The sequence below is a fragment of the Dryas octopetala genome, chromosome 8 (genome assembly GCF_963921425.1).
Source record: "Dryas octopetala chromosome 8, drDryOcto1.1, whole genome shotgun sequence".
Lineage (NCBI taxonomy): Eukaryota > Viridiplantae > Streptophyta > Magnoliopsida > Rosales > Rosaceae > Dryas > Dryas octopetala.
Genome location: NC_141373.1, coordinates 20,965,368 through 21,037,456, shown reverse-complemented (window position 1 = coordinate 21,037,456; position 72,089 = coordinate 20,965,368). Strand labels below are relative to the sequence as shown.

At 38.5% G+C, this 72,089-nt stretch overlaps 2 protein-coding genes and 3 pseudogenes across 6 annotated transcripts in view; 4 read left to right on the top strand and 1 right to left on the bottom strand.

The window, feature by feature from the left end:
• The window catches only part of LOC147277951 (succinate dehydrogenase assembly factor 1, mitochondrial-like), a 5,068-nt gene extending 1,598 nt beyond the window's left edge, over positions 1 to 3,470 (top strand). For 2 of the 3 annotated variants that reach the window (XM_086254198.1, XM_086254199.1), the window contains exons 2-3: positions 1 to 83; positions 1,730 to 3,470. The exon at positions 1 to 83 is cut by the window's left edge. In XM_086254198.1, the coding sequence (XP_086110324.1) occupies positions 1 to 82 (82 nt within the window). In that variant the 3' untranslated portion in view covers position 83; positions 1,730 to 3,470. The other variant, XM_086254200.1, reaches the window with a different exon arrangement.
• Positions 1,774 to 3,470, top strand: LOC147277950 (pentatricopeptide repeat-containing protein At3g04130, mitochondrial pseudogene; annotated as a pseudogene).
• An 894-nt stretch (positions 3,471 to 4,364) lies between these two features.
• Positions 4,365 to 7,179, top strand: LOC147277949 (disease resistance protein RPM1 pseudogene; annotated as a pseudogene).
• Positions 7,180 to 46,035: 38,856 nt separating this feature from the next.
• On the top strand, positions 46,036 to 49,373 carry LOC147277948 (disease resistance protein RPM1 pseudogene; annotated as a pseudogene). Its single transcript, XR_015123782.1, has 2 exons — positions 46,036 to 49,022; positions 49,234 to 49,373. The product of XR_015123782.1 is annotated as a disease resistance protein RPM1 pseudogene (transcript).
• A 6,107-nt stretch (positions 49,374 to 55,480) lies between these two features.
• On the bottom strand, positions 55,481 to 62,533 carry LOC147277947 (putative methyltransferase PMT24). Of its 2 annotated transcripts, none has more exons than XM_086253402.1 (9): positions 62,255 to 62,533; positions 60,542 to 61,596; positions 60,310 to 60,459; positions 58,392 to 58,662; positions 58,199 to 58,309; positions 57,904 to 58,078; positions 56,591 to 56,860; positions 55,981 to 56,175; positions 55,481 to 55,870 (listed from the first exon to the last, which is right to left on the bottom strand). In XM_086253402.1, exons 2-9 carry the CDS (start codon positions 61,553 to 61,555, stop codon positions 55,642 to 55,644), a joined length of 2,415 nt encoding a protein of 804 aa, XP_086109528.1. In that variant the 5' UTR covers positions 61,556 to 61,596; positions 62,255 to 62,533; the 3' UTR covers positions 55,481 to 55,641. The 2 variants fall into 2 exon arrangements, with proteins under 2 accessions (XP_086109528.1, XP_086109529.1); XM_086253403.1 differs by lacking the exon at positions 62,255 to 62,533 and adding an exon at positions 61,872 to 62,169.
• Positions 62,534 to 72,089: the final 9,556 nt, after the last annotated feature.

The window sequence follows — 72,089 nt, the reverse complement described above, 5'->3', positions numbered from 1 at the left end:
TGATCAGCTCAAAAGCCCTGATACTGTTGGATTATCAGCCCTGAATGTCAGTTTCTCTCAAACAAAACATCCTACACATTGAAGTAAGAATTTCATTTATTCTTATTTACTTGTTGAGCTAAGTTTTATTTGATTCATACTTTCAACAAGAGCAGTGGAGGAAAATAAATATTTGGCCGAACTTTCCGAATTTTTCTGTACATTCTCAATGTATGCTATTCTAAATTGTGCAATTATTGATGGTCCTTGTCCTCTAAGGCAATAAGTATTAATTATCTTCTAGAATCCAGATAATATTAATAGCTTACACTGAGTTTTCTAGTTCAACTCATGTTCTTTGTGTTTCTTATTGTTGTTAGACAATAAATAAGGACTGAAGAGTGATTTGATACAAGTTGAGATGAAAGCTTGAAGATTGTGGGTTACTTGATAAGAATGGGAAACAAGTATGCTTGTGGCAGACAGATGGGATACTATATTTCTATAAACCTAATTGAGATTTGCATGTAATCACAAACTTGAAAAGTTTGGATATTGACACAGCCGTATTTAATTTGGGTTGATTTTGCCTTGCTGCATTCCTCAAGAAGCTAGGTTCAATATTCAATACGTAAAGTGGTAGTGTAGCACCTTAATTAATTTGGTTTTTATTTGGAGTTTGTTACATTTCTTTTATGTTTGCTGGTGCATTTGGTAGGTCTCTCTGCTATTTCGCACAGAGACCAGACGTGCGAGAGAGAGAGAGAGAGAGAGAGAGAGAGAGAGAGAGAGAGAGAGAGAGAGAGAGAGAGAGAGAGAGAGAGAGAGAGAGAGAATTATTGGGTTTTGATAATTTTATATTAATTCATTGATTAGGTTTCTGAATTAGTAGATGGGTATGGAAAATTAGGGTTTATTTGGCTTAATTCTCATTCTCCCTTTTTTTTTTTTTTTTTTTTTTTTTCTCTCTCTGTATATCGGTAGAATGTCGGGGATATCCGAAATTTGTAGAAAATATCAGCAATATCGGTGAAATATCGGGGATATGGGTGAAGATTTTGCTTCACCCCCCTACCGATATCGCCTAGTCCAGAAATTGATATTTCGATCAACATTTTGGAATGCCAACCAATATTTTGAACACTGGTCCCAACTCCCAAAACTAGCCATCCATATCTTCCGAAATTGTGTTGGTGCTGCAGGAAATCATCTCTCGCTCTCTCTCTCTACCCTTTAGCTCAATTTTTGCTCCTTCCTCTTTGTCTATAAGTTTTCATAAGGGATGCATTTGAAAAGGTTATTAATCTTTATATTTTACTGGAAACCCCATTTAATGAGCTTCTGGGTTATTTGGTAAAGCTGCAAGACGATTCATCTTTTATTATTACTATTTTTGTCTGGAGGTTCATGTTTTAGTTTAGTTAGTATCATTGATTTTTAAATATGGCACTCTTATACATATGCTAAAGTTGGAAGACTTTGTCCATTTTTATTGTTATTCTTCTTGTCTAGTTACGGAATAAACATGTTCTTATCTCTGTTCTGTTATTGAAAGTACAAATAGTTGCCTTATATTAATTTTGATGTGAAATCTTTTTCCAACCAAGTTACACACATAAGGTTCATATATTAATTTAGTTTTCAATGTCATCATTTCTCTAAAAAATGCTAGATAATTTTTTTTTTTTTTTTCACTCCTGATATTGTATTGGATTATAGACAATCTAAATCTTTGTTTATGGGGATGCAGGAACTTAAACTTATAATTGCCTTGGGACATCTTCATGATTTTCCATGTCCTTGAGCGCCCGCTTCCTATGCAACACTTCAAACTCTTGTGCCTTTTTCCGTACCTCCTCTGGAAATTGTTTGCCTGCTCTTTCTTCAATTTTGTCTTCTCCACTGGGGTTGTCACAATTTGAAGACCCAACAAGACTATCTGATCTTGACATTATCATAGCTAAAGTTCCTGTTGGAAGCAGTGATGATGAAGTTCTACAATCTCTTGCACATGACCAAGCATGTAATAGCATTCAGCTCACACATAACCTTGTTGATCAATTGTTCGATCGGTTTAAGAATGATTGGAAGTCTGCATTGGGTGTATTTAGATGGGTAGAGTCACGCTCTGGCTATAAACTCACTCCAGATGTGTATGATATGATAGTTGACATTTTGGGTAAAATGTGGAAAATGAATAAGATTATGGAATTGTTAGAAAAAATGTGTCAGGATAATCTGGTCACATTTAACACTGTAGGTAAGGTTATGAGAAGGTTTGCTGGTGCAGGGAAATGGGAGGATGCTATTAGGATATCTGATGAGTTGGGAAGTTTTGGATTGGAAAAAAACACGGAATCAATGAACTTGTTGCTTGACACGTTATGTAAAGAGAACAAAGTCGAGCAGCTCGTGAGATCTTCTTAGAGCTGAAATCACACATCTTTTCAAATGCTCATACCTTTAACATTTTCATTCATGGTTGGTGCAAGATCAAGCGGGTTGATGAGGCACATTGGATAATCCAAGAGATGAAGGGACATGGCTGTTGCCCTTGTGTCATCAGCTACTCGACAATCATCCTTTTTTATTGCCGCCAATTCAACTTTGATAAGATCTATGAATTGTTTGATGAAATGGAAGCTCAGGGGTGCAGTCCAAATGTTGTCACTTTCACCACTGTCATGTGTTATCTAGCAAAGTCAGAGAAGTTTGAGGAAGCTTTGCAGTTATCTGAGAGAATGAAATTGGCTGGATGTAATCCTGATACACTTTTTACAATTCACTGATCCACAAACTAGGAAGAGCTGGCCGAGTACGAGAGACTATTCAGGTTTTTGAGGTTGAGAATTTGAGATGCCTGAGAATGGGGTACCTCCTAATACATCAACTTACAATAGAATGATTGCCATGTTTTTCCATCATGCTCAAGAGCAAAATGCCTTAAATGTCCTTAGCCAGATGGAAAATTCAGGACTATTGTAAGCCTGATGTTCTGACATACTATCCATTGCTTAAAATGTGCTTTAAGACTGGAAAAACAGACAATTGTTGGAGTAAGTTATTGGATGACATGGTCAATAGACGCCATCTCAGTCTTGATCTCTCAACCTATACACTTCTAATTCATGGGTTATGCTGAGCAAATAAATGCGAGTGGGGTTACCTTCTGTTTGAGGAGATGATTGGTCAAGAGATAAAGCCAAGGTATAAGACATGCCGTTTGCTTTGGGACGAAGTCAAACTGAAGAATATGTGTGCTGCTGCTGATATCATTGAGGATTTCATGAAGAAACTATAACAATGTGAGAAACCATGTCACGGTACTTAAGTTCATTTGAGGTGACAGAAAAATCTCTTTTTTCTTGTCCCAGTGCATCATAACCAGTGCTCTAGTGGATCTACGAAAGTTTTTTATTCTAAGATATATTTGAATATACATTTTGGCATGTCTGGGTTGGCTCATAATCTATACATGGATTTGTCTACTTTGTCTATCTTGCACGTATAAAAGTGGTGGCAACTTATAAATTATAGGATTGAGTTCTTGCTTGAAATCGGATCTGTTTCTAAAGTGAGAACTAGATTTATTTTTTATTTTGTATTCACTTGTGTGTTATGATATAGATAATATAAATATGTATATATATACAGTCCCATTCAGGTGCGAACATTCGTACATTCGCACCTAACACCAAGCGCACGGTGACCACCGCCGATCCCTCGGTAGTGCAAAATTTTGCAGCACCGAGCGCTCGACGCTGGTTTGTCGGCGTTTATGTTATGATTTAGCACTGAGGGCCCAAAATCCCATATCTAAACCCTCTAACATAACGCCTCCACTAAGCCCATTCTATACCCTAGGAGGGGATGGGGTGAACCCATCGGGATATACCCTTAAAACTCGGCGGAGAAAGCAGCGCTCGCTTGTTTTAAAAAATCATTGTAGAGCGCTCGGCGAAGCTACCGGGCGCTCGGTGGCACGTTCGCACCTGATCAAATGTGTATATATATATATATATATATATATAATAAGTAATGGTTTGACCTTGAACCAATTTTAATGGGTTGTTTTGTGTGAAGGAATAACTATGTATATTGATTTTGGCTAGAGCCAATTCTGTCCAATATTTGCAGGGTTTTTTTTTTTTTTTTTTTTTTTTTTTTTTTTTTTTTTCTAGCCAATAAAGAACTGGTTAGTTCTGCAAACTATATTGACTAGAACACAAGTACTAGCCAAAATTTGTTTGTTGGGGTTGAGTTTAGAAATGAGGATAACTCATAGCAAACTATACTGACAGCTTGTCTATGTGTTGCAAGTGCTCCTGTTCTAATTTATCTAAAGTGGGTTTCTTGTTTTAGTTTCTTTCATTTGATGACTAGAGATGGATCGAATGAGAAAGAAGATTGTGTTATTTCTTATTGCAAGAGTTAGAGATACAAAGTTCGTGTGTATCCTTGATATGGTTGTTGTCATATATGTTTTGACAGTATGGTACTATGAAAAAGTACTATAACTCTGAGTTTGAAATATGTGAATTTGACGATCTTGAAGCAATTTATTAGAATTATTCCAGTAGCTGGTAACTATGCATTACAATATGAATACTGTTACAATGACTTGACTTGATGAGCTTGGAAGTCAAATCATGCTTATGACTAGGAAAGAAGACATAGCATCCTATTCTTTTGGAGTTGAAAGCCATGTTCATCCAATTAAATCCTTGCAAAACAATGATGCTTGGGAACTATTCAGCAAGAAAGCATTCTCAGCTTACCCTAACAAATGTTGTCCACCAGAGCTTGAACCATTAGCTTGGGAACTTGTAAGAAAAATGTGAAGGCCTACCTCTCGCAGTTGTGGTTTTAGGTGGTCTTATATCCTCCAAGAAGTCATCTGCAGAGTGGAGCAAAGTCTACAACAGCTTAAATTGGCATCTCAACAACCATCCATTGCTAAAATCTATGAAGAGCATCTTATTGCTTAGTTTCAATGATATGACATACTGTTTGAAGCATTGTTTCCTATGTTGTTCTCTTTTCCCAGAAGATTATTTGATTCGACGAAAAAGGCTCATTAGGTTTTGGATGGTTGAAGGATTTGTGGAACATGTCAAAGGGGTCACACCAGAAGATGTTGCAGAGAGCTATCTTATGGAACTCATTAATTTTTCGTAGCATGTTGCAAGTTGTATGGAGGAATGAAACTGGAAGGCCAAAAGCATGCAAGATGTATGACCTTATGCAGGAGCTTGTTCATTCAACATCAGAAAAAGAAAAATTTGCTGCTGTATATGATGGTAAAGATGATGAAATTGGAGCCCGCCATTTGTCAATCCAAATTGAAGGAGAAATTAAATCAAGCATAGGTATGTCACAGCTTCGCTCTTTTCTTGTCTTTGCCAAAAGGAGTACATTGCCTTATGGATTCAAACTTTTGAGGGTTCTAGATTTGGAGAAAATGCCCATTATTGATAGAGTACTGCTATTTGCACACCTTTTTTTTTTTTTTTTCTTTTTTCTTTTTGCACACTTTTTTCTCTTTTTTCTCCTACACACCCCACACACTCATCTCAAATTCAAAACCTCTCAACACACACCTAACCCATTACCAAAATACCCTCATTTCATTACACACCCACTTACCCCATCTTTCTCTTTCTCACTCTCTCTCCTTCCCTCTCTCTCTTTCTCTGTCAACACACACCCGCGCAGCACCACTTTTCTCGCAGCACCACCACCGCGCGCAGCACCACCCTCCCTGCTGCACCACCCTCCTCGCAGCACCACCCTCCCTGCATGCGCACCATTCTCCTCTCATTCTCTCTCCTCATCTCTCTCTCCTCCCTGCTGCACCACCCTCCCCGCGCCCACCACCATGCCAAGCTCGCACAACCAAGAAGCCCCAACGCCCGACCACGCCGCCGATGCAAATGAGCTCGCGCCCGACAGCTCTGCCCAGCTCGCACGACCACGCCGCAGTGCCAGCCAAGAGGATGAGCTTCACAGGCCGTTCAGCAGTCATCCGCCGAAATCGGCGGGTTCGTTCGGCAGCCATCCTTCGAAACCGGTGGGTTCGACAGTCATCTGCCGAAGCCGTTAGTTTCGTTCGGTGGCTGTCTACCAAACCAACTACAGCGACAGAGAAAGGGAGGGAAGAGAGAGAGAGAGAGAGAGAAGAGATGGTGGTGCAGCAAAGAGGGAAGAAGACAGAGAAATAGAGAGAGGAGAAAGGGAGGAGGGGCTGCCGGGCTGGTTGTGGTGGCTGTTTTGGGTGCTGTGGTGGTGGTGCATGCGGAGAGAGAGGAAGATGGTGGTTAGTTGTGGCTTGGGTGGTGCTGCGCGCGGTAGTGGTGCGAGGAAGGTGGTGATCGGGTGAGTGTCTTGGAAGGAAAAAAAACAGGGGAAGGGGTCTGAACGAGAGAAAAAAAGAGGGAAAGAGGGAGGGGCTATATGGTCTTTTTTTTTGTTTATTTTTTTTTTTTAATAGGGGTATGCAAAAAGAAAAAAAAAAAAAAAGGTGTGCAAATAGCAGCACTTTATTGATAAACTGCACGATGACTTGGTGTACTTATTTAACTTTTAACATATTTAAATTTGAGGGGCACTCCAATTAAGGAGCTTCCAAAATTAATAGGACGGCTCCATAACCTTCAAACCTTGGACATCAGGGACATTAGCATAGAGAAACTCCCAACAGGAACTGCCAAGTTGTTAAACTTGCGCCATCTAATTATGTACAATTACACAGGTCATTATGAAAACTTTAAATATCTGAATGGGAAAAGAGCGCCATCAGATATTTGTGCATCGAGGAAATTACAAGTTTTAGCATGTGTTGAATCAGAAGGAAACTTGATTAGACTTGTGGGCAATATGATCCAACTTATTTCCATTGGCATTACGAATATAAAAGGGAGAGACGAGAGGGACCTATGTGGCTCAATTCAAAAGATGAGCATCCTTCAATCCATGTTATTGATGGTAAGTGATGAAGAGGAATTTCTTCAAGTGGACGCACTATCTGCACCACCTCTCCGCCTTGGAAAGCTTGTTTTGGTTGGCAAGCTAGAAGGGGTACCACGTTGGTTTTGTTCACTCCAGAGCCTCACATTTTTGTATCTACATTGGTCTAGACTTGAACAAGATTTACTACCTCACGTTGAAGCATTGCCCTGTCTGGGAATAGAGGCTTTGTAAAGCTTACGGGTTTGGCGTTGAATAATATGCCCTTACGGGTAAATATAGAAAAAGGAGTGATGTCGAATCTCATGCGCTTATCCACTGGTAGATGCATGGAATTAAAGACATTGCCACTGGTTGTTGAATATCTTGCCAATCTAAAAACATTGGATTTGGAGTTTGTTCCAATGCAGCTTATATTGTTTGTGTGTATTTGCATGTATTAATATTGGATTCAATGTGTCATTTTAGTAGTTGTAATAATTTATGTGAAGATTCTCACAGTTTGGTTGACATGAATATGCATTTTTAGTTGGGAGAAATAATGCACGCAATGATGAAATTGGAGAAAGATGGGCATCAAAAACTTTTAAATGGCAGATGTGCATGTTGGTGTCGTGGCCGCTTGCTATAGAATTTCAAACAATTCGTTATCCTACTGCACAATATTGCAATTGCAATGTATCGCACTATTGCAGTATACATGTTCAGAAAAAGTCAAAAAGTCAATATACTTTAATTGAAAAAAAAATAAAAGAACAAAAAGGCCAAACTCATTACACATGCAATGGCAATTGCAAGCTGGTCCTCATGTTCATTTGTGATAGATGCTCGAAATTTTAAGGTTGTCACGTCAGATCTTTTATTAAATTTTTGTGTGAGATTTCCTGCAAAATTAACAAAAGTTTCTATGAGCTCCTCGGGATTATATATACATATAGAGGGAACTTCTATTAAGGATGCATTAAATAAATTAATTTATTAAAAAAATCTCTTGTTGGACCTATTCTACGAAAAATTATATATATTTTAATTCTAGAATTATCTACTTTTTAGGTTTTTATTGAAATATCATTCTTACAAAAAATTAGGTAAACATTTTCTATTTAATCTTTAGATTAACTATCAAAATTTCAAGTGTTTATTAAAAATATTTTGTTAGTCTATTTAGTTAATAAAAATTAGATATCTTTAACGATTTTCAATTTGTCTAAATTTTTACGTAAATAATTTTTGAATAAAAATCTAAAAAATAAACGACTTAAATCGTTAAATTAATATGATATAAAGTGAAGTCCACAGAGACTTTTTAAATAACATTATTTGATAGATTCTTAATGGAAGAGGCCTCGATGTATACATAGTTACGTACATATCTGCCACCTTCCTAGCTACTAAGTAAGTAGCTTAACTTAACTCAGGCCGTCAGAAGAGTGACGATCATATTATATTAGCGTCAAAATGCTTTTCAAACAACTGAGTACTGGCAATTTGCCTTCAATTTTCTCACAATTCGAGCTGGATTTTTTTTTTGTTTTTGTTTTTTTTTTTTTTTTTTATAATTGGATGGAGAATATTATTAAGGTACGACCAGGAGCAAAGCTACATATGGGGCCTGAAGTGGCTTTAGCCATAACAATCCACAAGTAGCTCTATGCAATTTTTAGAAAAATTTAAAAAATATTTGTAATATTTTGAAAATTTTTTAGAAGAAATTTGTATAGTAGGCCCCCAATTAAGATATTTAAATTATTGGCCTATCCAGAAAAAATTTTAGGCTCCTCCCCTGGGCACAATCCTAGAGGTCAACCAATTTGCTTCCCCCTCAATTTTAAGATCCATTATGAGTTTATAATTGTTCAAACTTTCCAACACCTATACAGCTTTTGACAATGTGATGCTTGTGCCATGGAAAGTAGGGGTGGGAATGGGTCGGGTCGGTTGCACATCGGCCAAACAACCGACCCGACCCAATAAGGCCATTTTTGACAACCAACAACTGACCTACCCATTGTGGGTCGGTTGCGAGTCAGTTGTTGATAAGGTTGATATAGGTGGGTTGGTTGGAATTATTAGACCAACATTTGATCAATTTCAAAACCAACATCCAAACCAACTCTGATGAATCGGTTGGTATTATCAGCCCGACTTGACGGGTCGGTTGTTGGTAGAATTATCGGCTGGCCGATAATAGGTCGGTTGGCTGATAATGACCAGTAAAAATGACCCATTCCCATCTCTATGGAAAGGGCCAAACTCTGTTATTTGGAGAATTCTAAATTGTGCAATTTATTGTTGGCTTGTGGTCCTTCAGGGCAATGAGTATTGATTAAAGCAAGTACTTTATCTTTATTAAAAATAAGGCTTAATTATCGATTTATCACTCAAAATTGTAACTCATTCTCATATTGTCACCTGAAAGTTTTTTCGTCTTAGATTACCACCAATAACTTACATCTGTGTCCCATTTTACTTTATTTCGTCAACAATTCCGTTAAAAATGCTGACTTGGCCGTTATTGCTAACGTGGCGCGCTGGATGTGCACCACGTGTCACATTTTTTTCTTGTATTTTCTTATTTTTTTTCTATTTTTATAAACTTTGAAAATTAATTAAAAATAGCTCTGAACTCAGAAAAATACACTGAAAATACCTACGGACTCGTCTTGACTAGTACTAATTTACTATGGGATCAAAATACCAATTTTCCCTCTAAAAATTTTCAGAAAATTTGGGAAGTCCAAATTTATTTCTAGAAAATTAAAATACTCTAGATTCTTTGGAAATTCATAGGATAATCTCCCGAACTCCAAAAAATATGAGGTCTGCACCGTTAGTCTTCTAAAAACTAACAATACATTTCTCGTGAACACTTGCTACCCAAAAGACCTCTCGGTCTTTGAGGAAAACAAATTTCCTTCTATAAAATAAATTCTAGAAAAATTCTAAAATTTCTGTAAAGTCTCGAAATAATTCTCTAAAATAGGCTTTTGGTAATTTCCAATTTGAAAATTCGTCCGAGGGTTTATGAAAATTCTAAAATTTATTTAATAGAGGGAAATTTATTTTAATTTTCTAGAAATAAATTTGGACTTCCCAAATTTTCTAAAACTTTTTAGAGGGAAAATTGATATTTTGACCCCATAGTAAATTAGAACTAGTCAAGACGAGTCCGTAGAAATTTTCCGTGTATTTTTCTGAGTTTGGAGCTATTTTTAATTAATTTTCAAAGTTTATAAAAATAGGAAAATAAAAAAAAAAGAAAATACAAGAAAAAAATATGACACGTGGCGCACATCCAGCGCGCCACGTCAGCAATAACGGCCAAGTCAGCATTTTTAACGGAATTGTTGACAGAACAAGGTAAAATGGGACATGGATGTAAGTTATAGGTAGTAATCTGGGACAAAAAAACTTTCAGGTGGCAATATGAGAATGAGTTACAGTTTTTGGTGGTAAATTAATAATTAAGCCTAAAAATAAAGCTCATATTAAAAGTATATAGAGCCATTTAAAGGAAAGGTATTAAATTTTGTTTTCTTAGGGTTCCGAAATCTAAACACATATTCAACAATTTTTCGTAAAGTTTTCGCCGAAATTTCGGCGAAATTTACCGAAATTTATCGAAATTATCGAAATTATCCTATTTTCTATTTTCTCCAACTTCATAAATTCACCAAAAATAGGTCGAAACTCCAAATAATTCACCGAAAAATGCTACGGACTTGTATTGATGAGTACGAATTTCCTATGACCTCAAAATAGTCAAACTGCTTTCAGAAAAATTATGAAAAATCCTACTCTCATAATTTAATTCTGAAAAAAATAATAATCGCCAAATTCTTGAATTTTCATTTTCTAAAATTCATTTCCACACAACTAAGCTCTAGAACCACAACCAAAGGTCTAAGTTAGTTAAAATAAACTTAAGAAAATTTCTAATTCCTTTAAACAAACCTTAAAACAAGTTTGAAAAATTTAAGTAACAAAATTACCATAAGCCAAAATTTGGGTTGTTACACTCAGTGAAGAGAAAGCTTGGCTGGGTTAGAGGCACGGGAAAAAAGGAAGGAAAAAAAAAAAAGACTGAAGAGAGAGGCACGGGGAAAAAAAAAAAGGAAAGAAAAAAAAATGGAGGGGTGGTTTGGGGCCTTTGGGCAATTGGAAAGAAAAAAAAGTTTGGGATTTCATTTAGTTATTTTAAACCCTAAACTCTAATATATTTCTATATAAAAAAATAATTAAAAATATCCTAAAGGGCCTAAAACCTAATATCCTAAAGAATATATAGTATATAGGGTTTAATGTATAGATTATAGAGTATAAAGAGTATTATGGTATATAGAGTATATAGAGTATTAGAGTTTAGATTTTAGTGTATAATTAAATTATAGAGTATAAAGAATATACTAATTTTATTTATTCATTATACTAATTTTATTTAATAGTATTTGCTTCAGCGCACATTATATTCACCTTATATCATATGAAACCTACTATATAATTTGGTTTCTTCAATGTTTTTTATCAATTTATAAATAATATGTTAAATAAACATATGGTAAAGTTTCATTAAAAATTTTCGTATTTTGATAGCAAGTTTCGTCGTTTCCGTTTAATTTTTGTCGAAATTTAAAAATCTTTGAAATTTTCATCAAAATTTCCTCGAAATCCGAAATTTAATTCCTTGCTTACAGGCCGGTCCAATTTTCCCTCCTCTCTTAGAGTAATACTTTAATGCTTTTTAATTTTTGAATGAGGTCCAAAAATATTGTCTAGATGTTTTTAATTTCAAAAATGTCTAATATTATCCTAGTTTTATATTATCTTAATATTATAATATTAGCATATTATCATATTATCCTAAAATTAATTATGGGATTTAAATTATATTAATCTAATAAAAATGCATCAATCTAAAAAATAGAAAATAATCAAATAAGGAAAAAAATTCTTTTTGGGTACATTTCAATTGTAACAATCGATCAATGGTTTGTCGGCGTTTATGTTATGGTTTAGCTCCGGATCCACCTAAAATCTCAGAGCTAAACCCTAACATAACGCCTCCATCAAGCCCTTTCTATACCCTAGGAGAGGATGAGGTGAAAAGATGAAGATTTACCCTTAAAACTTGGGGAAGGAAGTAGCATGTCCGAGCGATTGACGGCGGAAACCGAGCGTTTGGATCAAGTGCGCATGTTCATTGGTGCGCACCTAATCGAATATGTGTGTGTGTATATATATATATATATATACATAACGCATCTACCAAGCTCATTCTATATCCTAGGAGGGGATGAGGTGAAAAGATGAGGATTTACCCTTAAAACTTGGGAAAGGAAGCAGCATGTCCGAGAGATCGACGGTGGAAACCGAGCGTTCGGATCAGGTGCGCACCTAATCGAATATGTATATATATACATACCAACCCAGGTATTGGTACAATTGAAATGTATATATATATATATATATAAACCTAGATATTGGTACAATTAAAATGTACCTATATGTACTTTTTTTTTACTTGTTTGATTATTTTTGATTTTGTGGGTTAATGCATTTTTTTGATATTTGTATAATTTAAATGGATATTATCTTTTATTATTTTAAATTATAAAACATAAAAACTAGATAATCTTGAATGTTTTAATTAAAAAATGTAAAAATTAAAAATGTCCTAACAAATATTATCTTTCATAATTTTTAAAATTAATTCATACTAATTATCTTAATTTTAAGAGATAATATGAGTAAAAAAATTTTAAAAGTCCATTTTTTGGACCTTAGCCTAAAAAATTGGATTTAAGTACAAATCTAAATTCTTATATGCTTTTAATCCGAACGACCCTTTAAAATTGAACATGCATACTTCTAATTAACTGAAATATATAAGTATACCGGCCCATTAGGCAAGATGCTCATTCATGTTGAAGGAAGGAATAGTACTTAAACTATTTGAATGGGAAAGATAGACCAGTAGACATAGTAATTGTTGGAGTTGTGTGGCTTAATATAAGCCAATAGATGTGGAAAAGAAATCTCACATCGGAAAAGTAACTCAACAATTAATAAGTTATAAATTGGGAATCTACTACTAATAGCATCGAGACCTTTTGAGATAAAACCTTTTAGGTTGTCCATTGGGCCTCACCCAACCCGGATGATGGACCTAGGCGGTTAAGTGGGGAAAATATCGGTGCAGATATATAGCATAAATTTGCTTTGAACTTTTAATTGATTACCATATTGGTTTCTTCCTTTTATATCATGTGTTATGCAGATCTAGTCTGAGAAGTGAAGAATGTAGATTTTTACGTAATTTGTGCATGAAGAACCCTTTCTTCTGTGATGCTGCAATGGCTAAACCGCTTTTCTTAATTTTACTTTTCCATGAAATTGCTTCAGCCTGCTATAGTCGTACACTATTAATCATCTTCTTCTTTTGTGGAGAACTTCCCACACTTGCAGAAAATTTGTAATTTCATTGCGGAAAATGTATGTGGACTTGCACAACATATACATTCTGTAAACAACTTTTCTCTTTTTCTTGATCTCATCCACTTAAAAATTCGTGTAAGAGTTGGTAATTCCACTTTCCAATGGAGTCGTTAGCTCCACAACATTGGGGGAGAATTCCATATTCATTTTTTTCTTGGTCTGTTTGATCAAACTGAAAATATATATAGTTAACTTAAAATTAAGTTTGTAACACCATTCGCGCCAAAGGGTTGGACTCTGATCTATTTAATATGGAAGAAATATGCAATGCCGCACCTCATTCTTGCCTAATAGCTTGACAAAGCAAGACATTATAGCTAGAAGGTTGGAACTAATGTCTCATGTGTTCAAGCTAATACACATGTGTTCAAGATATTGTCTCATGTGGTCTCATTTTCTACCTGTCTATAACTAATCTAACCAGCTTTAGATGATTAGTGTTGAAGGTGTCTAGCTCAAGTGACATGGAGATTAAGGAGCAAACTAAATTTCAAGTTTAAGTTATTTAAGTTCTAGTTTTATATTCAGAAGTGGTTACAATTGGAAAAGTTAAAGTTTCATTCCCAGAAGGTTCAGTTCTGATGTAGAACGGATGGCGGAAAAGTTTATGCAACAGTTTGATCGTTGCAAACCCAAAAAATTTGGGAAATGATTTCTACTAGTCGGAGGATTTGGCTCTGAAAGTGGCACTAATACATATCGTTTCGAAGAGAATCGCGAGACGAGTCAAACACATTGCTATACCATGATGTATAGGCTTTTTCGGCCTTCTGAGGTCGTTTAGGGCCTCAAAATTGCATTTTAAACTTTTGGACATTTTATTTATTTTCGTTTATATTTTATTTGGGTTTGTAATTACTCGTGGGCCTTAATTATAAAGTTGCTTGCGCCCTAGGGTTTCTTTAAACGTACTTAAGCAATTTTACAATTGCTAGCCGAATTACTTTATTATTATTTTATCAAATTAATTATTGAGGTTTTCTCTCAATTTCCTGGTGGATTCCAGGGTTCTTGTTCTTTTAGGTTTACGCTTGTAAGCCTTGGTTGATTGTATTGCATCAAGTTCATTTAGTCTTGTTCTCAATTGAAGCACCTCACCAACTAAAGAACCGATGTTCTGTTTAATTTCCTAGTTTTTCACAAGTTTAGTGCCCCTATAAACTCTTGTGATTCCACATGGCAGCTCATGATAGGCTCACCAAAGAGCCGTTGCTACCACCCCAAATAATTTAACATTCCAACATTTTAATACATAGCCAATCATGACAGCTGCCCCATTTTCAATTCTTCATGCCTTTTTGCTGCAAACTTTTCCTTTCCCACGTGAATACCATTTACTCTCTCTCTCTGTGGGACCCATAACTTTTTCAACCAATTACTTCTCTTTCACTTGATTTTTTATTCTTTCTTTACCCATATTTTTCAGATGGTGGACCCACTTTTTTATTGAGTTCCTCAATAGCAATTGCTAAATTTTCTGCTATATATAGTGAAAAATTTAGCAATAGCATAGCAAATGCTAAATTTAGCTATGCCATTATAGTGAGCATTTTTATCAATTCTGCTATATTTAGCATATAGCATAGCATTTAGCCATGTCATTGTACATGCTCTAAAAGACTTATGTGTTTAACCAATTTGACAAACTTCGGATAACTAAAAATTATTTAGTTGGGATAACTTTTTTATTTCTTAACAAGTAATGATGTAAAAACAATATTTAGACAAAATGATGTTATCCCATAGCAAAGAAAATCCATGCAGAAGTTGAATAGATCGAATAGGGTGACAAATTCTAGATTTAGGAAAATAATTTTCTGATAATTCTCATTGACACCACAAGGTGGTATATGTATAGAGAGCCTAAGCCATAATTAAAGGGAATAAATCAATGCATAATTACAACCATATATTTCTACCTAATTACCAAGTCTGACTTTGCTACCAATTAATTGCAGTAATTAATTGAAAGAGTTGACTCACACCAACATAAGGGTGGGCATTAAAACCGAGAATACCGAACCGTCTCATTCCATGTCATTCCGAATTTTTTTTTTTTTAATTTCACCCTGATATTGAACCATAATTGTACCGGTTTAATTATATATTTTTTTAATTTTGTTTGTGTACTAAAAAAAAATCTACCTAAGTCACTAATCAGTTCTACACTCGGACTCAGTCTCTCACCACTCTCTCGCCTCTGTGACTCTCTATCTCTCACTACTCTCGTCGTGGCCTCGCCACTCAGGTAGTGACGGACCACGTTGTGGGCTAGGAGGGCTAAAGCACCCCCTATCTTTTAAAAAAATATATATATACACCTGCTAATAGCCCAGCTAGCCCACCAATGAAAAAAACCAAAAAAAGTTCCTTTGTCAGTTTGTCTTTGTCCCAACTTTTCGATTCCCTGATGCGGCACCAGCTTTTTATTCGACCAAAAAAAAAATAGTTTGTCCCCACCCCACTTCGCTTTCGTTTCCTCTAATCCTCTCTATTTGCTTTGATTAATCAAATTTGTTGTTGGCTTTGTTCTTCACGTGGGCTAGTGAACTGGAGAGAGTTGGAGTCTTGGAGAGGCATGCATGCAGCTTGGGCTTCCTTTCTAGGCCTTCTTTATTCTTTGTTTCTTTTTGGGCCACAATTAATTCTACAAAATAAAAGAACACATATCAAAATAAAATAAAATCTCAACAACAAATAAAGTAAAGCACACCCTAATTTAGTTAAAACTTAAAATGAAATAAAATCTAATAAAATCTATGAAATAAAACAAAAACTAGTAAAAATCAATAATTAACTAAATAATCAAACCAACAATTAAAATACTAAACATAATGACTAAAATGTATAATTTAGGGATAGAAAATATGTTATAAATTAAGTCCAACAGTAATACTATTATACTAATTACTAATATATCTATTTAAGCTCTTATATTTTATTTTTTTAGCCATTTAGGGATTTAGCTATTTAATTAGGGATTTAAAGATTTAGGGATTCAATTTTTATGCAATAATTGTGGTATTTCTAATTTACTTTTAAATGTTTGTAAAATTAAATGAGAATTAATATTTAATTATCCAAATTATTCAGAAACTCAAGGAAAACTCGTGTAATTTGTTGATGTGCATGTGATCGCTTTTAAGCTAAAGTGCAAGTTTGGAAACCAAGTAATCTCTAAATTTCAATATTAAATTGTAGTTGCATATTAATGCTAGAAAAATAGGTAGCTATTGTGTGATTTTGTTTTGTAGAATATCCTTACATGTCATGTTTATAATGTATTACCAATAGTATAGATACAGATTCAATAATTAAGAATTTCTATATTGTGAAGAAGCCCATGGTTCAATTTTCATAGACTTATCTTGTATTTGCATTGCATGTTTCATTGTTTTCTTTTGTCGTATTTTTTTTTCTTGTCTATGTTTTTTTATAAATATGCATTTTGAGGGGTAAGACTCACTATGTCCCTCCTAACTAGGCGTATCTTTTATGTTTATTAATGAAATTTCCTCGTATCTTCGAAGTTGTTTTTAGCCCCCCTAAATTCTAATTTCTGGATTCATCCCTGCACTCAGGTGCCTCTCCTCTGGACCCGATGACGCCGCCGCCTCTCTCTCTCTCTCTCTCTCTCTCTCTCTCTCTCTCTTCTCTCTCTCTCTCTCTCTCTCTCTCTCTCTCTCCATCGCATCTCTGTCACCGTCACCGTCATCGCCCTCTCTCTGTCTCCATCGCATCTCTGTCACCGTCACCGTCATCGCCCTCTCTCTGTCTCCATTGGGTCTCCATCGCATCTTCGTCCCCGCCGTCGCCCTCTCTCGATCTCATCGGCATTTCGAATCAAGCTCAAGCACCGAGGAAGAGGTGGTGGTTGTTGTTGTTCTCTGGTGGTGGTGCTCATGGTTGTGTTGGTAAAGAATCATCTCGAACCATATGGTTTGGGTTTGACAAGGTACCATTTCTAAAAATGGTCATCTTGTCCCGATCCCGTCCTGACCAAAAACTCCGGTCTTGGGAACGGGATGAAGTCAATACCGACCCATCTCGTACCATGCCCACCTCTAGAATAGACCATAGCACAAACGTAGATGTGTTTTGAACTTGATTTTTTATTAGTTGTAGTTTCTGGTATTCAAGCTAATACTTAGCTCCAAAAAGCAATCAGTTTTATTAGTACAAAAACCAGAGTTTTGTTTTTAAGTGTATTTTGCATAGAATTCCAACTGACCCCTACAGCCACTTATATCAGTCCTTGTTAGGATAGCAAGTGCAGAATTCCAAGATAACTCTGCAGATACAAAATATCTAACTCATCTTAGAATTAGATTTGAAGCGATTAACAAATACTATAACTTTTCTTATTAATTACATGTTATCAGCAACCCTTTGCATGGCATAAGTTAAGAAAAACATTAACAAATATTATGATTGTCTTCTGTCGTTAATTTTTTTTCTTATCATGTCGTTAAGAGTACTACATGATAACCAAGGATAGACTCCTGGAGTCTCCTACTTTACATCAAAAACTCTAAGTAATTATCTATGTATTATTGTAACGACCCGACCCCAATGTGACCCTTTGAAGTTTAAGTTTAAGTTATTTGTGGGTTTTTATTTAAATTTTTATTAAGGGAGATTTTTAGGATTTTAAGCAAAGAGTTAGTTTGACCCAATTTGCAACCCTTTGCATGGCATAAGTTAAGAAAAACATTAACAAATATTATGATTGTCTTCTGTCGTTAATTTTTTTTCTTGTCATGTCGTTAAGAGTACTACATGATAACCAAGGATAGACTCCTGGAGTCTCCTACTTTACATCAAAAACTCTAAGTAATTATCTATGTATTATTGTAATGAACCAACCCCAATGCGACCCTTTGAAGTTTAAGTTTAAGTTATTTATGGGTTTTTATTTAAATTTTTATTAAGGGGGATTTTTAGGATTTTAAGCAAAGAGTTAGTTTGACCCAATTTTGACTTTTTAATCTTTTGGGTTTTTGGTTGCGAATTTGGTCTCGTCAGATAAGTGTTGAACCCACGAACTCGTCGGAGCGAACTATGCGTTAATCGGAGTTATGGTTTTAAAATTTCGGACGTGTGAAATCGAGGGCATTTTAGACTTTTAACTTTAGAGCTTTTAAAAATTCAGAAAATTCTCTCTCCTTCTAGAACTCTCTATCTCTCTCTTAAATTCTTTTTCATTTTCTCTCTCTCACTCCTACACACCTCCTTTCTTTCTCTTCTTTTCTTTTTTCTTTTTTTTTTCTTTCTCTCTCTCGCAGCCCCCTCTACCCACAACCACCAGCTGCCACAGCCACCACCACCGACCGCAGCCACCACAACCCATCACCGGTGTGACCCCACCGCGTCGACCACCATCTCACAGTCACCACCCTTGCAGCCCAGCCCACACACGCGAGCGAACAAGGCTAGAGGAAGCCCATATGCCACCACCAGCCTCACCGACCCTTTTCGACCACCAAGACTCGCTGGTGACCTCCCCCACTAGCCGGCAGTCACACTCCAGCTACCCCCTTCGCCAACCCGACCGTACACACGAGAGAACAAGTCAGAAAAGACCCTCCAGCCGCTGCCACTTCCTTGCCAGATTCCGGCCATCTCCCGTCGCCAATTACTGTTATTTCCGGTGGGTTTTCTTTCTCTCTTAGTGGGTTTTCTTTCCCTTATGTGTTTGGTTGTTAAAAGTTAGGAATGTGAAACTTGAATTTGCATGTGGGGTTTAAGGCTATTTTTGGGATTGCTTGAAAACTGGTTTTGGGGATTGTTCTTGGACAATTGTTGGATAATATTCACCCCTTTAAACCCCAATTAAAGATTAGAATTTAAAAAGTTGTGAAATTCTGAGTATTTGTGGAAGTTTGAGTTGGGGCTTTAGGGCCATTTCAGGATTTCTTGGGTTTTTGGATTAGAGGGTGTTCTTGATGTTTTATTGGATAAGTTTCATCTCTAGGAAATCCAATTTTACAGTTAGAACTGAAAAGTTGGAGAAATTTTGGAGAAATGGTGAATTTTGGTTTTGTACCGCCACTTTGAGCAGCTACAGCGGTGGTTTCAACCACCCAGCCACCACTTCCTTTAGATAATGTGAAAAACAGACCCATACTGAGTTGGAATGTTTTTGAATAGGTGGATGCCTCTTGGATTGACAAAAATTTCAATTTGGATCGTAATCGGACACTTTTTAGTTAACGAATTAACTCTCGAACGAATTCTCAATTTAGGTAGGTCACATGCAGGGTTTCTTTCGGTGTACGGTTAAATTTGAGAACGTGGGTGTCGTGGGTTTGAGTCGGGAAGGTTTGGGAATAGGTGTGAGAGTGTTATAGTTTAGAAAGAGCGATTTCTAACCGTCATGAAGAACGTGAGTTGGGTAGGACGTTAAGCTTTGCATACACACACACACTTTAAATGCCTTTGAGTCGAGACTAAATGTATTTTATCGTGCTATTTTATAGGCGAGACAACCGTGGCCCGAAACGATCCGGCGGAGGATCGAAACTAGGATTCTCACTATGAGTGGACTAACTTTTAATTTTTTTTAAATGTTTTATACGTTGATGACTAAATTCTATTTCTTGGCTATATTGAGTTTGAATTTTAAGCTAAAAGATTTTGAGTTAGAATTTGGTTTTTAAAATCTTCTTTCCTAAGTTTAAATTGATATTTATGGTTTTTGCATATTCAAAGTTTCATGGATTTATGAATTGAGATATTGTGAGTTGAACAAATGCATATTTGATGAATTTGGTTTTGTTAAAGAAAGTTTAGAAGGATACGAAAGAATTTTAGTTTTATTTTAATATATTTATGATTTGGTTGTGGAAAGTGGTTTCAAAACCACCCTTTTAAGTACTCTTCAGGTTATCAAGGTTGGATAGGTCTTTGGGACCCATTACGGCACACACATAAGCTTTGAGCCGTGTGTCGTAATGCTTGACCCTTTGGGGGTGGCTCTACGTGCACATAAGACAGGATTTCTGGCTTTGCATGCGTATGACAGATTCTCGGCTCTACGCATGTATGACAGGTTCTGTGGGTAATTGACTTGGTGTGCTTTATCATAAATGTACTATACGGTTTTAATGCGATTATTTATTTATATTTATAATCTATTCAGAATTTTAGTGTTTGAACGTTCTGATAAGTGGTTTATGCTTTAGTTTGATTTATTAAAATATGATAGCAACTTTGAACGTGTTTCGAAAGTGTTTTAAAACTGGGGGATTTCAAAGAGCGATATGAGGTCTTAGTGTTAAGTTGATTATAAGGATTTCTGAAAAGATAGATAACCTTTATTTTCGTTTTTTTTCTTTTATAAATTGTCCACTCACTGAGTTCATCTCACAATTTGTCTGTTTTGTCTTAATTGTCCCCCCAGGCAATAGCAGTGGTGGAGGTCGAGCCAATTACGTCGAGGCATAATGTCCATTTTCTTTATTCGGATCTTATAGGCGTCTCTTCCACGTTGAAAGTTCATTTTTACTTTAAATGTAAAAATTGTTGTAATAGGAGAAGATAACCTTACTGGAACCTTATGTTTTTGTGGTGTTGTTTGGATCTGAGACCTGTTTTGGTTGTGGTAGAGGCGGTTAATGTTTTAGAAGTGTTCTTTACAGATTAATAAATTCGGGTTAGTCCATTTTCAGGGGAGGTTTTGCCAAATTTTCGGTAGGATTTTCCTTGGATTTGGATTCCCATAGGATTACTTCAGGTTTCGAGGTGAAATCTGGGGATGGTCTTATCAATTATCATCTTAGATAAATACATAAGATAAAAGACATTATTTATCAAAAATACATACCTATAGCTGTCTATATATATACATACATTTGTGGACAGCCACTTAATCAATAATATTTACAACAATTAATTAGTTTCTTTCCTCATTTATTTTTTTTCTTTTTCATGCCTCAATTAATCTTCTAAACTCTCATCACTAAAAACTTTACAATTGTTTATTAGAATCCCTGAACAACATTAATATGCACCGGCCAAAAATGGGACACAGCATCACTACTACAATAACGTACACCCAATACTATTTGATGAAGGGGCCGGCTGTTAGTGACGCAGCGTAGGTGATGAATCACAACACACACACAAACCTTAGACTTGTTGATTTTCTAGATTGAGAATACTAAGAACAAGGGACCTATAACTTTGTTGATCCAAACGGATTCCAAGTTGATAGCTATATAGAAAGGTTTCGAAAGAAACTTCAATTTTTCATTAATCAGCTTAACCCCATTACATCTCATCAAAACGTCTAAATACCATACAGCCTTAGATAACTCCCTAAAAGCTATAAATGGTATATTTAACAACCAAAATAAATACTGAAAATATTAAAAGACAATTAAAATGAAAAAAAAAACTGCATAAAAACTTTAAATGCGATTTTGTCCTAGCATAGCAAACGGCCTTATTTGCCCAAAATCCACCTTCATTCACTGCCTATGGTAGTGACTTGGATTTGCCTCGTCGTTCCCTTTCCGAAAAGGTATGGTGCGCAAAAATTGGATACGGGGACCCTAATGGCAGATTTGCGCCTATCACTCCTGAGCCAGTAGTCATGTGTCATGCGTGCTGCATCAGTTAGTGTTTAATAAATGATATCTGACAACTTAGCTTTCTACTTATTTCACAAATAAAAAGAATGGAATAAATAGAGTAACTAATATTGAATAAGTATTTAGAAACCCCAACCAAACACGGGTAAAAGGTGGCAGCACTGTCACCATAGCCATGTTGAGAGTAATGTGGAGCAATGTCCTACATCGGAAAACTAGAGCTAAGCATATGTATTTATAAGGTCTTGAACCTCTCCACCCATTGCCAATTGATTTTGGGTTGGATGCTCAAATTCTATCTTGGTATCAGAGCTTGGTTGTTCTTGCATGTTCATTATTTGTTTCTCTATATGGTTCATTTGTTCCCATTATTCCTATTTGTTCTGATCTAGATGTTACTATATTTTGGTAACTCATACCTGATTCTCCACTTTCTTATGCAGGATTACATTTTTCTATTTGTTCAAACAAGTGATTATACTCATTACTTCTTAGGATATGTTCTAGTCCTAATTCAAGAATAAGAATTACTAGTTCTTCATCATTCTTTTTATGCATGTAGACCTAAATCATAAGTTTTGTATTTGTTTAAATATTCTTCTTCAGGTAAATTATATGTATCATCTATCATTTTATCCATTATATGATCTAAGTTAGCATCTATTAAATTTTGTTATATATTATCAAAAATCATATGTATTTGTTCTTCAAGTTCACTTTTTATATCATTATTTTCTATTTGTTTATAATTAGAAAATCTTATTGATGCTATTCCATTAACATGTTCATATATTTGAGCTTTTATAGGTTGCCTATTATTTGCTGTAAGTTTAAAATTAGGTAATGTCCATTCAGTTCATTCTAAAAAACTATTATCTATTGGTCGTGCTTCTATTATATTAACATGTTTACTTCCAAAAAATTTCATTAAATCTTGAAATTCTAAATTAAATTTATAATCTATTTTATCTTTTACTTTTCCTATATACATTTAACTTACACTTAAGTTCTTATATTCACATTTCATGTTATAATTTTTTGTTCTTATACTTGCTTTTATATATTGACTAAATTCATTGATTTTCATTGGCTAAGTTCTTATTAAGATTTACTTCAGCTGTAGCCATGACAGCTTGTTCATGATTTTCTCATCTATCATCATAAATATATACTAATGCTTTAGTTCATACTTGTGCTCTTGCAAGTCCTGCTATTCCTACAATAATTTTTCCTACATGTATATATTATTGTTTTCTAAGTTCTTTAGTTGCTTCTGGATTTGATAAATCTAATATTACTTTTTTATCTATATAACTAATTTCTTGTTGACTAATACTACTGATTATGCTTTTCTTGCTTTCTAGCATTCCTAAATGATATAATGAGTTCTTATGTTTTTGTGTGTTTTCAAATCCTGATCTAAGAAATTCTTGTGCTTCTATTTCTGTTGGGTATCTGTCTTCGGTTCTGACCATTTTTTTATCTTTTCTTCTAAATAGTTCCATTTAGTATTATCAAAGGAATTAATTTTCTTATGTTTTGTTTATGTTTTTCTTAAAGTTAATCCTTCTAATTTTTGTACTAATTTTGGAGGAAGTGTAGCTTTATGATTTGTTAAGGTCTTATGTATATCTCCTATTTGTTCTTCAAGACTTTCTAATTTTTCTGATATGTTTACCAGAAGTTGAATTATAAAAATTTTTTGTCTAATATGTATATGTTGGTTTGGAATGCTAGATGTATAATATGAAATTCCTACAGGTGTTGTATTTGATTCTATTTCTTGAATTCAAACGGGCTTCTATATATTTTGTACTAGTTTTTGCACTTTGCATTTAATTTAGTAGCTTATTTATTTTGTTATGTAAAAAATCTACTTATTTTGCTAAATTCTTTTGTACTAATTGAATTTGTTGTAGTTGTTTTTTAAGTTGATATATTACAGCAGAGAAATTTTGTATATTTTTATTATTTTCTTTTAATTTTTTAGTAATATAATTTAAATTTTTTCTTATGATAGTGACGGAGTTCTTCTCTTGATTTTGTGTAAAAAGTTCTATTGTCTGATTTTGTTTATTTTGTTCTAACTTAATATTTGTTATAAATTAATTAATCTATAATACTAATTTTGATATGTTGATCTTTATTATGTAAAATATGTTTATATTGAGTGCTACGAAAATTACAAAGTAAAGTATTTTGATCTAAAGTTAATTTTTTTTTTTTTTTGATGTTCACTTAATTCTAGATTAAGGTAATATATCATAACCTTTTCAAGGGAACAATGAAGGTTATATCCAGTAAATAAACTCAATATTAACAGAATAGTTAAATATGCAAACAAACAGGTTATTTGTAGTAACGAAATATTTTAGCATGCAAATATGATTGAGTTTTCTTTTAGTTGTATTTATGACTTATGTCCTCAAGATATTTTATCACATAAACATACAATTATAATGTTAAACAAGGCTCTGATACCAATTATTTAGAGCGGGATGTCTTATCGAGAGTGTCTGAAAAATTGTCGGTCTGACCACTATATAGAGTATAGTATAGCAAGTATGGAACACCACATACAGCACCTCAGGCTATAATGGCAGCTGAAACTCATGGACCTGCAGACTCAGCTGTTACCTTCTTTACAGCAGCAGAGTAACAAATAGAGAGACTTTTGGAGAGAAGACGAACTCTAAAGATTAATATAAGGACCAAGTTTAACAAAATAATTGTATATTTACCGTAGTGTTTTTCTGTTTTGGACTTGTTTGTGGGAAAACCCACACCAACCCAAACAAGCAATCACGGTTCGGCACGTGGCTGGTCAACACCTACCTCGGAGTTGACTCTCAGTGGTCAAACTTTGACCTCCACATCAGCACTCCCTTTGCCAGCTCGGACCGGTCTCCGTGCCGGGCCCTCCATGTTCGGTCCGAGCCGAACCGATGATCTTCCAAGGAATCGAGTGTCCATCTTCCCACGATCATTCCGGTTCGGCTCGGCTCGGCACAGGAGATGGTCTCCTTTCGAGTTCTGGCGTCGACCAGTTAGGGCTCTGAAAGACCCCCAATCTATGGGACCGGCTCGGCCTGGAATCCCATGTCCGATCCGACCACACATGGACTTCGTATCTCCGCGTAAGAACATGTGTTCGTATCATCTCGGCTCGGCTCTCCGCCGCCATTCCCGGGAAGGTTACACCAGGATGAACCGCCACACTTAAATGCACCTGACACATTCTTCTGACAGATAGAATATCAGGCCTGCATTCATGAATGTTGGAGCAGTTTGCCTGAACCTCCCAACCTTGCATTTAATGAAGCATTCAATGCAACATTAAATGCTGGGGAAGTAAGCAGCTGAGCATGCAGCTAGGTCTGGCCAGGTGCGTGGATCTCTGGCAACCATTCATCCACATGCAGGTAACTTATTCATTAAGTCTTCCTTTTCCTATATAAGACACCACATATGCACAAAATGAGGCATCTAGCAATCTACCTACATACACGCAAAACACTTGCATTCCCTTCTACAAAGAGAGCCTACCCAACTTGCTGAGAATAACCCAGAACATTTGCCTTGTTCTTCCCATTCTCCCAAGTTCTTCCTTTGTTCTTCCTCACCCACCATCAAACACCACCACTGATTTCATCATCGGAGTGTGTTTGGCTGGTACCACACCGGTCCATCTCCTTTGATCTTGTTTTTGTCTACAGGAAGATCTCAATCAGCATCCACTTCATCATCCAGCAAAGCACCTGATCATCCAGATCAGCTTATCTAAGTTGTTGCATCTACCTTACGAGAATTTGCATCAACAGATTGGCGCCGTCTGTGGGAAGATCGACTTCAGCCGTTGTGCTCATCACTGCAAGCGCTAAGCTCTTCCTTCAAACAAGTCATCATGGCTACCGTCTATCGGGACAGCAGCTCTTCCTCAGGAGCATCTCAGAATAATGAACAACATCAGCCTGAGACGCCTGAGAAGACGAGGGGAGCACAACTCCCCAGGACATCAAAGTCCAAAGGTCCCTCAAAAATCCGAGCTGCTCACAAACTCCTTAAGGAGAGTCAGCGACACCTGGCCGCTGAAAATGCACTCCTGAAGCAGAATAATGAGCTGCTCGCAAAACAAGCCGAGCTGGCCGGGGAACTTGCACGCCATCGTGCTCAGCTCGAGAACAGTGGGGGATCGGGTTTCCGATCGCGCCGGACCCGAACCGAGCTGGAGGTCCTTTCACCGTCTCCTTCTCGGCAAAGCATTCCTGCCGAGCCGAACGACCAGACCGACCGGCAGGACTCTGATTACGTCTTCCCGGGCTTCGAGGACATGCCCCCGGCCGAACAAGCCGAATGCCTAAACGCCCACCGTCTCCTTCGGCAAAAGCAGGCGGCTTTCGGAAAACGTCTCCCCGGGAATTCGGGAGGAGACCGGGTCGATCCGAATGCAAACCAGCGACCGCCGGTCCGAACCAGATTGGGGGCCAACAGTCCAACCGGCTCGGCCGAAACCAGGGGCCCGATTCGGAATAGACTCGGCCCTATCACCAGCCAGGATCCTTCCCCATCAGGAGCGCACTCGGGGAGACGATCAGTGAGCGACCGACTGGGATCTACCATGATCATGTCGGATCGACAACCGGCGAGCGAGAGGCTCACTCGTCAGCCGGTGAGTGAGAGACTCGGCAACCAGGCCGAGTGCTCAGGGGAAAACGTGGCCGAGCCGACCCCGCCCAATGTGGAAAATCTTGTTCGGACTTTGGTCCAGGACCAAATCCGAAGCGTCCACGACCGGCTCGGCCATGTCGAAATCTCCAGGGGATACACTGGTAGGGCCGACCACGGAGAGGAACTCCCCCTCCCGTACACCAGCAGAATCATGGATGCTGAGGTCTCCCGCGACACCAAGCCCCCCAAGATGGATCAGTATGACGGGACCAAGGACCCCTACGACCATCTTGACAGCTTCAGATACGCCATGGAGGCCCGCCAGGCATCTGAAGCCACGAAGTGCAGAATCTTCCCTTCGACCTTGAAGGGCTCGGCTCGGGGTTGGTTCCGAACCCTCCAACCGAACTCCATCGACTCCTTCTCCGACCTCCGGAGGGCCTTCCTGGCGAGATATCGGGTTGTATCCGAACGACTCTACAACTTGAACGATATGTCGCTCATTAAGCAGCAGGAAGGGGAGAGCCTCAAGGCCTATCTGATCCGCTTCAACATCGAATATACGAAGTGCGACGATTGCGACGATAGGTCGGCTAAGAATGCCCTCATGCAAGGTCTGCACGCCGGGGGACTCCGCTCCCACCTAATGAGGAATCCTCCCTCCACTTACGATGAGCTTTCTGCCGAAGCCACTAAGTGGGCACGAGCTGAGGAGTGGGATGCTCAGGTGGAGGCCCTGAATCCCAGGCCGACCTCGACCAAGAGAAAGGAGGGAGAGGTTGCACCTCCCAAACCCCAGGTCCAATCCAAGAAGACCAGGACCGAGGAGCCGCGCCAACTTCTAGGCAAGGGACCCAAATTTGTCCAGTACACGGAGTACACTCCCCTCAACGCCGGTCTGGAGGCAATCTACTCCAAGGTCAAAGACCAACTCCCAGTTGCAAGGGAGATCAAGGGACCACCCCCAGACAAAATCAGGGAGGGCGTCTTCTGCAAATACCACTCCAATCACGGCCACGTCACGGGCGATTGCTACGCTCTCCGCGACGGGATTGAAACTCTTGCCCGGGCGGGTAAGATCAATCAATTCCTGGCCGGTGGGCCTAGGGTACCCAAGGCCGCGCCGAAGAAGCCCACCAATACCATCGACGTCCAAGATGCTGCCATCGGATCGATCGGGGAGGGACCAACCTTCGTGGGGAGCTCGAACCGATCCCAGAAGGAGTATGTCCGACAGGCGGCTCAAGCTCACGAGTCCCTGTCGATCCAGGCAGGTCAGCCCAGCACTTCCAAAAGACAGCGGAAGGACTGGGCACCGGTCACCTTTGAGCCGAACGAGGCAAACGAGATCATCTGCCCCCACTATGATCCGGTCGTCATAGTGGCTGAGGTGGCCGGGACAACCATCGCGCGCTCCTTCGTCGATGGAGGGAGCTCAGTCAATATCCTCTACCACTCTGCGTTCGCGCAGATGGGCATCGGCGAGGATAAGCTGGAGACCGATACACCTGCCTTGGTCGGGTTCGGGGGAGAAGTGGTTCAGCCCCTCGGACACATCTACCTTCCCCTTTCGCTCGGGAAGGGACCGATCAAGAAGACCTGCATGACGTACTTCATTGTCGTCAAGCGGCCGTCGGCCTACAACATCATTCTGGGCAGACCGGCTCTGGTCGACCTTGACTGCATCGTCCATTACGCCAACCTCCTCATCAAATGTCCGGTGGGCGACGACTGCATCGTCATTCAGGGAGACCAGTGCTCGGCTCGGTCTTGCTACGCCGCTTCGATCAAGCAGAAGGGTCAGCTGCCGAACTCACAGGAACTCGACTCCATCGCTGATTCGGGCAGGTGGCCGAGGGCGGAGACATTCGACTTCGCTTCCGAGCCGAGCTCAGATTCTCGACCCCTTCCCGCCGAGGTGTGGGAGGAAGTGCCGATCTCTGACGAGACACCGGATCGGCTCGTCCGAGTGGGGACTCAGATCAGCCCCGAACAACGTTCTGCCATCATTGACTTCCTCCGTGCCAATGCGGAAATGTTCGCCTGGTCTTACGATGACATGCCAGGCATATCGTCTGACGTGATCACCCACAGGCTGAACACCGACCCGGGATGCAAACCGGTCCGTCAGAAGAGGAGGTCATACGATCCGGTCCGATACGCCGCCATGGCTGAAGAGGTAACCAAGTTGCAAAACAACGGGTTCATCCGGGAGGTCAATTATCCCGACTGGCTTGCCAACGTGGTCATGGTGAAGAAGAGCAACGGGAAGTGGAGGATGTGCGTGGACTTCACCGATCTGAACAGGGCCTGTCCCAAGGATAGCTTTCCCTTGCCCAGAATAGATCAGCTCGTCGATGCAACAGCAGGACATCAGCTCCTCAGCTTCATGGACGCATACTCTGGATACAACCAGATCCTGATGCACAAGTCCGACCAGGAAGGCACATCTTTCATAACGGATCGTGGCATGTACTGTTACAAGGTCATGCCCTTCGGCCTCAAGAATGCCGGAGCCACCTACCAAAGGCTGGTCAACCACATGTTCAGATCTTCCATAGGCAAATCCGTAGAGGTTTACGTGGATGACATGCTGGTCAAAAGCATCAAGGCGGATGATCACGTCAGGGACCTCTCAGACATGTTCGGAGTCCTAAAAGAATATCAGATGCGGCTGAACCCAGCCAAATGTGTCTTTGGGGTTCGGTCCGGCAAGTTCCTTGGCTACCTGGTCAGCCAACGGGGGATTGAGGCCAACCCAGAGAAAATCCAAGCCTTGATCAACATGAAGTCCCCAAGGACACGCAAGGAAATCCAGAGTCTGACTGGAAGAGTCGCCGCCCTGAACCGGTTCATCTCAAAATCCACCGACCGGTGCCTCCCTTTCTTCAAAGCCTTAAGGGGAGCAGGGAAGAGCATAGAATGGACCCCCCAATGCGAGCAGGCCTTTCAAGATCTGAAAAGGCACATGGGGGAACCTCCCATCTTATCCAAACCAGAGGAAGGTGAAGAACTTTTCCTCTACCTCTCTGTCTCTGACTCAGCTCTTAGCTCAGTTCTAGTGAGAGAGATCGGCGGTGTACAACACCCCGTCTTCTATACGAGCCGAGCCCTCGCCGATGCCGAGACCAGGTATCCAAAATTCGAGAAGATGGCTCTCGCCCTGGTTAGCTCGGCTCGGAAATTGAGGCCCTACTTCCAGGCTCATTCCATCGTTGTCTTGACGGACCAGCCGCTCAGACAAATCCTGGCAAAACCAGAAACTTCGGGTCGGCTCATCAAGTGGTCAATCGAGCTCGGCGAGTTTGACATCATCTACCGTCCCAGGACAGCCATCAAAGGTCAGGCCATGTCGGACTTCATCTGTGAGTCGACCACCCCGACGGAAGATCCACCGCGCACCGACGCTATGCCAACGGCAGCCGATCCGAACACAATCGGCGAACGCGGCCAGGTTGACCTCCTCACCTGGACCCTCTATGTGGACGGATCTTCCAACGCCATGGGAAGCGGAGCCGGGCTTGTTCTGATCTCCCCAGAACAAGTTGTGATGGAGTATGCTCTTCGCTTCAGATTTCAAGCATCCAACAATGAAGCAGAGTATGAGGCACTCATCGCCGGGCTCAGATTGGCAAAGGAGCTCGGCGCGACCAAACTAAACATCTTCAGCGACTCCCAGCTAATCGTCAATCAGATCTTGGGAGAGTACGAGACTCGAGAGCCTAGCATGACTGCTTACCTCGAGAAGACTCGTCTGCTACTTGGGAACTTCCACGAATACAGAATATCCCAAATCCCGAGGGCAGAGAACTGCAGAGCCGATGCCTTGGCACGTCTGGCTTCGGCCACGGACACCGAATCCGCTAGGCACGTTCCAATTGAAATCCTGGACAGACCTAGCACCACCGAAAACGAGGTCACTGTCATACAGACCGAGGCCGAGCCGAACTGGATGACGCCGATCATCACCTACTTGGTCTCCGGAATCCTTTCCCCAGAGAGGGACAAGGCACGCCTCATCAAAACAAGGTCGGCTCGGTTCAGCATGATCGGTGGTCAGCTCTACAAGAGGAGTTTCTCCCTGCCTTACTTGCGGTGTGTCACTCCCCAGGAAGGTCAGGATGTACTGAAAGAAATCCACGAGGGGATATGCGGAAACCACTCTGGAGGAAGAGCCCTCGCCTACAAGACGATCCGGCAGGGCTACTTCTGGCCGACGCTGAACAAAGACGCGGATCATCTCTCTCGCGCTTGTATCAAATGCCAGCAATTTGCCGCAGTCCCCCATCAACCTCCCCAGTTGCTGACCTCCATATCCAGTCCCTGGCCGTTCGCGCAGTGGGGACTCGATCTGATCGGCCCAATGCCGAAGGCGAAAGAGCAAGTCACCATGGCTGTGGTAGCAGTCGACTACTTCACCAAGTGGGCCGAGGCCGAGCCCCTGGCCACAACCACAGCCGAACGGATGGAGACCTTCGTCTGGAAGAACATCATTTGCCGGTTCGGCATGCCGCACACCATCATTGCGGACAATGGCAAACAGTTCGACTGCAAGAAGTTCAGGAGTTTTTGTTCACGTCTGAACATCAACTTGCGCTTCACCGCGCCTTACCATCCGCAGTCGAACGGACAGGTCGAGGCCATCAACAAGATCATCAAGAAGACCCTCAAGACTAAACTGGATAATGCTAAGGGGAATTGGCCTGAACTCTTGCCAGAGGTGCTTTGGTCTTACCGAACTTCCTATCGCAACTCGACGAAGGAAACACCCTATGCATTGGCATTCGGAACTGACGCCGTCGTCCCGGTCGAAATGGGGACTCCTTCATTCCGGACCGGCACGTACAAACCCGAGACCAATGACACCGGTCTTCGGCTCGGCCTGGACATAATCGAGGAGAGGCGAACCAACGCCAATCTCTGCCGAGCCGCTTACCAAAAGAGGGTAGCCAAATACTACAACCAGAGGGTCAGACCCAGGAGCTTCGGATTGGGCAGCCTCGTCATGAAAAAGAATCCCCTCGCTGTCAAGGAGAGCTCATTCGATCCGAACTGGACCGGACCATACAGAATCACAGGCATAGTCAAGCCTGGCACTTACAACTTGGCCACTCTGGCTGGTAAGCCACTCAAGCATAGCTGGAACGCTGAACACTTGAAGACTTATTACCAGTAAAAATGTAGTTAGGATCGGGGACTGTCCGACCTAACACCCATTCCAATCAATGAAAAGATGAACACATTTCTACTCATTTTTCTTCTTATTTTTCGAAGCAAACACTGGGGACTCTACTCCTATACACTTCCAACAAAGAGGAAAAATCTAAGTGTTTCCTTCGAAAAAATAGTAAACCCATGTGCCGAGCCGAAGTGCCATTCTCGGCCCGACGCTCGGTGCATTACAGACTCATCAGATCTATAAACTCATGTGTCGAGCTGGCGCGCCATTTCCGGCCCGATGCTCGGCATATTACAGACTCATCAGGTCTATAAACTCATGTGTCGAGCTGGCGCGCCATTTCCGGCCCGATGCTCGGCATATTACAGACTCATCAGGTCTATAAACTCATGTGTTGAGCTAGCGCGCCATTTCCGGCCCGATGCTCGACATATTACAGACTTATCAGGTCTATAAAAATCCCTGCCCGAGCCGAAGTGACTTCCTACAGTCCTAACGTTCAACAGGATATTTCTAAAAGAAAAATATACACTCCAACCAAAATTTTCATCGTGCATGCCGAGCCGATCTGAAAGTAGGTTTGAATATTTTTCTCAAAAAACCGCATTCCTAAATATCTCAATGGGTATGCCGAACCCATTCGGGATCACTAGGGTTGTTAAATTTTTACTTATCTTGGTTATGCTTATCAAGCTGATCCGAAGACAAGTTCTAATTTACCATTACCATTCATTTTCATTACGATCGGCATGCCGAGCCGATCTCAAAATGCCTTGGTTTTTATTATGTCTTTCACTTTTATCATTTTCTTGTCCATGTGTTATTAGTTTTGTCTTTTAGCTTAATTTCCGAGCCGAACTGACAGCAACTTGTATCATATAAAGAAAATACTGATAAATAAATAACATAAAACCAAATACAAATTGTTCCAAAAACAATTAAACCCGAGCCACACTTCGGCTCGGGAACAAAAAAACAAAAACAAGACAACATAAGAGTTAAACAAAATCAGCTATCATGCAGATCGCTCGGCAGGGCCCTCTTGGATCGGCTCGGTAGACTCCTCAGGCGTCTCCTCGCCGAGCTGCACCACCTCAACCCCGCCGATCTGCATCTCATCATTAGGATCGGATTCGGGGACTGTGGGAATCGGGTTCGGCTCGTGTGCAGGCAGTGGAGGATCTTCCGGAGTCGGCTCGACTTCGGCGCGGACTTGGCGATCGGAAGGAGGAAGCTCATCCTGTTGACTTCCCTGGGTGTCTTCATCGTCATCGGACTCGCCAAGGAATGAGACATCCCAGTCCGGCCTCTTCGATTTGATCGCCTCCAAGAGCTCCTGATACCCATCAAAATGGGCATCAGCCAGTGCCTGGGCGCTCGGCACTTCAGCTCGACGTCGGAGTTCGGCATTTTCGACCCTCCGTTCGGCAGCCTCGACGTCTCGCTGGAGATCGCCGACATAGTGCCTCAAGTCAGCCACGTTTTGCTCCGAGGATGCAAGCTCTTTGCCGAGCCGAGCGACCTCCTCCTCCTTCCTGGCCAGCCTGGACTGCAGACCCTCTGACCGTTCGCGCTCGGCATTGACCGTCCGCTCGGCCTCGGCCAGCTTCTCTTTTAGCTCCAGGATTCGTGCCCGAAACCTCTCCAGTTTCGCCTCGGCATCGACGGCGGCCTTAGCAGCTTCGAACTGCCTCATGGCGAGCTGCAAGAGAAACATATCTGTTACTAATCCGAACCGAGCGAATAGACGAAATCCGAAGTAAAAGAGACTTACCAACATGGCCTGGCGGGATGCGATCAGAGCCTGGTGGCTGAAGCCCGGCTCGCCATGATCGGCCCACAGCCCTTCCTGCACCCTCGCGGTCATCACGCGCTTAAGGCCCGTGACGAACGGCTCGAGGCCGGGGTCTACCTCCACCGCCTTCAGGGGCGCCGAACCAGATGCTCCGGCACCAGAACCGCCGGGTTCGGCCCGAGCCCTCTTCTCCACCGGAGCCTCGGTCTGGGGAGCTTTCCTCTTCTCTGCTTGCCGAACCGGTCTCGGCGCAGGAGATCTAGGCTGGGCTACCGCTGGGGCAGGAGCCTGGACCGGCTCGGCAGGGGGCCGCCCCGCTGCTTTCTTCTGGACGCTCCGAGCCGCCCTCCTCCTAAGGCGAGTCTCCAGTTCGGTGGGCGCCATTCCCCTTTCGGCCCTAGGATTCCACCTGGGCACAAACCAGGAGATCCCGCTCGATCGGATCTGAGTCTCCCCGAGCAGGAACTTGGTTGACAAGTACTCTGCCGGTGAGTCCCTGATCGCGGCGATCTGGTCCTTAAGCTCGCCTCGGAGCTTGTACTTGCCCCAGCTGACTGCAAAGGCGAAACCAAAAAGGGTTAGACAGAGGAAAAATGCAATTGTTACAAGACATAAGCAAATTGTCCTCGGATCGGCCCCAAACTCCCAATGCCCACCTGGGATCCTAAAGGCTCTGGGAACCCGAGCCGAGGTCATTCTGTTCGGATCGACGAATTCCCAATCCCCAGAGACAAAGAAGTATCTTTTCTTCCATGTCTTCTGGGAAGAGGGATTCCCACCGAAGAGTGGCCCCGAGTACGCCTGGAGGTTGTAGAATCCGAGCTCGCTCTGCTTCGACCTCAGCGCGTAATTGCAAAACAGGATATCCTTGTGTGGCACACACTTGTGCACTTTGTGCCACAAGATATGCATGGACAGGATGATCCTGTATACATTCGGGTTCAGCTGGTGTGGCGCCGCGCCGATCGTCGCGAGCCAGTCCTGCAGGAAGGTATGCAGGGGAAGCCGAACCCCATTCTCAAACATCTCCGGGTACATGGTCACCCATCCTATCGGGGGTCGGCTCGGCTTCTCCCCCTCGGTCGGCAACCTCATCAGCACGGAGTCAGGGACTGAGTACCTATTCCTCAAGTCCCTGAGATGGTATTCGGTCATCTCGTTGGGGATCTGATCGGCCTTCCACGCCAGTTCCTCATAGAAGTCCGGGTCGACCGGACTCCCCGTCACTCCCTGAGCCGAGGTCGACGCCTCGTGACCCCTATCCCTTTCATCCGAGCCTGAAGTGAGTCTGCTCGGGATAATGGCGATCGGCTCGACGTCGAGAGGCTCTTCGTCGCCTCCTTCGGCCGTCCCTTGTTCCCAATCGGAACTCAATATCTCGGGGTTTTCTTGGTCCCCTCGGGCTCGGCGCTCTCCACCTGGATTGCGATTCAGTGCCGAGCCGGCCTCGTCCAATTCTTCGGACAAGCCGTCCCAACTCGCCTCACCCGCAGGTGGGCTTCGGCTCGGCTCGGCCTCTTCCGCAGGTGGGCTTCGGCTCATCTCGGCCTCACTGTCTCCTTCAAACGCCTCCCCAGAGCCGAGCCGATCACTCGAGTCGGATCCAGACATCACTAACAGTTTCTCTTTTTCTCTCTCTTGCTTTTTGGATCAAAAGATGTCCTTTTTCAAGAACACCAAGAACACACACCCAGAAAACCCGAAATGCAAAAAACTCAGAAAGGAGGAGAATCACTTACTGGTTTTCCTCCGCCCAAAGTTTCCGCCCCAAACACCCTCGGAACCACCTCGCCTACCGCCGTACGTGGTCGGATTCGAGATCGGACAACTTCGAAGACGATGGTGAGAGAAAGAGATTTGCGGTGAGAGAGAGAGAGTTTTCGCAGAAGAGAGAGAAGGTCTGAAGGTGAAAGTGAGGGAAGAGAGAGAAACCACCACTTTTATACCCCCATGCAAACCAATCTCAACCCTTCATTTCTGGCGCTTCACATGCCAGATCTTAACACCTGTCAAGCATTCAAAAATACCCATAACGAGGTGACCCTTACGTTCCCCCATGCAGAAAATCAAACGTCCCTTCACATGTCCCTGAGATATTTTGGCCAATCACAAGTCGTCATGTGTTCGGGTCTTCGGGAACATGGGCCTGTGGGGATCGGCTCGGATCAAGTAACGTGCTATCTTTGGAATTGTCCTTACACTTCAACTTCCAATCCACCACTGTCTGCTCGGATCGGAAGCTGGGGGACTCCTGTTTGTGGGAAAACCCACACCAACCCAAACAAGCAATCACGGTTCGGCACGTGGCTGGTCAACACCTACCTCGGAGTTGACTCTCAGTGGTCAAACTTTGACCTCCACATCAGCACTCCCTTTGCCAGCTCGGACCGGTCTCCGTGCCGGGCCCTCCATGTTCGGTCCGAGCCGAACCGATGATCTTCCAAGGAATCGAGTGTCCATCTTCCCACGATCATTCCGGTTCGGCTCGGCTCGGCACAGGAGATGGTCTCCTTTCGAGTTCTGGCGTCGACCAGTTAGGGCTCTGAAAGACCCCCAATCTATGGGACCGGCTCGGCCTGGAATCCCATGTCCGATCCGACCACACATGGACTTCGTATCTCCGCGTAAGAACATGTGTTCGTATCAGCTCGGCTCGGCTCTCCGCCGCCATTCCCGGGAAGGTTACACCAGGATGAACCGCCACACTTAAATGCACCTGACACATTCTTCTGACAGATAGAATATCAGGCCTGCATTCATGAATGTTGGAGCAGTTTGCCTGAACCTCCCAACCTTGCATTTAATGAAGCATTCAATGCAACATTAAATGCTGGGGAAGTAAGCAGCTGAGCATGCAGCTAGGTCTGGCCAGGTGCGTGGATCTCTGGCAACCATTCATCCACATGCAGGTAACTTATTCATTAAGTCTTCCTTTTCCTATATAAGACACCACATATGCACAAAATGAGGCATCTAGCAATCTACCTACATACACGCAAAACACTTGCATTCCCTTCTACAAAGAGAGCCTACCCAACTTGCTGAGAATAACCCAGAACATTTGCCTTGTTCTTCCCATTCTCCCAAGTTCTTCCTTTGTTCTTCCTCACCCACCATCAAACACCACCACTGATTTCATCATCGGAGTGTGTTTGGCTGGTACCACACCGGTCCATCTCCTTTGATCTTGTTTTTGTCTACAGGAAGATCTCAATCAGCATCCACTTCATCATCCAGCAAAGCACCTGATCATCCAGATCAGCTTATCTAAGTTGTTGCATCTACCTTACGAGAATTTGCATCAACAGGACTAGAAGTCTCCTAGTTTAAACCAGAAAATGAAAAATAATTAAATACAAACTAAAAAACTAAAGAGTAGAAAACTTTTTAAAACTTGAACTTTTATTGCATATGTAAGAACTGATACAGAAGTGTGAAAAATACAGGGAGGTTGAGAGCTTCTGAATTCTAAGTTTTGAAAGACTAAAACACTAGATATTGCACAAGGGATCTATTCTTCCCTTTCGTACGTGCCTATATACACGTTAAAAAATTAAAAAATTGAGAGATCATCCTTCTCTTGTGAAAATTCATGCATTTGTCTTCTTGTATCAGTTATGCATGCAAAGTTTGCATATGATAACCCATGTATTTGTCTTTTTTGTATCAATTGTGTATGCGAAGCTTGCATGTGAAACCCATCTGATTGTAAACACCCATGCATTTGTCTTCTTTTCTTTTGCCTTCTTTTTCTTTGTCTGATGTTGCAGGTCTAGCTTCTTTTGTTATTGTTGTTTGTTGGCCTTGTTGCATGGGACAAGACCCATCTAATTCCTTGTCCCTTGTAGTTTTTTCGAAAAATTTTGGTAGCAGATCCGAAAATCAATACTTTTTTGAAAATTTTGGTAGTTTTCCCAAATTTTCCCTAGAAATATAGATGAATGTGTGGAAAAAATAAGGTATGAATGAGCTGTATATAGCATATTTTGGGAATGCATTTGAAACTTTTGGGAATTTTTTTTTTCTGAATTTTTTAATAAATTTTTTGAATTAAAATAAAGGCCTAATTACAAAGTTACTCTCCCAAGTTTAGTGTCATTTTCAATTCCCACCATAAGATTTTAATTTTTTCAATATAATACATATAGTTTTCAATTTAAGTCGATATGCAAACAGAAAAACTAAAAAAACAGAAAAAAATGAAAAAATAAAATAAAATGACTCAATTAGCCCCACCCCCCACCCCCCACCCAGCCCCATCGTCCCCCCCTCCCAATGCACCACCGTTGCCGACTCATCCTCCCCCGGCAGCGACCCTTCTCTCCCTCTGCGCCATCTCTCTTTCTTTCTCTCTGGCTCCCCCTACAGCAACCCACCACCATCCTCTCCTTTAAAGACTAGTCACAGGCCACTCTGCCAACTTTTGGTTCAAACCGGATCAACAAACACCAAGCAATCAACGTTACACACCACCACATACATTTTTCTATCTTTCGATTCTCCCCCACGAAAAAGATCCTTCACTTTTTTTTTTCCCTTCTCACCTATTTTTTTACGAGTAATGTAGGGAGTACACAAACCACACCATCATTACCCATTTGTTCATTGGCGGAAATACACAACAACAAACACGCCACACACAAAAATAAAATACGAAGAAGATTAATTCATAAGCCTTGATAATTAATTAAAGGAGAGAGAGAGCTAGAGAGAGAGAGAGAGAAAAAAAAAAAAGAGAAAGAGAGATAGGGCAGAGGGGAGAGAAGGGTCGGCGGCGGTGGTGGGGAAGGGGATGCGATGGGGCTGAGTGGGGGGGGCTAATTGAGTCATTTTATTTTATTTTTTTAGTTTTTTTATTTTTTCTGTTTGCACATTGACTTAAATTGAAAACTATATGTATCACATTGAAAAAATTGAAACCTTATGGGGGAGATTGAAAATAACACTAAACCTAGGAGGGTAACTTTGTAATTAGCCCTAAAATAAATGTTGGTTGTTGATCTGATGCGGAATACCCAAAAAAGCGGGCCTTCCGTTTATGTACACGTGCATGGACGCATTATTGTCTTTGTTGCCTGTCAGTGGGGCCCGCATGATGTAGAGCTTGTCCGCGACTACTCGGCTCCTTCTTTCCTCTCTTGCTCTTCACGTAGGCCAGGCCCACGTTTATCACTCTCACTCTCAATGAGCCCATATATGGGTTTGGGCATCACTCTCGCAGGCTCGCTCGAGAGGGCAATTCCATTGACTACCTAACAAAGCTCACCCATTACCTCTCTCTCTTTACCTCGCTTTCATTAGTAACGGTTCAGAAGATTATTCAATATTAGTCCTCTATACAATCAACTTGGTAAGTGGGTCCATGGCTTTTAATGGTTTTAGGGGCTTTAATCAACATCGTGTTTTTAAATGATTTTTAAATGACCGAGCAACCTAAGTCAGCTCGTACTCCACACTACCACACGAGAATCAGGTCGCCCATGTTGGCTTGCCGAACGGCGAAGAAAACAACCAAAGAGGACTCTCGGTTAAGGAGAGAGAACAAAGGAAAAGAGAGAAAAATGAGAGAGAGTTGCGGAAAAATGAGAAACTGGGCAGTATATATAGAGACACTGCCGAGCTCTCTCCAAGGATGCCAAGCTCTTGGTAAGCCTGCCGAGCCCTTGGTGGCTTTGTCGAGCCCTCTGTAGGGTTATCCAGAAATTTTCACCGAGCTCCACAATCTTCTCCAAACTTCCCTCACGCCAACTGCCCAGCCAATTGTCAACGTGCATCTCAGCCAATGAATCAAAGTAAATCCAATGGTTGAGATCACGCCACGTCAACCAAAACTAACTTTCTACAAACTTCCAATTTCAACAACTCACCAAAAATACAACCAGACTCTGAAAAAGATTCCAAAAAATACTACGAACTTGTAACGAAGAATACTATTTTCCTATTGGCTCTAGACCAACCTTTGAAAATAGAATAGCTCGAAAATAAAATACGAAAAATTTTTAAGGTCTCACATAGCAAATTTTGAGAATGCATTTGAAACTTTTGGGATTTTTTTTTCTAAAATTTTTAATAAATTATTAAAATTAAAATAAATGTTGGTTGTTGATCTGATGCGAATTACCCAAAAAAGCGGGCCTTCCATTTCATGTACGCGTGCATGCATTATTGTCTTCGTTGCCTGTCAGTGGGGCCGGCATGATGTAGGGCCTGTCGGCCACTACGCGGCTCCTTCTCTCCTCTCTTGCTCTTCATGTAGCCCGGGCCCACATTTATCACTCTGACTCTCAATGAGCCCATATATGGGTTTGGGCATCACTCTCGCAGGCTCGCTGGAGAGGGCCTAAGTGTTGGTCTAGCTTCACTGGGGGCAATTCCATTGGCTCTCCCTTTACCTCGCTTTGATTGGTAACGGTTCAGAAGATTATTCAATATTAGTTAGGGGTCGGCAATGGGCCGGGTCGGGCTAGGCCGGCCCAAATCTTTCGGGCTCTGGCCGGGTTTGGGCTTGAATTAGAAGAGCTCAATAGGGCTTTCGGGCCGAGCCGGGCTGGGCCTGGGCCTTAATACACAAGTCCAAGGCCCGCCCATCGGGCTCGAGGCTTGTGGGCTTGGAGGGCCGGGCCGGGCTAGGCCCGAACGAGCGGCCCAGGATGGGCCCAAAGCCTATTTACACACATATATATCTTTAATAAAAAAATATAGGATTTTAGCTATGCTGTGATTCAAACTTGAGACCTCACATAACAAGCTTCAACTCTCAACCAATTGAGCTGACTCATTTATTTGTCTAGTTTGTGAATCATAACATATTTAATAGCTTTTTCGTTTGTTTACTCCAATAAATTATTAATATGTTTATTAAGTTATTATATAATACTATTATGTTAGTAATAGTGTAATACCATAAATAATAAACTTTTAAAATTATCTACAACATTACAATTATAATAAAACATAAATGTATATGTGGATATACAACTTTTATAATACAACTATAATTAAAGTTATTAAACCACGATCGTTCATTAATTTGACCATCGTTACCTCATTTTTACATCTCCAATTGAGCTAATTTTTTGCATAGATTATCTTTAAGTGGGGAACTAAAACATGAACGATTTGGATCGTTGAAAACACGATTGAGATGTGAGCTTCTACATATAAATACACTTGAAGAGTATAATTCTAATAACTTTCCAGTTGAAACCTTGTCATTTCCATAATTGTGAAGACCACAACGTGATTTCAACAATCTGAGCCGTTCATTTTCTATGTTCATAGTCAAAGATCATCTTTACAAAAAATCGGCTAAATCGGAATTCATCTACCCGTTCGATTATCATTAGAAAAACTACGATCGTTCATAAGTTGGACCACCATTACCTAACTTTTACATCTCCGATTGAATTAATTTTTTTCAGGGATAATCTTTGAGTGAAGAACTAAAAAATGAACGGTTCAGATTGTTGGAAACACAATTGCATCGTATGTTTATAAAACATATGTAATAAAAACTTTAAACCCCAAACACTCACCAAACCCCAAATAATACTTTTAAAACAATCCAAACCCCAAATAATCCATTTAAATATTTAATACAAAACTTGTTATTCCTTATATATTAAATTGTTAATACATTATATAAATTATATAAAACCTAATTTATTGGAGTAAACAAATGAAAAACCTATTAAATATGTTATGATTCACAAACTAGACAAATAAACTAGTCAGTTTAGTTGGTTGAAAGTTGAAGCTAGTTCTGTGAGGTCTCATGTTCGAATCAAAAAATAGCCAAAATCTTATATTTTTTTTATTGAAGATATATATATGTGTAAACAGGCTTTGGGCCGGGCTTTGTACCGGACTTCGGGCGGGCCTAATCGGGCCGGGCTTTGGGCGGGCCGTGGGCTTTAAGGAGATGGCCCAAGCCCAGCCCAAAGGACTTTCGGGCCAGGCCGGGCTGGCCCAACTTTCGGGCCAAATTGGGCTTCGAGCCCAATGGGCTGGGCAATGGGTTGGGCAATGGGCTGGGCGAGCTTCGGGCATTGGGCTTTTTGGTGAGACCTAATATTAGTCCCCTATACAATCAACTTAGTAAGTGGGTCCATGGGTTTTAATGGTTTTAGGAGCTTTAATCAACATCGTGTTTTTAAATGATTTCTAGATGTTTTCTTTTGCCCTTTCGGAGTTTCGGGTGGCCAAGGATGTGCTTAATTTATTCTTCGTTTTGGAAAATGTCAATGGATGACAGAGAAATGGAGAAGTATTGAAATGTCTTACCTATTTATCATTATTATACAAAAGTCTACAGTCGTACACTCGTACCAAACTATTTCACCTCTGGCCTGTCTCTTTGGAGAAATTATTCTGTGTAACCGATATATTGACACGTGGTATAACCAGTCTATGTGTTATAATATGAATGGATGTTATTAATAGTATACCCTACTAATATAAATACATCGTCCAATAATACCCTTACACGTTGGATTGGTTATACCACGTAACAGTATATTGGTTATACTCTATAATTTTGCCTAATATAATTGAGAGAATCATTTGACTTGATGTGCCTTAGAAATCATTTATAATTAAGTTACTAATTTCTGGTATATTGGAGCCAACTACAAGTTGAAAAAGTCACTGAAATTATTTTGGCTTCTCCTAGACTTATACTATGTCAGTCGTTAGTTTTTTATTCTTATTATTGTTCATGAACCTCCTCTCCACTGGTTATTGATTTCATCAAATCAATCACCACTAATCCTCTCACTATATTGTCATATTGAAATGCTACAGTATATTTTTCCTAATTTGATACATTTCTGTTGCTCATCCCCAAATTTGTTTCAAATATGATTCCGTGAGAGTAAGCGGTTAGGATATATAGAAGGCCAGTATGGCCTCAGCTACAACAGAGAAATTTTGTACATTTTTATTATTTTCTTCTAATTTTTTAGTAATATAATTTAAATTTTTTCTTATGACAGTGATGGAGTTCTTCTCTTGATTTTGTGTAAAAAGTTCTATTGTCTGATTTTGTTTATTTTGTTCTAACTTAATATTTTGTGATAAATTAATTAATCTATAATACTATTTTTGATATGTTGATCTTTATTATGTAAAATATGTTTATATTGAGTACTAGGAAAATTACAAAGCAAAGTATTTTGATCTAAAGTTAATTTTTTCTTTTGATGTTCACTTAATTCTAGATTAAAGTAATATATCATAACATTTTCAAGGGAACAAGGAAGGTTATATCCAGTAAATAAACTCAATATTAACAGAATAGTTAAATATCCAAACAAACAGGTTATTTGTAGTAACGAAATATTTTATCATGCAAATATGATTGAGATTTCTTTCAGTTGTATTTATGACTTATGTCCTCAAGATATTTTACCACATAAACATACAATTATAATGTTAAACAATGCTCTGATACCAATTATTTAGAGCGGGATGTTTTACCGAGAATGTCTTATTGTGAGTGTCTCAAAAATTATCGGTCTGACCACTGTATAAAGTATAATATAGCAAATATGAAATACCGCACACAGCACCTCAGACTATAATAGCGATTGAAACTCATGGACATGCAGACTCGGTTGTTACCTTATTTACAGCAGCAGAGTAACAAACGGAGAAACTTTTGCATGGACGCATTATTGTCTTTGTTGCCTGTCAGTGGGGCCCACATGATGTAGAGCTTGTCTGCCACTACTCGGCTCCTTCTTTCCTCTCTTGCTCTTCACGTAGGCCGGGCCCACGTTTATCACTCTCACTCTCAATGAGCCCATATATGGGTTTGGGCATCACTCTCGCAGGCTCGCTCGAGAGGGCCTAAGTGTTGGTCTAGCTTCACTGGGGGCAATTCCATTGGCTACCTCACAAATTTAACCCATTACCTCTCTCCCTTTACCTCGCTTTGATTGGTAACGGCTCAGAAGATTATTCAATGTTAGTCCCCTATAAAATCAACTTGGTAAGTGGGTCCATGGGTTTTAATGGTTTTAGGGGCTTTAATCAACATCGTGTTTTTAAATGATTTCTAGATGTTTTCTTTTGCCCTTTCGGAGTTTGGGGTGGCCAAGGATGTGCTTAATTTATTCTTCCTTTTGGAAAATGTCAATGGATGACAGAGAAGTATTGAAATGTCTTAGCTATTTATCATTATTATACACAAGTCTACAACCAAATTATTTGACTAATATAAATATATCGTCTAATAATATTTTTATAATTTATATTAGTTAAATTAGTTATACCACGTGACAGTATATCAGTTATACCCTATAATTTTACATAATATAATTGAGATAATCATTTGACTTGGTGTGCCTTAGAAATCATTTATAATTAAATTAATTACTAATTTCTGGTATATTGGAGCCAACTACGAGTTGAAGAAGTCACTGAAATTATTTTGGCTTCTCCTAGACTTATACTATGTTACTCGTTAGTTTTTTATTCTTATTATTGTTCATGAACCTCCTCTCCACTGGTTCTTGATTTCATCAAATCAATCACCACTTACCAAGTTGATTTCTAGATGTTTTCTTTTGCCCTTTCGGAGTTTCGGGTGGCCAAGGATGTGCTTCTTAATTTATACTTCTCCATTTCTCTGTCATCCATTGACCAGTGACAGGTGCTTTCTCAAAAAGCACTTTCAAGTACTTTTGCATGAAGTATTTAAATTTTTTATAAAAATTTATATGTGCTTATGAACAGAGCCGGTTCGTAGATTTAAGAGGCCTTAGACAAGATTAAAAATTGAGGCCCTCATATAGTAACTAAACTGAGTTAAATAAAAAAAAATCAATAACAAACAAATTTTATCAACATAATTATTTATTACAAGCTAGCTTGGTTTTATTTGTTGCAACAAAAACAAAGAAGCGACTCACAAGTCCCAACTTGTTAACTTTGATGTAGGTCCAATTCCATCCAAAAGCAACCAAAACCAATCCTGCCACTCCTGCAGTCCAAGTCCATATAAAAAAATTAAAAAATAATGTCTAGTTGTCAACACTCAACAATAATATAGACTAAAAGGCAGCCCCACATTACTTTTCAGTTCTCACAAAGTCACAATATACAAATTGACAAATTGTATAATACAATCAGTGGGCAAGGCAGCCAGCCGCACAGTTTTCACAAAGTGACAATTGAGTCATTGACAATAAGATATTAAGATATTTGTTTATACCCAAATTGTATTGTATACAAGGCTTACAAGTTACAAGCATATATGCATAAAAAATTAAAAATTGATAATCAATTTATATATAATATATTATATATATTGTAAATTTGTAATTTGTAAGCCAAACAGCCCAAACCACAAAATATATAGATTCAGAAAGTGTGTTAATTTTGTTGATCAATTTCTTAAACAATTTTAATTTTAATAATCTAAGTCCAAATTGAAAAAATAAAATAAAAAAGGTTTTACCTCTTTTTAGCTTTCTCTTAGATTTCCTTTATTTCCTCTTCAATTGTACTGTGTGATTGAGAGTGACATAGACGAACGAAGAGGTCCAGAGGAATAAAAATAGAATGAATCAATGAAATTATGAAAAGAGAAGAGAAGAAAGACTACAAGAGTAATATGAATAAAAAAAAAGGAAAGCAAGAGAGTACTGGACCACAATGGAGAACTGGAGATAAATCAGATGAAAAGGAAGAGATTGGAAAAAGTGAAAAGTTAAATCGTTTTGTCTTCTACTACCTTCGACAAAAATTAATATATAATTAATATATATTTTTTTTAATTTAGTGAATTGAAATACCGAATTACATAATAAAAGGGAGATGCCCAATTTACAATAAGAGACCCTAAACCAGGCTGGGCCCTAGGCGGTCGCCCAGCTCGCCTAGCCTCAAGGCCGGCCCTGCTTATGAACATAAGCGCTTCCAACAAAAGTGCTACTGATTATAAGCGCTTCTAAGAAGCAGTGTCAAACAGGCCCGAAATGTCTTAGCTATTTATCATTATTATACACAAGTCTACAGTCGTACACTCGTACCAAACTATTTGACCTCTGATTTGTCTCTTTGAAAAAATCATTCTGTATAATTGATATATTAACACGTAGTATAATCAGTTTATGTGTTATAATATGAGTGGATGTTATTAATACTATACCCTACTAATATAAATACACGTTAAATTAGTTATACCACGTGACAGTATATCGGTTATACCCTATAATTTTGCATAATATAATTGAGAGAATCATATGACTTGGTGTGCCTTAAAAATCATTTATAATTAAATTACTAATTTCTGGTATATTGGAGCCAACTACGAGTTGAAAAAGTCACTGAAATTATTTTGGCTTCTCCACTTATACTATGTTACTCGTTAGTTTTTGATTCTTTTTATTGTTCATGAACCTCCTCTCCACTAGTTCTTGATTTCATCAAATCAATCACAACTAATCCTCTCACTATATTGTCATATTGAAATGCTACAGTATATTTTTCCTAATTTGATACATTTCTGTTGCTCATCCCCAAATTTGTTTCAAATATGATTCCGTGAGAGTAAGCGGTTAGGATATATAGAAGGTCAGTATGGCCTCAGCTACAACAGACCTCTTGATTTTCAAAATAGTGACCATTCTTGAGAACGAAGCATCCTCCATAGCCGGTGTTCGTGATGAAATTGATGGGATTAAGCAGGAGCTGGTAAGCATGAAATCTTTCCTACATGATGCTGACGGCAAGGAAGCACACACGGAAGGAGAGGAAACGTGGGTCGCAAGTGTCAGAGACTTAGCCTATGATGTTGAAGACATCATTGATGAATTCATGTATCACATTTATTATCAGCAAAGTGGGGGTCGATTTGCTAGGTGGCTCCAAAAAACCATTCACATTCCAAAGAATGTATGGTTCAAGTGTAAAATAGTCAACAAGTTGCAGAAAATCAGTCAAACGATCAAAGCCATACCAGAGAGGAATCAGAGATATGTACGTGATGGTAGAGTAGAAGGACCAAGTACTTGTGATCATGTTCAAAAATGGGTGAAGAACCAAGCGGAGTCTTCTCTTTTTACCAAGGAAGATGAGCTTGTGGGGATTGAAGACAAGAAGCAAATATTATTAGGATGGCTGATGAATGAAGATCAGAAAGACCAAACTGTTATCTCCGTGGTGGGGATGGGAGGATTGGGGAAGACAACTCTAGTTGCCAAGACATTCACCAATGAAAGCGTGAAGAGACATTTCGATTGTTATGCGTGGATTACTGTTTCCCAAACTTATGCAATTGAAGACTTATTTAGAAGTTTGATCAAGGAATTCCACCAATCAAGGAAAGACGATGTTCCGGGAAATTTGAATGCAATGAGTTATAGAGAATTGTTAGAGACGCTGGTGAACTACTTGGAGTCTAAAAGGTACCTAGTTGTATTAGATGATGTGTGGGATATTAAACTTTGGAGGGAAATAAGGATATCACTTCCAGATAGACAGCTTGGAAGTGTGATCATGCTCACAACTCGGAGAGAAGACATAGCATCTCATTCTTTTGGAGTGAAAAGCAACGTTTACCCTATTCAACCCTTGGAAGAGAATCAGGCCAAGGAGCTCTTCAGCAGGAAAGCCTTCTCAACTTATCCTAATAAATGCTGTCCACCGGAGATTGAAGCATCAATAGTTTGGGAACTTGTTGGAAGGTGTAAAGGCCTACCTCTGGCATTGGAGGCTTTAGGTGGTCTTATGTCTTCTAAGAAGTCATCTGCAGAGTGGAGAAGAGTCAACAACACCTTAAATTGGCATCTAACTAACAGCCCTTTGCTAGAACCTGTGAAGAGCATTTTATTGCTTAGTTTCAATGATTTGTCATACCGATTGAAGCATTGTTTTCTATATTGTTCCCTTTTCCCAGAGGATTATTTGATAGGGAAAAATAGGCTCATTAAATTGTGGATGGCCGAAGGATTTGTTGAACATGTCAAAGGGGTCACACCGGAAGGGGTTGCAGAGACTTATCTTATGGAACTCATTTTTCGTAGCATGCTACAAGTTGTAAGGAGGAATGAAAATGGAAGGCCAAGAACTTTCAAAATGCATGATCTTATGCGAGAGCTTGCTCTGTCAACGTCAGAAAAAGAAAAGTACTGTGCTGTGTATGATGGGAAAGAAGTAATGGAAGAAATTGGAGCTCGTCGTTTGTTAATTCAAACAAGAGAAGGAGAAATTAAATCTTGCACAGGTATGTCACAGCTCCGTTCCTTGTTAGTCTTTGTCAATGGCAAATTCTCGTTGCCTTCTGGATTCAAGTTGTTGAGAGTTCTAGATTTGGAAAAAGCCCCAATTTATAAATTGCCAGATGAACTGGTGTACTTATTCAACTTAAGATATTTAAATTTGAGGAAAACTCAAATTAAGGAGCTTCCCAAATCCATAGGACGCCTCCACAATCTTCAAACCCTGGACATCAGGGACACAAAGATAGACTCACTTCCGAAAGGAATTGCCAAGTTGTGTAACCTACGCCATCTAATTATGTATCGTTACACTGGAGTGTACAGGGGCTTCAGATTCATTATTGGGACAAAAGCTCCATCAAACATATGTAACTTGAAGAAATTGCAAGTTTTGGCATGTGTTGAATCAAAGGGAGACATTATTAGACTTGTTGGGAACATGACCCAACTTACTAGGATTGGCATTACAAATGTAAAAGAAACAGACGAGCAGGACCTATGTGCCTCAATTCAAAGGATGAAGCTCCTTTACCACTTGTTGTTAGTGGTATCTGATGAAGAGGAACTTCTTCGAATCAATGCGCTATCTTCACCTCCTCCTCACCTTCAAAACCTCATGTTGGCTGGCAAACTGGAGAGGGTACCACGTTGGTTCCGTTCACTCAAGAGCCTCACATATATGAATCTGCATTGGTCTAGACTTGAAGAAGATTTACTACCTCACATTGAAGAATTGCCCTGCCTGCGGAGCCTTATTCTTTTTAAAGCCTATACTGGGAAAGAGTTGTGTTTCAGTAGAGGCTTTGTAAATCTCGTGCATTTGCAGTTGTGTAATTTCCCCTCATTGGAAAAGATAACTATAGAGAATGGGGTGATGCCCAATCTGCAGTTCTTGATGCTGGATAGCTGCATGGAATTAAAGGCACTTCCTTGGGGTATTGAATACCTTTCTAACCTCAAAACATTGGAATTGGGGTCTGTTTCAATGCAACTTACAGAGTCCATACAAAGAGGAGGTGTCGATCATGCAAAGGTGCAACACCTCCCAGACATCAACGATTTAGTCAGAACATTATTTGGGAGGTTTGATGAAAGCAAGTCCTAGTTGTTTTTGCTAGAAGGTAATTCTTTTTATCCTTGCATTGGATTTCCTTAACTTCCATCATTTAAAAAGTAATACTAGAAATCGTTCTCGTTCACAAATCTAGTACTAAATTATTCCTATCTAGTTAGTTTGGACAGTCATATACGCATTGATTTCTTTTTGGTACAAATAGTAATTGAATTTTATTTGGTTACCATATCGTTTGTGTCTTGTTATACCCTTTGCAGAATCAAGTCCAAGAACTGAAGATGGATTCTACCCAGATTGCCCCGGGAATAACCCGTTCTTTTGTGAACCTGCATGGATTACTCTCGCTTCTTATTTGCTTGTAAAATCAATAATATCCAAGACTGTTTAGCATTTGATATTGTTTTTGTGTATTTGTGTATTTGCATACAATAATGTTGGAGAATGGAGATTGAATGTCACACTTTAGCATCCGTTACGCAGATTTGGACCATGGATTCTTCTATTCTCCATCTCTTGTGTGTACTTCTTTTTGTCAAAGCCTGCCAACATACTCAGATGAAAATTACTCTGAATAACAGTGTCTGATTTGTTTTGGTGAAAAAAGCGTCTGTTCCATGTTCCTTCATATTTGGACCATGGACATTTTATATGTGCGTACTTTTAGCTTGGCTAAACGATTAGAGTATCTTAATTCTTGTCCATCACTTCTGCAAGGTTTATTTGAATCGATTCAATTACTGATCATTAGTGAGTTTGTCTTGATCATGGAATCTTCTGTGACTTTATTCCTATTTATGTTTGCTATTTGATGATGTAATGCCCCAACAAGAACTATTCAGGGGTTAATCCTCAATCTGAGTTTACCATCAAATTGCTTAAGCCTGCTATAGTAGTACATTACTAATAATTTCATGCTTCTCTGGACAACCTTCCACAATTGCCGAACATTTGTACATTTCGCAAAAAATATGGACCTGCACATATTCATCCTGTAAACACTTTTCTTTTCTCTCTTTAATTTGTTTTATCAAATGGCAATATATAGTTTTGTGAAATGTTTTGCAGAACCACCCACTCTAATGGGTTAGACTCCGCTCTATATATAAGATATGCAACATTGTCGCTAATGCTGTACCTCATTCTTGCCTAATAGTTTGACAAAGCAAGACACAGTATGGTGAGAAGGTTGGAACTAATGTCTCGTGGATTCTAATACACAATTGTTCAAGATACCATCTCCTGTTGCCTTATTTTGTACCTGACTATAATTAATGTTGCCAGCTTTTGATGATTAGTGTTTAAGGTGTCTCAAATGAACTTGGGATTAAGGAGCAAACTAAATTTGAAGTTTTCCTTCAAGGCCAATATGAATAGCAGCAGTGAGAGTAACCACATCTTCAGGGACTGGATCTGGAACCAGTCCTCTTCTGGTGTATTTTCAATTTTTCAGTAGGATCTCTTCACTGAGGGTGAAATTTGTTGGAAAATGAGAGAGAATGAAATTTCTCTATGTTATTCCTCCTCATCAAGAGGGATTTCTACTAGTGAATACAAGGCCCAACTAGGAAAGGATGTCTAATTCCATAATATATACCTGATCACTTAATCAACTCCTAATTACATGATCAAAGACTAATTGACTCCTAATCCCATAATCAAAGCTCAATTATATTTGATCAATACTTTCCAACAAAAGTATCCCTGATTGGGATTGGTCCTTTATATGGAAGTTAAACGAGTTATTTACACTTACACCCCTTGAGGTTTATCGTTTTTTCACATACAACCCTTGAAGTTTCAAAAATTACACATACACCCCTTGGGGTTTCAAAACTGTTGCATATAACCCTTTATAGTGAGACGAAAAATGATGAGAAAGTATGCAAAAAGGCATGCTAAGGGCTGAAATGACCTAATAAGATTACTTAAGGTGTAAGGTTCAACGTCAATATAAATATCTTCTTTTTTGTTTATTTATTGGTTTTTCTTGTAGGGGTTATATACAACAGTTTTGAAACATCATAGAGTGTAGGTGTAATTTTTGAAACCCCAGAGGATATATGTGAAAAGACAATAAACATCGTGGGGTAAAATAACTCGAAGTTAAACCTACCTCCCAAATCAAAACCTTCTGGTGGCTTTTGATCCTTGACACACTTCTCGTTAATGAACAAAGTTGGAAAAGAGGTATGACTGATAATCCCTCACGCCATAACTGTAATTGTCCATTAGTCTTATTATTCTCAATTTGAAGTGCCTCAGGCTAAGCAACTATTTAAGTCAAGATCCCTTGCTCTGTTTTCTTAGTTTTCCCTAAATTTGTTGTCCCTATGAACTCTTGTTATTCCTAAAAGATTGCTGGATTTATTCAAGTTAACAAACTTCATATAACTGAAAATTGTAGCTAGGATTGTACGATATTGTGATTACAAGTAATGATTCTGGTATTGGGTATCTATATCTCCTTTGAAGATTTTATACAAGCTCATAACACCAGGACATATTTGATATCTGTTTTTTGGGCTTGAGATTGTAAAAACAATATTTAGATAAAAACTTTTTTATTCCGTGGGAAAAACTCTATATAGACCTTCCAGCCAAAAGAAAAAAATCTCATATAGACCATGAAAACACTGTACTACTGTAGAATAAAAATAGATGTGTTTTGAAAGTTTATTTTCAATGTTAATGTTTAACTCTAAAGATGTATTTACTAAGAAAATCAAGGCACCAAAACGATGAGAGTTTGAGTAACTTATTTTAGAGGAAAATACAGTTTAGACAAGATGTTACATGGGAATGGAAAGAAGTACAAAGAAAATAACTGTAAGTGATATATGGGCATTATGCAATGACTATTTCGAAATAAAAGAAGCTTCATAGATATATCTTACTGTCCCAAAATTATGATTGCTAATTTCCAATGATGAATCTACTCTGTTATCTTTACAAGAGACTGTACCAGCAGACTTAAGTCAAGGAAATCTACAAGGGGGTATGATCTTGTTCATAAGCACCTCAGACCAGTATAAATCAATGTGATAACTGATCTCAAAGCTCTGCATGCTTTCCCCCCATCAGTGCAGTAGAGCGGATTGTGTTTTTCGCAGTTAGAGATGAATTGAAACTAATGTTCTTCACACTGCGCACGGAGGCTAGACCTTTCCATCCGATGAAGGGAGGTGTCTATGAGCTTCGAAGGCCTTGGATGAAGACTTAGTCGCGGAATTTGTGCCTTTGGAGGGCGACGAAGAAGGAGTTGGTAGCTTCTTAGGCAGCATCTGTTCCCAACAGTCCTTAGGTAATCTTGATGCTTCTGATGAGAGAACAATGAAAGCAACAAGAGTGAAGAGGAAGCACTTGTGCCTCCAAGAACCTAACATCATGTTGAATAGTAGTCTAGAATTGAATGGAGCACTGAGATACTTTAACTTCCTAAGATGGCAGCTTTAGAGTATTGGTGGCAGCAGACATGTTGAGTAATGTATGGAGACTGCCAACTTGTTTGTTTGAGGAAAGATGTACCAATGGCAGACAATGAGGTATTTGATAATGCTACAACTGTTAAGCAGCTCATGTTGTTGCTCTCATTGTGTAATAGAAGTAGAATCTGTTTGAGTGCGAGAGTAAACAATTTGAAGGATTTTAATATTCCCATTGGACCCCTCTCATTAGTTGGGTATAAAATGGTAACAAATCCTTGTTGTCAGAGTTGTTCAAAGTGATATAATTAGTAATGCCACTTGGACACTATGTGACCTAACCACAAGAAGATTTTCACCAACTTACTTTACTGAATTTATGTGAATGCATATTGTCTCCACAATTAACATAGATTTTCATGATGTATGAAGTATCATGCATTGGTTTGGCTACAAAAATCATGGTTTATCTCCAAAACAGGAAAACTAATTAATGTCTTGTGCTAAAAGATGTACCATACATTCCTTAGAGGTAGGGATGGATCCATTAATTTCTTTGTTGCCAAACATTCAATGACAGTATCAATAACCGAATTAAATAAATACATCATTGAAGCCCTTTAAGCCTACGGTTGAAAACCCCAACCAAAAATTGTAGCATTATTATTATTCAATTTCAATCATGCAAACATGAGGAGAGTTTCCTTTTCATTTTCTCAGATTACTCACAGCCACAGAAGCCTAGCAAACAAAAAGCTGATGAATAAATTTTTAAAGGAGTCTAAAAGAAGCATCTTGACACTTTTGTATGCTATTTTGCCAACAAAGAAATAGTTTTACAACAGAAAGGCAATAGCTATCAGTGGTGTCAGTGAGACATTAGTATATTCTATGAAAAGGGTTGTGATTAGAGCACCAACAATTTCCTTGTTAATGGTGCACCCTCAGTTGAAAAGTGAAATTCAGTCAGACAACCAACAAACCACATTTAATTAAGTTAATCATAGTTAAGTCAAAAGGTCTAGTACTCCTAGCTTTCTTATACTGTGCATTAGAAACTTCATTTTAAATTATTGCAAAAAAGAATTTAACGGTTGAAACTGTAAGCTTAAGTTGTTATACATTCGTTAATAATTTAAGTTTTTGAGATATAGTGATTGTCTAATATGGTATCAAAGTCTTATTTGCAAGATGTCTTAGGTGGATTCAAAACCTCCTTCATTCCCCACTTCTTTATCAATTTGCAAGGTGTAGGGTGGGGATGCACTTATATGTTTCTCTCTTCCCACCTACAGGATGAGGTTGCACGTGAAGAATGGTATAAGCTTGATATATATTGTTAGTCAATCCCCAAATAATTTAAGTTTTTAGAATACTGTACAGTGGTTTTCTAACCCAAATCAATTAATAGTCAAAACTTTTCACTTCTAACATGTTAAGAAATCGGTATGCAGTCAAATAGGGTCATGCCTGCAGAGAACCAATCCCTATATAAAAGAATTTGCTGCACATGTGTGGCTGATAATTATAAAATCGTAAAAGTTGGAAGAATGTCGGATGAAAAGATAATCTTTTAATTCATGCAGGCTCATTAGGGACAAGAGGAGTTGGAAGGAGATGGAGTGATGGACAGTGCACTCTATCTCAAAGTGGTAGGGTCCATTTTCACTCAAAACCACTGCACCATGTCTTACTCATCACTAGTTTTGGTCTTAGAAAAGTCTCTAGTGTACAACAATATGTAACATGTCCAACTAAGTTTTTCAACTGCCTTGATTTGTACCCAAATTATCATCTACAACTCCAAAACTTGACAATAATCTGACCTTTTCAACCTAACTTTGTGTTGGGTTGACAACCTATGTGCCTTGGAGTCTGAAGTACAATGGACCAGTATTAAATATTAGACAAAAATTTGGTCAAGTAACAACATGCATTATAAATTTTGATTTCAAATAAACACCTGATTAGCATTTTAATAAAGCACTTATCATGTTCTAAACCGTTGAATTTAAAATGCTCCACATTAGAATTTACTTTTGCATTCTAAGTGGATTACCGAACTAGATAAAAGAGAAACCAGAAGTTCCCCACCTATGATTAGAAGAAATAAAACTATTTTATTTATCTAGAGGAGGTGATCCAAACTTCGAAACCTCTCCAACATTAAATTAATGACTAGTTGGTGGAATAAAACTATTATTAATGACCATATTTTGGCATATTTCAAGATGCAACAGATATATTTAATAGGAAAATATTTGGGTCACCCCTTGGGGTACCCCAAGGTCCACCCTCCCCCCGAAAATAACAATTTCGGTAATACCGGCGCATGATCGGAACCGTTCACTTTTTAGATCACCTATTATAGATCATCTCTGCAAAAAATCAAATCAATCGGAAATCGTTTGGTTATATAACTGTTGTCAATTAAGTAGAAAAAATTGATGGTTTTCAATTAAAGAGTGATTTTTTGGCCAAACCGTTAATTTTTTCTATTTAATCAACAACAGTTATATAATTAAACGATTTCCGATTGAGTTGATTTTTTGCAGAGATGATCTATAATATATGATGTAAAAAGTGAACGGTTCCGATCATGCGCCGGCATTACCGAAATTGCTATTTTGGGGGAGGGGTGACCTTGGGGTACCCCCAAGGGGTGACCCAAGTAGTGTCCTATTTAATAACGTAATCAATACATAGTGTAGAGATATATACGTTAATACTTACCAGGGTATTTTAAAGCACATTCTCTTTTGCCTCTCCTATTTGGCATATTTATATTATATTCTGCATTACAACACGGTAGTCAGCACATGATGGCACGTATTGGCTGCAGACTTACAAAACCAAAGAAATAAGGGGCTGTTTTAATGTGCTACAGCGTTCTTTAACTAATAGATGACGTGTAATACAGAGGATCATATGTTTTGTCTGCAACAATTTCACATTTCAGGCACTGCAAGTTGGCAGTACCAAAGTACTGTGAAGACTTTTATACTCGTAAGAATATCAAAATACATAAGTTCTAAGACCAATCCCTCTTATTCACAAGGGAAAAGATCATTTAGCAAAGAGAGAGAGAAAACTTGAGGGCTTCTATTTAAAAGAATAATCAGATATGTATAATTTACATATGCTAGTGGATTACTTTATAGATACTTGATCCTTGAAAAATAATGCTTGAGCAACAAAAAAACTTAATAGGCTATTAGCCACCAAAACACCAGATTGAGGCATTTAAGCAATGGCTGACAGAATTGTTTCTTTCTCTGCAGGACGCCAAAATGTTTTCTGAATGCAAAGCAAACCCTCATTGTCTTTCGAATACGTAAGTCGGATATCCCACTGAAGAGATTTAGCCATGCTCTCTATCTCATTCAAGGTTTCAGCGTCGTCCCAAACAATGAGCTTCCCTTCTGGCCTAAGTATCCTATCAACTTCTGCAATTACTGCCACTAAGTTGCATCTGTAACCAGAATACCATAACAACATTGAATCAGAGGAAATGTTGGTCTTTGTTGAGGATTAAAACTGCAGTAAATAAGTAAATCCAAAGAGAATGTTGTAATAACATACCTTTTCTTAAGGACAGAGAATAGATGATCTGCATGTAGAAGATCATAAGATCTAGGATAGGTACTAAACGATTCACACCAATCATGATATATCCCAAGTAAACCGCGCTCATAGATTATTGCAAGTGTGTCACGAGAGTCAACGGGGACTACATTCATAACCCATACTTTCAAGTCTTTCAGTGCGGCAGCAAACCTAAAGCATTGCCAAAAAAAAAAAGGTTTAGACCAAGTGAAAAAGAATTCAACATTCTTTACTACACTGGAAATGAAAAGCACTCGCACAATAGAAATAAGAATGATAAAAGTAGCTGAAAAGAGATCATTATTTTTCATAAGAAGAATATGACATGCAACTCCTACTGATTTGAATTTTTCAAACATTTATTTGCATAGCCATCAAATTTTTCTCCTTCAGCCACTACAAATGTTAGAAATATAACATATGAGCAATACTCAATTCAACTTTTTGTCATCAGCAGTAGCCATTCAGGGGTATGAAAACAATAATTTCAAGAAAATTGTGTGCAGGTTACTTTCTGAGAGAATCAAGGATCACGCAGTGATTCTTTTATGGGAAGAACAGTAATTAAAGATTAATAATTACTTACCCTCCGTATACAGCTCTCATGTCCATGACATTCCTTACGGAAGACCAGTTGATTCCCATCCCATTTAAATATGTCTCAGAGACAACATTTTTCCAATGCTTATAGTCAGAAGTGAAATCTTGTGGCGCGGATTTTCCATTAACATCAATCTGAGACTTTAACCAGTATGGTGGTTTCTCCAACCTTAATGGCCATTGTGGAGGCCACTGAGACCCACGGTCTGATTCATCCTCCGGCACTCTGTGCATGCATGCCTCTAGTTTTACATTCCTGATGATGCAGAAGTACAAAAACGCTTAACAGAGTTGGAAATTTAACTCATGGAGCTATAGGAGCAGTTTCATTGCAGAGAGGCACTTGAACAATGTAAAAGCTCTTTTACATCCATTACATTAGAAAGCATATAGTAGGCCAACTTAGAGTAAAGACAAGCTTGAAAATTCTAATGGCATCAATTTCCACTTTTTCTGTTCAAATGAAAACTCTCACCTCAGTATAACAAGATGTATAGATTTTATTTAAAAACTGAAAAGGGGAGATGCTATCAATCAAAGTTCCTTCCCTTCAAGACTGTTAGTCACTCTCACAATGGCAAGTGCAACTTAAAGATTTGGAATGATAATTATGCATCACAAGTTCAAAACAAAAGGAGAATTTTGTGCACTTCAAAATCCTTCTTGTTGTGACTCTGCAAAATCCTTCACATTGCTTATGAATTTTCATGAAATACAAAACCCATGTAGCAAAACTCCCCATAAAATTCAACTTTGAAACAAAAAGTCTTCCCGGAAAAGACACTTACAAAAATGCTCCTGGGAAGCACAGAAATCAGTCACAATTGCTTAGCCTAAAGAAAATTTGGTAACAAGACTGACATATAACCTGACACCTGAAAGAAATTTAAAATCTTTAATACACATTTGCCATGTAGGAAATTGTTTCAAATGAATACCCTGATGAAACACATATTGCTGAAAACAGTTGGTAAATCACTAAATTATAACACAACTTAATAATATAAATATTGAGACATTGAAGAGTCATCATAACAAATTTTTATTAGTTACCAAACATTATTATACTGCCAAATTAAAATGTGGTCACTATATGGAGTATATGGTGACTACATTTTAAGTAGTCACTATTTAGAGTATATGGTGCTTAATTCATTTTAATAAAATGTCCATATTAAAACTTTTTCTGATCATTCACATTCTTTCTAAGATGTTGCTTCCAATTTCGGTACTAGGGGCCACCGATAAAAAACCCAAAGAAAGACCAATACTAAAACATATGGGCAAAAGGTAAAGTACCAGGCAGTATTTGGATCATCAGATTCACTGCAGAGAGGAGGCTTATTGCGTGGTCTTTTATTGTAGCAGTCATTTGAAGATGGTTTCCTGTATACTGCAGCAGCCACTCCATTGAGTTTGTCCTTTTTAATCACCACCAGATCCCAGCACATTGACTTTGTTAATTTCGACATTTCTGCCAATAATTACCATGAGAATATGAGAGAGAGAGAGAGAGAGAGAGAGGATATTGGATAGGAGCAATCAAAATGTGCAACACTCTAAAGAGGAAAATAGGAAATAGGAAGTATTCTACCTTTCCAAATGCCAACATCTTCAGGAAGATTTTGGTAAACCGGAGTAGCAGACCACACAAAGTAACCACCAGGTCGCAAGACACGGTTAAGCTCAAGGAGCAGTTTACCACCTGCAATGTAACTCAAATTATATCTCTAAAACTAAAACTAGACCAGGACCAAAAAAAAAAAATTACACATGCGAAACATTACCTTCAATATGCCAAGGGACTCTACAGCGTGCACAATGGATAAGATCAAATACAGAACTTGGGAAGGGTAGTCTTCTGGTACCCATAACAGCTGATATGGCAGGGATTCCCCGCTCTAGTGCAAATTGTACTTGGGCTTCGTGCTCATCCTTGGGAGCAAATGACATAGCAAGAACATCTCTTTCAAATAGAAAACCTCCAAAACTGGCTACCCCACATCCGACATCCAATATCACACGGCTTCTTTTACCCCATGCAATATCAGGAAGAGACTGCACAGCCAACACAACTATACATTTTAAGCATTTAACACAGCAAACAATAACAAAGTTTGCACTAACAAATAATGATTTCAAGATAGAAACTCCAGACCAGTAAGATAATCATGCTGAATATCTAGACTACTCTTACGAAAGGAACCTCAAAAAGAAAAAAAAAAAAATATATATATATATATATATATATAAGATTTAACTCGAGCATACTTGAATATTTTAAATAAAGTGAAAATATGTCAGTGTTATACAAATATAAGGCTTTCCAAAGCACAAGACTTCACCCAATGCATGGTCAAATGAGGACAATGAAAGGGACAAGTCGCATGAATGAAGAGATGAAATCGGATAGCACTGCATTCCCATCTAGGAAGCATCGATACGTGTACGGCACCGATACGTGACACCACACCGATACGCAATACGGCAAATTTCTAAAAAATAAGAGCACCGATACGGCTCCGATACGGATATTAAAATAATATATCTATATAATTTTAAACTTAAAAAAAAAAATCAAATATTATCTAAATCCAATACTATTCAGATTTCAGAGTTATAAAAAAAACAAACAGAGCCAACCCAACCATGCAAGCTAACCAGATTACTCAACGCAACTACGCAAGCAGTAAGCTAACCTCCACGACAGCGACACAGATCGCGACGACGATGGCTGCTCGAAAACAGGTTTTTCTGCTTCCTTTTCTATTTTGCACATGAATAGTGATGGCTGCGTTGAATACTTGAATTAGGGCTCTAATGATCTGATCTTTGTAAAGTTTCTAAAATTGTGATTAGACCCCCTATTTTTACAAAAAAACTTGAAAAAATATCCCAGACGTATCGAGACCGTATCAGAGAAGTATCGCTGGAGTATCGTAGCCGTATCGAGTAGTCAAAGTCAACAGATACGTATAGCATGCTTTGGATACGCGTATCCCCGTATCTAGTGCGTATCGGTGCTATCAAGGTATCCGATACGGCATACCTAAAAAAATTGGAGTATCGGTGCTTCCTAGATTCCCATAAAATCCAGAACCACTATTAGGTAATGGAATAAAGAACAATGAATATCCAAAATTGGTATTTCTTGACAAGTCCGGAAAAGGACATACAAGAATTTGTGGCTCTCACATTATGAGTTTTCTTTTATTTTTTATACATTCAAATAAACCTTTCATTTACATAGTGTTCTAAAAGGTATTTATGTGCAAAAACATGCATGTATATAGAAAATAAGGACTAGAGCACACAACACAGAATCACGGAGACACATTCTCAGTTCTGCATACAAGGAAACAGGACTATTAATAGTTCACATTCAGAAAAAAGGCATTAACCAAGCCCTTAATAGGTGTTCCTGTGCATACAAGACAAACATAAACAGGAACAAATTTGAATGAACACAGGTGCATCCTGATCAGTTGGTCAGAGACAGATTCTGTGTCATGCACAATGTAAGATCCTATCCCCTACCACAATAAACTATTACTTGACATTGTAAACAAAAACAGAAAGGTATTCCTTTTCTGTAAAATTTCCGAAAATAGATTTTATTAAAACCCTTAGAACAAACAACGCATGAAATTAATGTCTGGACAGGATGTGCCAAAATAAGACGATTTAAACAATAGAAGGACTCACTTTTTGAATAAAATCAATGTAATGAAGAGCACCATTCTTAAACTGAGTTCCGCCACCAGGAAAAGTAAGGTATTCGCCGGTAACTTTAACCCAATTTTGGTGTCCCTTAACTACTGCAAGCTTGGTGTGAGGAATATTGTAGTACCATATCTGCATCATGCACCAAAAACATATATCAATTTCAAATATTAAAATGGGGTAATTTCAATGTTTTAGTAAACAGCTGATATACCTTTTCCCTGCTTGTTGGCCACTGAATTGGCCGTTTATATCCTTCAGGTAGAGGAACAAGACAGGTGGTGGCTTCATCAGGGCAGTGCCTTTCTCGATGTTCATAGTGCGCTGTATTTGGAAGCTGTCTGATAGATTTCCAATTGTCAAGACAAGGGATGTAGTCTGGCCCAGCAGTGACATTACAGAGTTTCCACTTCCAGTCAAACCCACTCTGATACTTAGATATTGAAGATTGTTGTGTTTCCTTCTCATTCTGCAACTCCACGACTTCACCCTTTTCCTGGCTTTCCATGTTATTACTGGTATCACTTTCGTCTGAATGACTGTCATGATTTTTCTCAAACTTTTCCTCCTCAGTCTGACTAGACACTTCATCTTCCTGCTTTGTTTCAACAGCAGTCTCCTCTCCCTCCAATTTTATCTCACCCTCATGGACACCTGAACTCTCCTCCGATTCTGTCTTCTCATTTTCACTCACTTTACCACTTCTTTCCTCTGTTAATCTAGCTTCTGAATTTGACTCCCCATCTCCCGAACCAGCTTCATGATCATTTATTTTCCCATCCCCATCATTTTCAACCTCTGTCTTTTGTTCCTCTTCAGTCTCAAGTTTCTCATCAGAGCTCTCCGTCACAAGTTTCTCTTGCTGATTTCCCTCAACACCATTCTCACTTTCAGACTCAATCTTCACTTTAGATCCCTCCTTTAAAACCAACTCTTCCTGTTTGTCTTCTGCTGAATTGCTGCCATTGTCGTCCCCACTTGGTTCAGCTTCAGGTAATTCACCAGCACTGTCTTCATACTGCTTAGAACTTTTATCAGTTATTATCTGCTGTTTTACCACATCTACAGTCTCCTCAGATGATGGTTCTTGATTCTGAATCGGGACAACCGATGACATTAACATCCAAACCCCAACTAAACAAAATGCAACAAATACAACTAGACTGGTTGTTGAACAACAACTCAGTGACTTCTTTCCGTCAACTCGGGAGTACTTCCCCATCGCCATCTTTATGATGTGAAGATCGATATCCCAAATTATAAACACACCTGACAAGAGCAATAACAAAACAATCTTAGCTACCTATGTTGTTTCTGTTTTCAAGCACGTTTTTGGTTGTATGTTTATTTATGTTTTCATGATTTTAATCACATATAAAAGAAAACTAAAATAAAAAACTGTTTTTGATCGAAGAAACAAAGCAAGCCTTAAACTTCTAAAAGAATGTCAACCAATACACTCATATACATGAAAAAACGGGCATCCTTGCTTATTTTGATATACAATTGTAGTGTTATATGATAAATGATAAGGAAAGCTCAACCTTACTCCAAAGAAAACAGATCCATCAATTAACAAAGGACCAAACTTTCAGCATAAAAGATCAAGTCTTTCTCATGGATCTCAACATGGTGAGACAGAGAACAAACAGCAAAAAGAATATCCCAAGAAAAAGTCGTTTTAGAAAAAGTAATAATAACCCATTTCTCATAACTAGAAAAGAACAAGCAGAAAACAAGAATGCTGAGTCAATAATAAGAAAAATCAAGAATGCAATGTTTGGTTTCTGTAAAAGCCAGAAACTTTCAAGTTCTGTGGATATATTCATCAAAGAAAAACAGTATATTGGTAATGCAAGAGAATGAATATCTGATCAAATAATGAAAAGGGATATCTGAAAGTACTGAGAAGTGGGATTTTTCTTACTTGGCTCAGTGGCTGAGAGAATTGTAGGGTCTTCTTGGCTCACTCCATATTATTTGCCTCCCAAGTGAAGAGAGTGAGAACTGGGTCAGTAGTGGCCTAGTGGGTCTTCTTAATAGGCTCCCCAGTCCCGCCACCGACTACTCGTTCATTTATTTTATTTTATTTTATTTTTCCAGTAATTATTAAATAAAGAAAAATATCGGGAAGAGACAAGAGAGCGAGAGAAGAGAGTGGACAAATGGAGAGATCTGGTTCTAATTCTATAACTTTTTTTCTGGGATCTGCAAATTCCAGCTAAGCTTAGGTTGTGATTTGTAAACCAAGAGTCAATGAAAGCAGCGTGCTAAACTGCAAGCACATTCATAGAAACGCGGTGATCTACCAGATTATTTTTTTTATTCTTGGTAATTAAAGTTCAAAATGTTATCGTAGGTTGCTGAATGTATGCTTGCCTGCTTGGTGATTGCATTTTTAAAGAGAAAAACTTGGTTGTAACAGAGCATATATCCTTTTTTTTTTTTTTTTGGTTATTAACATGATATATTATATCTTTTGATTATTAATATGAGATTAGCACACAATAGATTACCAATCCAGATCCATATCTTTACTCTCACAACATATATTTGTATGCAAATTATGTAATTATTTATTATGAGAATTTATTGGCTCTTATAATCCTCCAACTTCGTAAGTCTCATTCCGTCTATTTCCTCCTAATGTCCGTCCATTAAAGTCATGTATCAAGCACGTTCTTCTCTTTTGAGGGATATAAAAGGCAATCCACAAACCAATTTCAGATTTTTGCCCTTAATTTGTATGTATGTATGTATATATATATTTTGTATTTTGTTGAAAATTACATAAGATTTATTTGTGCACGGAACCAATTGTATGCCGTTTGTTGCATTGGGGCTTTTTATAAATGAGATTGAGATTGAGATTGTGTCTGGGGTTGCTTGTTGTTTGTCACTCATAGTAGATGCATGATCCCAGCTGGGTTGGTTTAGGAAAATAATAAATTTGGAGTATTGAGATTTATCTTACATAAAATTGATTTAGGTTATGAATCTTATGAAATTACTTATGGAATGGAAGTGGGTTTATAAGAAGGAATAATAGGCAACTTTACTAGTAGTTGTTGATTTCAGTGCCGATTTTTTGACCCATGAACAAGTTCGTTCCGTTGTTGCTTCACTGACTAATGGAGTTGGTCCATGCCTCCATGGTGGCCTTGAGCTTTCTTTTACTGGGCATTTGGGTTTCCCGAGTTTAGGTATTTCATGCGGCTCTTATATATTTTGTGCAATGTCGTTGTTTTGTAATGGTAATTTGGAGAGAGCCCATGAAGTGGCCGGTTCAGTATATGGTGAGGAGTTTTTCTGAGATTGAGAGGTTGAAAGAGGCTGTCGATATGGTCTTTGAGATGCAAAACCACGGCTTGTGTTGAGTTCTCGGACGTTGAATTATGCTCTTGGAATTGCCTGTGAAATGGGTTTGGTTGTCTGTGCAGAGACTATGTTTCAGGAAGTGTGCGGGAGAGGAGTCTCTCCTGCTTTGGGTAAGACAGAATATTAGTGGATTGCCATTTTTATCCCTAAAAAAAAGTACATACATGACATATAACTCAAACGGACAAATGTTTAGAAAAAATAGACAGAATGGACTTATATGATACGAGCGTAAAAGTTGGAAGATTATAGGAGCTAATAAGCAAATTCGAAGACTAAAGTGATACGCGGTATAAAGTTAAAGGACCATTACTTTATTTACTTTATATTATTTGTGAATGACCATATGATCTACTAATGTTAGCTTTTCATTTCGTTAAAATATGTTTTATGTTTAAATCTCATAATCAAATCTTGATACTTATATATCATTATTTAGTGGTTTGTTTGTGGGAAATCATTTATCATTTTATTATAATAAAATATGTAAATCATAACTCATTTATGGCTCAAGAATAAATACATCCACCAATTATATGAGGTATTTTGAGTTGGTTCACGAATAAAAAAAAATATTTCAAATTCATACATTAATTAACAAAAATTTACAATATAATACGTCCGTCAAGATTTTCATCCAAAAAAACATTAAATGTCACGCTACACGTAGTTGACGTGACATTTTTAATGATACAGTAGGAGAATGGGTGGGTGGGGGATTTAAAGGGTGATTTTAAAACATTTTGGTTTTTTAGTTTTATTTCTATTTTTTTATTTTTATAAGTTTTGGTATTTTTTATTATTTTTTTGTCATATGACATAAATTTAGTAAAGTTCATTAACTTTAGGTACCAAATTATAATGTTTTTTCATTTCAACTACTAAAACATTTATGTCATTTCACTTTAGATACTAAATTTCAGTTTAGGTACCAACTTTAAAAAACATGATTGTATCGAACTGTGACTGTCTAACAGTCATAACTTTTTTATGGATTTATTGTTTTTTCAATATTTGCAAGGCTTAAACTTTAATATTTAGTCTTTGGGTTATAGGACTTCATCCCCCAAACATAAATCAAAAGTATGAAACCCTTAAAAATTTTGATTTTTTATAAATTTTAAATAGTCACAACTGTGACTATTCGACAATTACAACTGTAACTGTTCGATAGTCACAACTGTATAACAAATTAATTTGTGACCTAATCCAAAATGTTTTACTCTAGGTTAGTACCTAAATTAAAAAAAATTAGTGTTTTTCTGCTTTATTAAAAAACTATTAATATTTAATATTTAATTCTAATTTTCTAAATTTAGTATCTATAGCATTAAAAATGTCACATCATGTCCAGAGTGTCATTTAACGATTTTTTGAACATATATCTTTTCAATCGTGTTATATTGTAAATTTTTCTCAGTTAATATATGAATTTGAAATGTTTTTTTTCGTTAGTAACAACTAACAACTTCATCAAGTGGCACAATAGATTTAGTGGCAATAAACCGACGTGACAGAATCTATCAAGTGGCATAACAAATTAACATGCACCGACACATGCACACGTAGACATTCCTCCTCTGCTAGGGACCCACCGAAGACTTTTTCCACAGGGAGAAGTCACCTTTACAATTGAATGATCTATGGATGAGAACGTGGGTCCACCTTATCTTTAAGTGTCCCACTGTGTTTACTGAATTAAAATTATTAAATAGACCACCTTATCACGGATCTCTCCACCATTAAAGAAATGAGGTTGTAAGGATGCAATCTCAACCGTCGATAATGATGAGCCCGGCCGACACAGGCTTTTTCCCAGCAACGGCTGAGATTCAACCATCGCAAAGCAGCCCGGCCCCTCAATTATAAGTTTGGCATAAATTTAATTTAAACACATAACTATATATGCTATTTAAATGGAGTCCACGAATTTTCAAATATTTCAAATATACACCTGATTTATTATGTAAATTGAAAAATGAAATTTCGTCCATCAATTTATTAAAAGATCAGTTAAATGTCAGCTTGTCTTTTGCTAACGGGAATTAAGTGGCGACGTGGCACCAACTCAGCATACATTTCTCGCCAAATGAGCAACACATGTCCACTTGACATAGGCCCACACACCCATCACCTCTTTCTCGCTCGTCGAACGCTCTCCTGACCATTTAGTCTCCAAAAAATATCACGCTTTCCCCTAAATTCGAATATAAATCTCTCACTTGTGTTCAACGAGCGATAAAGAGATAATGAAACTCATGTCAGGGGTTAGGTGGACCTGTAACGCTCATTTGGCGGGAATGAGCGACACGGGTCCACCTAACCCCTGACACGGGCCCACAAACTCTCTCTCTTTCTCTCTATTATTATTAAATTGTGGGCCCGTGTCGCTCATTTGGCAGGAAATATTTGCTGAGATAGCGCTACGTCGCCAATTAATCCCGGTTAGCAAAAGCCAAGCTGTCATTTAACTGATCTCTCAACGAATCAATGGACATAAATTCATTTTTTAATTTAGATAATAGATCGGGTGTATATTTGAAATATTTAAAAGTTCATGAACCCCGTTGAAATAACTTATATAGTTATATGCCTAAATTGAATTTATGCCTATAAGTTTATAACCCATTTAATAACATGTGAGATTAATTTTGGTGCTGTGTGTTAATTGAAAAATTAATATGTATAATTGATTAATTTAACATGTCATAATATATTTAAATGTCATAATATATTTAAATGTTATTAATATTAGAAAGCAAATTTGCTCATCACCTTATCATTCATTTCACCACATGTCTGTCCTATATACTACCATTGTTAATTACTATTAATAAATTCATTTAAAGTGATGAGAGAGAGAATTATTAATCAATAAAAAATAATTATCTCGGTTTAAAAATTAAAAAAATAAACTCTTTGGCTTCCATACGGACCATACCCATTCTTGCAGGAAGCTCACCCCTACCCATCTTTCCAGTGGCCCTCCTCTCAACGCTGACGGCGCCTCCGCCTGACACCGGCCGATCACCACTATCTCATCCTCTCTCTTCCTTTTTTTGTTTAATTTGTGTTCACTATTGGATCAAAAACTAAGGACCCATTCCAGTCACCCACCCAACCCCATCTGCCCCACCCCTCCCCTCCCCTCCTCAACATCGGCCGATCCAACACTGGCGACTCCCAACCGCCCCGTAGGCATTGGCACAGGAACCCCCTTCATCTCTCTCTCCTCTCTTTTTTCTCACTCCTCCCCTCTAACCCCTCTCTCTCCTGATACAAACACAAAATGGGGTGGCCATAGATCTGATATGTCCAAATATGTTAATGAACAGAACTACATGATCGACATTTGAAGGTGTAAGTGTTAAGTAACTAAGGGCGGTATACTCAATTTAGACTTATAATGACTTTTAAAGACTTTTTTTAAGTGACAGACTTTTATAAATATATTAGACTTTCAAAGACTTTCATGGAGTTTTATTAAAAAATTTCATAGACATTGATAGACTTTCATGGAATTTCAATGACTTCTATAATTTTTTTTTCATCTACTTCATTTTCTCTATGCATGTTGAACTGAGAGACAAATTATTCATGTGTAAGGATGAAGAACGTAGACCTCATTATGCAAAAACCTATTTTCTTCTTCTTATGCTTGGCGGGCTTTTCTATAAGTGCAAACCAGTATAATTTTGACATAAAAGAAATTATTAATCGTTAATTCACACATGTTTTACATATTTAGAACTTGAAAAGGACCTTTTGCGAACATAAGGCCATGCATTATTATAATTTTGCATTAGTAGTCATTTGAAGTGCTCTGATTATTTTTGTTTATTGATTAGTCTTTGGATTTGAGACTATAAGCAACTACATGTGGAAATTATATGCAAAAAATAATAATTTATGGTAAAAAAATTGCAAAAATATTGCAAGCACTCTAGCAAATAATTTATTGGTAATAAGGGTATTCCCGTACTAAAGATCAAATTTTGGATCGGTGAAGTTTGCTAGCAAAGGTCAGCATCGAGCAAATAGCCCATGTCAAGAAAGGCTGCATTCAGAGTGGCAGCAGAGATATCAAATTTTGGAGTTCGGGGACAAAAAACTAGATAGACAATGAGAACCACTAGGCCTCCTATGATTATGACAACCCAAAATATTGCACAAAAAATGACTGCAGACCATGTAAAGAGGTTGGTCTCTTGAGGGTGTGGTATATGCAAGCTATGTGGGTGAGGGCTCTGGATATGATGCCGTGTCAGTGGATGTCCCTGTGAATTACCATGTGAACCATGTTGTGGGTGTTGGTCATGATCATAGTAGCCTTGTGGTTGCTCGTAGTAGCCTGGGTCATGGTGCTGTGAGGGTGGCACCAATGGACAAGATGGTTGGGAGTGTTGTTGGTCTTGATTTTGAAATGGTCTCACAAAATGAGGGAGAGGAACTACAAGGTGTGACTAAAATGTCTTTCAAAGTCAGTGGGGGGAATGGAAGAGAAATAAGGAGGTTTGTTATTTGTATTTTAATGCCAAAAGTCTTTCAAAGTTCATTAATTTGCGAAATTTATGAAAGTCATTGACATTTTGAGTACCATATGACTTTCATAGACTTTTAAAAAGTCTTCATTGAGTACTCCCTAACTTTTATAGATTTTTAAAAAGTCTATAAAAATCTTGATTGAGTACCCTCTGACTTTTTAATTTAACAAAAGTCATTAAAAGTCTGGATTGAGTACACCCCCTAAGGTTGTAAAATTAAGGAAGACATGAGAAATTGTTTTTATACCAGTACAATAGAGAGAGGGTGAGATTCAAGTGTTAAATTGGTTATATTTTCTGTATTTTCAACGCAGGAATCATCCCATCACAAGAAAATAAGGACGCCAAAACCCATGTTTTGGCAGGCAGTTGGGGTTGTCGGTCTTGGACTGGTCAGCGGTGAGAAGGGGAGGGTGGGTTGGGGTGGGTAACTGGAAAGTCTGGAATGAGTCCTTGGTTTTTTTATTTTTTAATATTATTTAGGTATTTCTCTCACATTATTATAATTTAAAATGCATTTATTATTAAAACTTAATCATAGTTAAGTAATGGAATAGATGACACAATTTAAGTAGGGTGGCACCACCAAATTAAGGTGGTGAGCAAATTAGATATCTTAATATTGTACTCTATTAATATAAATATACCGTTTAATAATATTTTTACACGTTGAATTGATTACACCATGTATCGGTGTATCGGTTACACTCAATAATTTTTCGTATTAATAAAATAGATACTCACTATTAATATGTCAAAGGTTTCGAAATTTAAAGTTAAATCATTTTATATTTAGGTTTTTTTATCACAAATAGTCTCTCAAGATTCATCAAAACATCAATTTGATCATTAACGTGCAATTTCACTCGATGTCATCTCTCATTTTTGTCGCCGAACATTAATTTGGTCCCTTTGTACACTTCTATTTGATTTTATGTTTAAAATACCATTTTTTCAAGGGCAAAAATGTCTTAACACCCCTAAACACATTTTGAAAATTCGCCAAAAATAACTCGATCGGGACACGAAAAAATTCCCTGAAAATTTCTACGGACTTGTCTTGACTACTACTATTTTTATGTAGGGTCAAATTATCAAATTGACGTTTATTATTTTCTAGAAAATTTAGAATTCTCAAACTAATTTCTAGAAAATTAAATAACCTTTTATTTTAATTTTGATCATATATAAAAATAGTACTAGTCAAGACGAGTCTGTAGGAAGTTTCAGGGAATTTTTCTGAGTCCCAAACTATTTTGGCGAATTTTCAAAGTGTTTAGGGGTATAAATACGTAGTTGCCCTTGAAAAAATGGTATTTTAAACGGAAAATTAAACAGAATTGGACGGAGGGACAAAATTGATGTTCGATAACAAAAATGAGGAATAACATTGAGTGAAAATGCACTTTAAGGACCAAATTGATGTTTAAGTGAAAGTTGAGGGACTATTTGTGATAAAAAAAAAAAAGCGCCTTATATTTAAGATTTTTCTCTCTCTCTCTTAGGGTGTGTCATCAATTCATATTTTAATGGATTTTAAAATCCATATAATCCATCAAAATTCAAGGAAATCGGCTGGAATTCTCATGAAATTTGTTATATGTAAAAAATTCATCAAAATCCATTGAAATCCATCACTTAATGAAATCCATGAGTTTTTTAGGACACATAGATTACATCGGAATCTATTAAAATCTGAGTTGGGGACACCTTTATTTTCTTGGAACCCATTAAAATCCTAATTAAGGACACCTAGATTTCATTGGACTTTTAAAATCCATTAAAATCCAAGTTGGGAACACCCGCTTAATCTAATTTAAGATTTAAGATTTAGTATTAGAAAAGTAATTCAACCAAAGCATGAATAATAAGCATCATATCAATATTAATGTGTTATAACGCCCCGAAACATGGACACGTCATAGTGGCACCCATTTTGAAAATACTCGAGATTACAACACAGAACCCATGTGTCATAATTTCATATATTCTCAAAACAGGTTAAGCCTTTTAATTTTAAAACCTGGTTGGATTAGAGATAAAATAAACAGCGAAAATTGTTTTTCTTAAATAGAAATTTATAACAAAACCAACCCATCGAGGTTACACAAATTAAAAGATATAACACCGAGATACAATTTCAGAAATTAATTAATGAGCCTGAAGCAATTTATAAAATGATTTGGAATCTGAAATCCAAAATAGAAAGAAGTAACTGCCTTCATTGCCATGCCTTCCTTGCTCAGACCTTCTCAGTCTAGTTATCCTGCAAAACAACCAGCTACACAGTGGAATGGTGCACTGGGTTACATGAAAAACCTGATAAGCTATAAAGCACGTATGGAAAAACCAACACATGCTCAATAATATCAATTCAATACGATACTCAGTCACAACAATGGTTACCAAGGGTGTCATAAGCCATCTTAAAGTACTTTCACAATCAAGTACCATGAGAACCGTTTTCGAAATTAACACCCAGGTTGTCAACATAAGACAATGGTGATAAACATCACATTCCATATTCAGCATAAGTAATAAATCAATGCTAATAAAGAACCATCACTAGATGCAACGAGAAACAATTAATAGTATCTCAAACACATCACAATACACGCATATATCAAAGCATACCTGGATTATTTGAAGTAGAATCATAGTACCTGTGTACATCTACCCTTTAACCCAAATATCAGTAAAAACTGAATGGTAGCGAAAGTATTCATTTCTGATTGTACAACCTGGCTAACTGCCGCATACAATTGCCTCCAGAGGTTTAAGAGATCGAAACCTAAGGTCAACGTTTGTTGTGACCCCTTACTCTTAGGTCGTGTCAATCTGTATATCGGCTTGTCTGGCCCATCAGACTATATCTTGGCCTACCTGGCCTATCAACTGCCTAACTCATAATAAAGTAACATCTCTATATGTCACAGTCAAATAATGGAGTCTCTTTCACACTAGGCCAAATACATCTCTGTTGATCTGACGATACCGGAGAGTCTACGCAATCTCTTGTTGATTAGGACATAACAGTTTCTTATAAAACTTAAGACTTCCATTGATTCCACTGTAATGACACGACTCACAAGAGATATTACTCAACAAGAAAAGTGTGGAACTACACACTCATAACAAGCAGTTATCAAACAGGTAATTATTTCCGTCATTACCGAATAATTGGTTAATCACATTATGATGTCCAATTATGAAAAATAGGATCACACATCAAGCCAAACAAGAGTTTACGTGAAATATGTAGAGTGTGCCCTAATTCATTTCAAGTGATTCACAAGTATACAAAATAACCCACTATTAAACCGGTTATTGAATGCCTTAGCCATTTCATTTAATATTCTTCCCTACTCGCACCCCAAAACAAGGTATCCATCAAAACACTTGCCTAAAGGATACTCGAGTGTGTTTAAGCCCCAATTTCTCCCCAACCAAATGAATGATACATCCAAGTTTCGAAGTTTAAGAGATCTCTATGTGTCCAGTTCCACACAACAACACATCATAATAAATTTCACAGATTCAAATAAAAGTGAATCATAAAACAATTTCAGTGCTCGAATACTATTTAGCAGGATTATAATCAACAACTCAAATTGAGTCAAATCATCCAACGAGCAAACATTCACTTAGTATATGCATTACTTAGACATACATAATTCACCAGAGCATACAAGTCAAAGGCAAGGTTTTACCTACATCACACATTTGTGCAGATATGTCAAGCACGCAAATATATTAATTAAATACTAGTGGTTTACCCACCTAGGTTCCAAGCAAATTAAGCCTAGTTCGCTCGTACAGAATGACCACCTCATGAGATCG

Bases quoted from the DNA above. Each gene is read 5' to 3' on its own strand.
- LOC147277947 (XM_086253402.1), bottom strand. From the start codon at position 61,555: ATGGCGATGGGGAAGTACTCCCGAGTTGACGGAAAGAAGTCACTGAGT. The intron at 58,663-60,309 runs GTGAGTCCTTCT...TTGGCTGTGCAG, and splicing joins ACATTGATTTTATTCAAAAA to TCTCTTCCTGATATTGCATG. The intron at 56,861-57,903 runs GTACTTTACCTT...CTGCATCATCAG, and splicing joins GATGATCCAAATACTGCCTG to GAATGTAAAACTAGAGGCAT.